This window comes from Mytilus californianus, unplaced genomic scaffold (assembly GCF_021869535.1).
Source record: "Mytilus californianus isolate M0D057914Y unplaced genomic scaffold, xbMytCali1.0.p SCAF_3, whole genome shotgun sequence".
Taxonomy (NCBI): Eukaryota; Metazoa; Mollusca; class Bivalvia; order Mytilida; family Mytilidae; genus Mytilus; species Mytilus californianus.
In genome coordinates, this window is record NW_026262679.1 from 122,843,173 (window position 1) to 122,915,261 (window position 72,089).

General features: G+C 31.9%; 1 protein-coding gene and 1 long non-coding RNA gene across 2 annotated transcripts; both read right to left on the reverse strand.

Moving 5' to 3' along the window:
• Positions 1-15,576: 15,576 nt before the first annotated feature.
• On the reverse strand, positions 15,577-16,871 carry LOC127733747 (uncharacterized). The gene is made up of 2 exons (XM_052243062.1): positions 16,355-16,871; positions 15,577-15,915 (listed from the first exon to the last, which is right to left on the reverse strand). Exons 1-2 carry the CDS (start codon positions 16,862-16,864, stop codon positions 15,577-15,579), a joined length of 849 nt encoding a protein of 282 aa, XP_052099022.1. The 5' UTR covers positions 16,865-16,871.
• A 9,750-nt stretch (positions 16,872-26,621) lies between these two features.
• LOC127733619 (uncharacterized) lies at positions 26,622-27,956 on the reverse strand. Its single transcript, XR_007997148.1, has 2 exons — positions 27,689-27,956; positions 26,622-26,837 (listed from the first exon to the last, which is right to left on the reverse strand). It is a non-coding gene; the product is annotated as an uncharacterized LOC127733619 (long non-coding RNA).
• Between the last annotated feature and the right edge of the window lie 44,133 nt (positions 27,957-72,089).

Sequence of the window (72,089 nt, forward strand, 5' to 3'; positions counted from 1 at the left end):
CTTAGTTTATTTTATTTAGAGACAACTGTATTGTATTTGAAGCTTTGCGGACGTCCATCGGTAGTTTTACTGTCGCAAATTTAGTTTACCTGGCGACGCGTAGACTACCGATGGACGTCCGCTAAGCTTCAAAGACAATACAGTTATCTCTAATCTAATGCAAAATAATCAAATCATTCAATTTTAGTCATTATTTCTGTGTAAAATTTTCATTAAACAAAATTCCGCGAAATGATGTTATCTTTCTTTGGCGCCTAAACTAGGTGACGGCAAAGGTGTGCTTCCGGCATCAAACGTAAACACCGGGCATTTTCTGGGTTCTTATCCGCTTCAAAATGTAATAAAATTTGATGAAAAGAAGATTTGTAGGTCCAAATGTGAGTTTTTTTGCTTATTATTGGAGAAATTACATGCAAATATATTCCGGAATTCAAAATGTCGGCTTCCTTGGTTACAGACAGGGAGATTGAGGATTTTACGCTTGTCGTCATCCAATCAGAGCCATTGGTACAAACTAATTGCATTAGAATTCCCATTCTTTGCAATGCCAGGAATAAAATTCTATCGTTTTATTTGTTTCAAATTTCTTCACCTCCGAATATCTATAACTAAAATAAAACTGAGAATGGAAATGTGTCAAAGAGACAACAACCCGACCATAGAGCAGACAACAGCTGAAGGCCACCAATGGGTCTTCAATGCAGCGAGAAACTCCCGCACCCGAAGGCGTCCTTCAGCTGGCCCCTAAACAAATATGTATACTAGTTCAGTGATAATGGACGTCATACTAAACTCCAAATTATACACAGGAAACTAAAATTAAAAATGATACAAGACTAACAAAGGCCAAAGGCTCCTGACTTGGGACAGGCGCAAAAATGCGGCGGGGTTAAACATGTTTTTTGAGATCTCAAGCCACCCCCTATACCTCTAGCCAATGTAGAAAAAACAAACGCACAACAGTACGTACAGTAAAACTAAGTATAAGAGAAGTCCGAGTCCGATGTCAGAATAGGAAACAAAAGAAAATAAACAAAATGACAATAATACATAAATAACAACAGACTACTAGCAGTTACTGACATGCCAGCTCCAGACCTCAATTAAACTGATTAAAAGATTATGTCTTCATCATATGAATATCAGGCACAATCCCTCCTGTTAGGGATTTAGTATTATACCGTCATAAAATATATGAGAAGAACATAACCCGTGTCATGCCAACAACTGGTTTTAGAATAAATGTGTTTAATTCCGATGCAAAGACCCTATAAGTGAATTGTCGCATTCAGCTGCTCATATTATATTTCTTTTTATTAAACAAGGATCACAAAATCCGATGAAAATATCTCTTTCCGTATGAAAGTTATTTCTTTTGAAATTTAAGAATGAAATTTTACGTTTAATATGAAATGCGTAATTTTCAAACTGAAATATCTTTAAAAGCAAAACATGAAGGTATTTTCTTCCTTGCATATTCCGACTGCCCATATGAAAATTATTTTTTTTCTGAAAATATTAAGGAAAAATCAACGAGAGATGAATGCCCTGAAACATGAATTAATGTATTGATTACATACTTTTCCTGTCATAAAGTAATACAATGGATTGAAAATGTTTTCAGTCAAGAAAATACAAATACAGTTAAATGGGTTCTGTCTACTTATGAGTTTTCTTTTAAAAGCTACAATCGAAAGGATATTAAAATCGTTGAAGTCTCAAGTTTTTACGTTTTATGCAATATTTTGCATTACTGTGTTCATTTCGAAAGAGTACAGGTACATTGAAATACTACAAGTTTTAAAGACAACATGAATTCAGAAATCGATATTATGTTTGAAAATACAAATTCATTACAATAAGTAGAAAGCTATAACAAATATGATCACCAATGATATCATATTTTTAATATAATGTTTTATGTGTAAACCTGAAAAATGAAAAAAATAACAATACGAAAGAGTACACGTTCCAATCGCAATGACAATTTCTGGAATTAAATATCGCTAATGACCTTTTCTTTGTGTAACTATAGCACATACCGTCGACGCATGGATTAAGTCTGTATATTGATAATTCCATAGGGTGTGTTATCCCATTCGTCATGAATTGCCATTAAAAGATGTTCATGCCTATCAAGTACTAACTCGTCATCGCACACATTTTAGAAAGCGATTAGCCTAGGGACAGTGTTGGTAATGGAAACAGAACGAATGAGGAACTGATTAAAAGGTCTATTCTGATCCTTATTTACTGGTGATTGGTTTAACATTGGCTCTTTCAATGGTTGTTTTCTCTTCTTCTGGTGTTTAAAGTCTTCTATGTTATACAAGCAAGCACACCTATTTTATCTCTTCCGCATAACCATAACGTTGCATTACCTATGACTATTTTATTTTCTATGACTACTAAGTTTTCGAAATTGTAAAATGGTTCGTACTGAGGACAGCTAAAAGTTGTCACCTGTTTGGTTAAGGGCTTATTCCTTATATCGTAGTAAAAGACAAAGCGTGACGTTACGTTATAAGTACATGTTTCAACCGTTTTAAGCGATAACAATTTAATTTTCTGTTCTTCCAGTGAAACAGAAAACAAATTGCGAACATATTTTCATCTGTTGCCTTGTTTGTATAGAGAGGAGGTTGTTATTCTTGCTCTTAGTAAAATCATCAATCCAAATGAAAGTTCAATCAAACGTTGTGGGGAAAAGAGGAAGTCGTATTTTATTCTAGTTATAAAAATAAGAAGATGAGGTAGGATATCCAATGAGGCATTTACCAGAGACAATAGAATTTAACAACTATAGCTCACCGTTGATACTTGTATAGACTAGTAAGCGATTTTACATATCAGGATATGCTTTGGTTGTAAAGCCAAACGTGCATTTATCCCAAAACAGTTAAAACAAAACTTCAGTAGAACACATCAAATGAATCTGAAGAGGTATCTAATGAAATCAATATTACAAAATTTGTCTTTTTATTGAGGTTTTTGAAATGTTTGAGACAAAATAATACATTTTTACGCTTCAGAAATGTTTTTTTTATCACCTTATGGCACGTCCAATCAGGATAAAGGTGCATCTGGGTGATGATCTACGATGAAACACTTTGAATGTCAGTCTTATATCTAGAACAACAATATAAATATATAAATATATCTTTTTAAGATATTGAAGACACGTATTACAAAAGCTTTCCTTATTTTCATGTCGCACGTTCAATCAGAACAAAAGTACAGTACAGAGCTAATGTACTCTGACGCACTTTTAATGTCTGCCTGATATGTTTAAAAAAATAACAGGTTTGTTTTCAGTTAAAGGATGGAAATTTGAAATTGCAATTACGGGTTTTAGTACCATTTATTAACTTACTTGTGACGTCTTTACATTAAAACATAAAGCACATCTCAAATCTGTCATTATTACCTGTTTAACGTTTGAAAAAGCTCTGGTCTACTACCGGATGCAAAGAAGAAAAACTTACCCTGTCGAAACCTGGTCTTATTCCGTTATTTGATTTATACGACCTCCAACGTTTACATTTCCTTTCTGTGTGTTTTAGTAGAACCTTTGCTTTTAATCTTAAATTTAAGGGATATTGTTCGGTTTGAAAGTCCATTTCACTTCCGTGCATCGGTCTAACGTATAATAAACGTCGGGAAGGTTTCTGATTGACTTATACCCAGAAGTTTAAGGGTATACCTGGGGTATGAATGATAACTCTCAAAAATGTATATACATCACATGTGCGTTTATCAAGGCAGTAATTGAAACAGTGTTTATGTAAATTTAACACAACATTTGTTAACCGATATTACAATATCATAAATTCATTAGGAAGATACTAATCTAGGTAAAACAAAGACGTTATGAATTCGTATGAACTCATCAAAGGAGCGAAACCGGTATATTCGTCAGGGTAAGCGTCTTCTATGCGTACGCCAACCACAATGCGAATCAACACTCAGTCAAATTGTCACTATAGGGAATAAGACACAAGCGGTCAAGTTACTGATCAGACTATTCTGATATTAAGAGATCATAGACCGCGACAATATGTCGCTAATGAATTGACGCATGGTCGACAATGTTCGAGTAATTTTTCCGTAAGGAACACATCCTTATAATCACAATTTACTATGGATTTTCTACCCTAGGAATAGATTACCTAAGCTGTATTCGCAAACTCTGTCGGTATTTTGAGTTCTCAATGCTCGTCAACATTGTTCTTTATTTGGCTGTTTATTTATTTAGATTCCAGCGTCATTGATGAATTTTGTGTCAGCGAAACGTGCGCCTAGCGTACACAATTATAAAGCTGGTATAATTGATTAGTTCTTAAAGATATAGCTTGCTTAGATAGATATAAGAAGATGTGGTATGAGTGCCAATGAGACAACTCTCCATCCAAGTCACAATTTGTAAAAGTAAACCATTATAGATCAACGTACGACCTTCAACGCGGAGCCTTGGCTCACACAGAAAAGCAAGCTATACAGGGCCCCAAAAATGACTAGTGTAAAACCATTCAAACAGGAAAACCAACGGTCTAATCTATATCAAAACGAGAAACGAGAAACACTTATGAACCACATCAACAAACGATAACCACTCAACATCAGGTTCCTGACTTAAGACAGGTGCAAACAAATGCAGCTTGTTTAAACGTTTTATAGGCGCCAACCTTCACCCTACCTGAAACAATAGTGTAGCATAACAACATAGAAAGACACACTATAAAATAACAATTGAAATAGCTTAACTCAATCAAAAGACATATTAACAAAAACAAGTGAACATACACTGAACGAATAAATTTGATCTATGACAAAGTGTAAATACAAAATTAATCAAACAAGGGAGTTATATTTAAAACAATATCAGAAAGACAACCATAACCTTGGACAAAATGCCGCAAAATAAAATAACGTACACAGGTAAATAAAAATAATTTTGTTGTAAGGTATACATGGAGTACGGAAATAATTTTTCCTAGTACGAAAACAAAAGTGAAAATTTATCGTCATTCTAAACACTTTAAAGGTTTATATCTCCAACTTATTATCACCAAACAACTTTATCCATTAAAAAAAAGATTACTACTGTTGGATTGTGTAGGATTTAAATCAAAACAACTGATTTAAATTTCCAGTTTTGTATAGCATAACTCAAAAGAAAATAATTCAGCATTGTGATCTGCATATAATCTGTTGTATAATAATGATGAATTGTTAAATGTACTAGATATTCTAGACATGTATAGATGTTTAGTGTGAAAAGGGTGGCCTATTTATCATATTTTTATACGACATACTGCTCATTACGTTTTATATCATCATAAATCGCTGTTATGACCGCTTTGTATATAAGAGTTATTAACAACTACGCGTTACATAATGTCATTATACATTATCAAATGTTTCAAATGATATATAGAGGACCACGATATTTAATTATCTTATTACCATAAACACATATGGGTTTCATTGTTTTTTTCACTTACAAGAACCTAAGATACAGGACAAAGAATCAGAACACTTGTACTTGGAATAAGATTTGTTATTTGTTACATATTCAAATACTCTATACTTGGAGCTGTTTTGAAAGCTTGATACATTTTAGATAATATTGTTTATAGTTGATGTGTATTTGTAATCAAATGTACGAATTCGGTACGTAATTGCAGTTTCACACAGTACATTGTTCATTCCATAATCGTTATTCAAACTTAGTACTTACAGCTAATCGAATCCTTAAGAACATTCAAGCAAGGTTGCTACGAGATAAGACGGTCTGCTTCAAATAGATATTATCAAACCTAGAATTCATATTGAAGGATGACTCAGAACCACGATTTATGGCAAATGCAATGATTTCTTGTGTTTGTTGTTGTTTCGTAGTACCATATCATCTGCCCTGGTCTTTGACATTTACATACTGCAGCATGCCTGAATATTGTCTCATTGTGGTTGTTTCAATGGAATAAGTACACGCATACTCTCAACTGAAAACTAAAGACATACGAATTAGATCTAGTTCCACCGACTTTTTGATACGACCAACCATCTTCACAAGGAGTGTCAGTCGTTAAGCGAGCATGACTCTCCAATAATAAACCCGTCAATAGGAAGAGACACAAACGATTGTCACGCGATGAAAAAGGTCGACCTCACCAGAAAAGGTTAAAGTTGAAATATTCATTTGTAACGATTTATTTGATTGATATCAGACGGTGATGAGATATGAAACATATTCAATTTGTTTATTCTGCCTCATGTTTATCGATACATTATTATTTTAAAACTTCATGTTATATTGATTCAGCTGTATTCGAATATTTAACGGAAATGGGTGTCGTCGAATATTGCTAAACTACTACTGCCTATATTTGTCCATAGCATTTTGTTGTCGTTTGTTGTTGTCTGTCATATTTGTTTTTCGTTTGTTTTATTGATATAAATAAAGTCGGATGTTTCACGTTTCAATTGTTAATTTGTAATGTCGGGGCATTTTATTACTTACTGTGCAATATGAGTTTTGCTTAATGATGATTGGCTTATAGTTGCTTACATCCACGTCCTTTGCTCTGACGTATAGTTGTCCCATTTGCAAACATACCACGTCTCCTCATTTTTATAAATGACTTCCTATATTACTTAGTTCACCCAGAGGTCTATTACTTCCTAAAATTTTGTCTTTTTATTCATCAATTTGAGACGTTTTAGCTAAGATTGGACTTCCCATATTTCTCTACGTCTAGAGTTCATGCATGTTTTTCTTTTTTAGCCACGGCGTTGTCAGTTCATTTTCGACTGATGAATTTGAATGTCCCTTTGGTATCCTTCGCCTCTTTTTTGTTTCTCAATTCATCTAGAGGTCATACGATTCCAGTGTGTTCCTATTTTGTTTTTATATTGTGGATTCATTTATTATCGTGGGTGCTAATGTTCGTGGATTGAACAAACAATTATTTTTTCGTGGTTATGCCAAAATTTAGAAATAGTCTTATGAGAAATTTATTATTGGTTGAACATTTCATTTCGTTTATACCCACAAAATCAACCAAAATAATAATGAATTCACAGTATGTGTTAAACTTCTTGCTAACATTTGATATCCTTTATTTTTCATTCCGTACAAAGGTCGCATAGTTCCCACTGTTTCCTCCAATGATTGTCTATATGTTAGAGGCAATAAATAAAATTAGGCATTAAGCTTAAATTCTAAGTTATTGCCTGAAATGTCATACATTAAGCTTATTTCTTGAAATCTGTTGATGATTATTCAACCTATTGCCAGACATCATTTCATGCAATAAGTGATCTTTGGGGTTTTAATTTTATCTTCCAAGTACATGTACATTCGTTTAAATATTCTTGGTGTAAAGTATTGTTAAAATTATATTCCAAATATAGTATTACATTAAGGCCACGCCAAACTAAAACCTCGTTCATAGGAATCCCCGCGTGTTGTGAAAGATCGACCAGAAAAAAGTACACTTTTTAAAAACCCGCGTCCAGTACGGAGCCGCGCGCGTCCGTCTCTAAATTTATGAAACAAAAATTTTAATCAGTTGTGCGTTTGAAAGTAACACCATACAGACACGGAAATTGACATAAAAAACGATTAATATCTAACATTCACAACGTTGTTGCTGCAATATTATTGCCAAATTTAGTATGATAAGTATTCTTAACGTAAGACACGAGTGGACTATTTGTAGTTATAGTGGTAACGTAGGCAAAAACATCAGTAGAATATGATTTGGGCAATTCTATACCGATTTGTTGGAAGTGCTCCATGCAAGATCACAAACAAACGACTGAAACGACGATGAAACGTTCATACTACAATTACGATCCATGCAATATGACAGCAATTTTTAAATCAGCTGCAACTACCACCCCTAAAAGATCGTCGAACCGAAAACAGATAATATCCTCTTCTTCAATGGCACACACGGTGAAGCGAAATTACCATCTGATTAACTAAAAAAAAAAGATCTAGGACAACCAAGAACATGCATTATGTTCAACATTTCCCGAAACTGCAAACAAAGCCAGACAAATTAAAATCCTGCTTCATACCAAACACAATTAAAGATTGGAACCTACTACCACCGGATATTTTCATTAAGATTCAAACAGCAGCAGAACCAGTTAAAACTTGCAGTGATTTTGTAAGAGGAGTCTAACTTAAGTGAGTTACTTGACTCACACACAATGTAGTAATATCCTTGAATGATTCACCGTATACCTATCAAGATCAAATGACGACAAAGCAACAACGCCACCAAATTGAAAGATTTAAATTATGACACTATAACATGCATAAGAATAAAAGAGAATGCCAAAGCTGATGATACATGAATCGAAATGTAACTATTTTTTTATCTGTTTTAGAATAAAGGTTTTTCCTTAATTTTTTTTTAATATTTTATTTATATTTGCAAGTATCATTACAAAGTTATATTAACAAAAATTGAGAATGGAAATGGGGAATATATCAAAGAGACAGCAACCTAACCAAATAGCAGAAAACAGCCTAATGCCACCAATGGGTCTTCAACACAGCAAGAAAATCCCACACCAAGAGGATGGCTTCATCTGACAAATATGTATACTAGTCAAAAGCATGGAATTTTACAAGAATGTTTATGTGGTAATTGAATTTAAAACATTAGTATTAATCCGTCTTCACAATTTAGAAAATCTTCTAAAAATAAGAATTTGTATGATTGTCAATGAGACAACCTTCTACCAGAGACAAAATTTGTTGAGGTTTGTAACTAGTATTGCCTTCAGCACAGAGCAATATCCACATGCATAGATATATGAATTTGAAATGTCACTAAATTCTACAGGAAAAAAGCAATGACTTTAGTTGAATATATTGAAATGTTCCTTTTGTTTAGTTAGTATATAGCATCTGACTGGTTCATTTGAATGGTATAAATTGGTGTGTTTTTTGAAGGACATCCTTTATTAATTGTCAGCTTGTTGTATAAACAAATATTTATGGTTGTATATACAAGCTTTATACATGCATTTATGCTTTGCATATGTTCATTTAAAACAACATACACTGCATCAATTATAACTTACATTAAAAATGGATGCAATGCATACCTGTTCAAAGCAGTTGCTCTTTTTCAAGTTCATCAGGATCATAGTTAGTTGATCAGACTACACAAAGTTGAAGGTTTTGCTTCAAGTTAACCATTTTATACTTGGAAATGTTGTGAAAAGATTCTACTGTGTGTCAGAGAACAAATTGAGAAACACAGTAGGGTAATATAAGAACTAGGATATGAGATATATTAAACACCAAGCACCAAATCTATGTAAATTTCTAATCGCTCGCTTGCTCAAAATTCTTTTCATAGATTTTTTAAAAAAATATTTCGCTAGTAAAAATTCTTTCGCCTGCAAAAAATCAAATTTCAGAAGAAAAAAAAAACAAATGAAAAAATTTCGCTCTCCCGCTACCCTTTTTCAAAGGAAATAGCCCGAAGAACTAGAAATTAATTTGGTGTGGCCCAATTTAAAAGATTTTCAAATTTTAGTATTTTTCCAAATTCATCACAGAATTAAATTGTATTTCTTTGTGGTATTGCAAAAATTAATATGTTTCAAACAATTGATTGTGTCTAATGAAAGGATGAGGGATTGACGATTCTTTCTGAAAAGTTTTTGAAGAAAATTCACACGTCACTAGTCGAGATGGTTTTGGTCTGGTCAAAAGTAGACAAATGTAGATATAAATTTTTGCTCCAATCATCTTTCAATTGATTATATTTGATATGTAAAGAATTACTGCTAAACATTTTGTTAAATACCCCCAGTTCATCTCGTCTTTTTCTGTTCTTAATCTGAACTATTATCATTTAAGTGACATGCTACTGAAAACAAATTTCTTGAATCTTTTCGGTCTAAATTTGAATCGAGGAAAACAAGGAGCATATACCCAAGACAGCACAATGATTTTGTTGGCAAAGACTAAACTTGTAACTTTTACAATCCACAGAAATTAAAAAGACGGCAACTATAGACTACTACAATTAACAAAATTATAACATTATTGCCATTGGAGGCTTCGAAAGGTTGATAAGACAAGTAAACGAAAAAGATGTTTTTTAGAGGCACTGTATGGTATTTAGGAAAAGAAACATACACAGGTCATGGCAACAGAGACCATATGATTTAAACAAATTGATAATGACTATGCAAATATATTTCGCGTTGGCATGGCTTTGGAAATATTTCTCGTGATTCCATTGAACAATTTCTTTCACATTGTGAAAAATGTAACATGAAAACAAGTATTTACGGAAGGGAGTAGTAGTGAACCCCATTTTATTCAAATATTTCAACAGTTAGGGACAGGTTGATTTAATAGATTTCCAATCAAACTCAGATGGAAACTATAAATTTCTTATGGTGTACAAAAATCACATACAAAAGATTGTAACATTAGATTTGTAACGTTAAAATGTGCTTCAGAGGTGACATTCGATTTAATTGATGTTTTCACATTTTTTAGTGCGCCCCATAAACTGCAAAGTGACAATGGTCGTGAATTTACAGCTTTGGTTATATCCGAGTTAAATATCTGGAGTAGGGTCATTAAGGGCCATATTTGGCCCAATCTTAAAAAATTTTTTTGTAGTGGTTTTCAGGTGGCAAGATGACCACTTTGTCACAAAATGTAATTTTTTAATCATTTTTTTCAAGTTTTCATCATTTTTGGGTGAAAATAATAAAATACAGAGAATTTTTGAGAATTTCTGAATTTTTTTAATTACATATTTAATAAACATAATTAAAATGACAACAATGGTGCATATATTGTTTAAAACTACAGTTAAAGCTATCATGAAAAAACAATAATTTAAAAATGCCTCTAAAGGTAAATTTTAGGGCAAAAACCATAAAAAATCAACTGAAATAGAGGATTTCTGGGAATTTTGAATTTTGAATAAAACAAACATAACATAAATGATAGCAATAGTGCATATCTCGTATAAGGATGTAATTAGCAATACTTTCGTTCTCCAATAACAAAAAATTGCATTATAAGTAATTTTTGAGACAAAAATCATTAAAAATAACCAAAAAATAAGGATTTCTGGTAATTTTAAATTACGTATTCAGCAAAAATAATATAAGTGATATTAGTAATGCATATATTGTATAGGGACATTGTTGACAATACCAATTGTATAATGTTACATAAAAATACATTAACAGCTCATTTTAAGACAAAAGTTATTAAAAATTAACTAAAATTGAGGATTTCTGGGAATTTTGAATGACACATAAAAGACACATTACTTCAATGAAAGCAAAATTACTTATTTTGTATAACAGTACAATTAACAATACAAAAGTTGTCCAATAAAATAAAAATGCATTTTTATTCATTTTTAAGACTAAAATCATTAAAACTAACCAAAAAATGAGGATTTCTGGGAATTTTAAATTACGTATTCAGCAAAAATAATATAAGTGATATTAGTAATGCAAATATTGTATAAGGACATTGTTGACAATACCAATTAGGCAAATGTATAAAGTAACACAAAAATACATTAACAGCTCATTTTAAGGCTAAAGTTCATCAACAAAAAAATGAGGATTTCTGGGTTTTTAGATAACGAAAAAAACAAACAAAACATAAATGAAAGCAGAAGTACATATTTTTTTAACAGTGCAATTAAAAATAATTTAATTTTGGATGTAACGCGTCTTCTGATTGGCTGACAGTGTTTTGTCTATCAGCTCATAGACATAATATTGTCATGTGACGTTGATGTCGTCAATGTTTTTCATGATTTACTAAGGCTTAAAATGGAATTTAGAATTGAATTATGAGGAATGACTGTAATATTTTTTCTGTCTATTCGTAGTAACATCAAAAATGTGGTTCACACTTTAAAATAACACGCATCGTGGTTTATTCAGTATGCACCACATTTTTGATGTTATTTCTTCATAGACAGAAAAAATATTACAGTCATTCCTTAAATATAAAACTTATTTTATAACAGAAAAAGACATTAGAATTCACTTTTTTTTAACAAAAAAACATACAAGTGAACAAAAATGAGGATAATATAATAATAGACTGAAATATCAAAAAATTAAATCCCTACATATTGAAATATCAAATTATTATCACAACAAACTGCAATACCACATACTGAAACATCATACTGTTCTTCACACAGACTTAAAGAGCACTTGACTGAAATATCAAACAAACACAAATCTCACATTTTATTCATCAATTAAAGACTGAAATATCACAATGACTGAAATACCACATAGATTGAAATACCACATAATCTGAAATATCAACAAACAGAAATATCATATTTGAATCATCAAAGAATAAAATATCACATTCAATTCATCAATACCACACAGACTAAAACATCACACAGACTGAAATATCACAATTGAATAATAACAGAATGGAATATCACATTCAATTCATCAAGATCTGAAATATCACAAAGACTGAAACATCACACCAACTGATATATCACAAAGACTGAAATATCACAGACTGAAATATCACATCGACTGATATATCACAAAGACTGAAATATCACAGACTGAAATATCACAAAGACTGAAACAACACACAAACTGAAATTGTTATCACATACTTGAAAATCACAGAATACTTATGTCACATTTTTAATCATCACAGAATGAAATATCACACAACCTTATATATCACACAGACTGAAATATCACAATTGAATAATCACATAACTGAATAACACATACAATTCACCAAAATCTGATATATCACAAAGACTGAAACATCATAGGACTATTATATCACAGACTGAAATATCAAACAGACTGAAACATCACATAAACTGAATTATTATCACATACTCAAAAATCGCAGCATAATTATCATAGACTGAAAAATCACATGTTTAATCATCACAGACTGAAATATCACATGTTTAATTATCACAGACTGAAATATCACACAGACTTAAACAACACACAAACTGAATTATTATCACATACTCGAAAATCACAGCATAATTATCATAGACTGAAATATCACATGTTTAATCATCACAGACTGAAATATCACATGTTTAATTATCACAAACTGAAATATCACACAGACTGAAACAACACACAAACTGAAATTGTTATCACATAATTGAAAATCACAGAATACTAATGTCACAGACTGAAATATCACATGTTTAATTATTACAGAATGAAATAACACACAACCTTAAATATCACACAGACTGAAATATCACAATTGAATAATCACATAACTGAATAACACATACAATTCACCAAAATCTGAAATATCAAACAGACTGAAACATCACATAAACTGAATTATTATCACATGTTTAATCATCACAGACTGAAATATCACATGTTTAATTATCACAGACTGAAATATCACACAGACTTAAACAACACACAAACTGAATTATTATCACATACTCGAAAATCACAGCATAATTATCATAGACTGAAATATCACATGTTTAATCATCACAGACTGAAATATCACATGTTTAATTATCACAAACTGAAATATCACACAGACTGAAACAACACACAAACTGAAATTGTTATCACATAATTGAAAATCACAGAATACTAATGTCACAGACTGAAATATCACATGTTTAATTATTACAGAATGAAATAACACACAACCTTAAATATCACACAGACTGAAATATCACAATTGAATAATCACATAATTGAATAACACATACAATTCACCAAAATCTGAAATATCACAAAGACTGAAACATCATACAGACTGATATATCACAGACTGAAATATCAAACAGACTGAAACATCACATAAACTGAATTATTATCACAGACTGAAATAACACATGTTAAATCATTACCAACTGAAATAACACATGTTTACTCATCACAGACTGAAAACACACATGTTTAATCATCACAGACTGAACTATCACATTTTTAAACATCAAAGACTGAAAAATCACATTTTTAATCATCACAGAATGAAATATCACACAACCTAAGATATCACACAGACTGAAATAACACAATTGAATAATCACATAATTGAATAACACATACAATTCACCAAAATCTGAAATATCACAAAGACTGAAACATCATACAGACTGATATATCACAGACTGAAATATCAAACAGACTGAAACATCACATAAACTGAATTATTATCACAGACTGAAATAACACATGTTTACTCATTACAGACAGAAATAACACATGTTAAATCATCACCCACTGAAATACCACATGTTTACTCATCACAGACTGAAAACACACATGTTTAATCATCACAGACTGAACTATCACATTTTTAAACATCACAGACTGAAAAATCACATGTTTAATCATCACAGACTGAAATAACACATGTTTACTTATCACAGACTGAAATAACACATGTTTAATCATCACCCACTAAAATAACACATGTTTACTCATCACAGACTGAAATAACACATGTTGAATCATCACAGACTGAAATATCACATTTTTAAACATCACAGACTGAAAAATCACATGTTTAATCATCACAGACTGAAATATCACATTTTTAACTATCACAGACTTAAATATCTTATTTAAATCATGACATACCTTACATGACGTTTTTGATGCATCTTCACAACTAAAGCTGTACATGAGAAAAAATGAATAACCAATACATAAGCATTAACATATTACATTTCTAGATATTGTCATAAACTGAAATATCACAGTTAAATTATCACAGATTAAAATATCACATTTAAATCATCAAATACTAAAATATCACATATAAATTATCACAGACTGAAAAATAACATTTAAATCATCATCAGACTGAAACATTACATTTGAATCATCATAAGGCTGAAATATCACAGTTTCAAAAAAATTATATTCATTCAAAGCTTTAAAAGTTTTAATTGGTGAGTCTGACACTGATTGGGAAGTAAAAAAATAAGAGACTTTCTAAATGCATAACTATTGATGACAATGTCTTTATTATTTTGGTCACTGGGTTGCTGCTTCTTTTATGTTTACTTCACATCTATTTTGAAGTTTGCAGAGAATTTAAAAAAAGTGTCCTAGCTATCTTAAAGAGAGAACAGCTGCCATCTACCACCTCTGTACACCCCACTTCCAATGTTGCCCTAGCCAAGGATTATTTTTTGTAACCTAATTATTTCATCACTTGGAAAAAATCTTCTTGTCACCCAAAAATACCATAAACCCAACCAAAATAACTGTAAATAAAGTAACAATATGTTAATCTACTAGACTAATAAGACTATATCCTTACATTCCCTTACGGCTTACACACTAACTAGACTACTGCTTAAATGCATTTCTTTTAATAAAGCACAGTATGTCACTCTTCAGGAAATTCCTCTTCAGTGTCAGATTCATCAATTAAAACAGGAATCTTTGCTGCATCTTCAACAAACTCTGACCAGTCCTTAATTCCGTTATGTTTGTCCATGTGGCGTGCAAAACCTAAATACCACAAGACAGCTGCAACATGGGCACATGTGCCTACAACTCTAGAACCTCAATCTCATCATATTCAATCCATATCAAGTATTTTCTAGCTGAAGTATGTCTGCTCTGAATTTGTACCCTTAATATACTTTCAAGATCTGAATTTATCATTATTATAAATTCACTCTCATCATTGAGGTGTTCCTGTGTGTAAGATTTAGCTAGTTTTAATTGGTAAACACCAACAGTTATGTTTCTCAATTCTTCTTCTGACAACATAGGAAAACAAGGCATGGAATCATCTGCATCAATCTTTTTCCAAGAACATATTCTTCTATGTAACCCTTCTCTCTCTACCCTCTCCTGCAAATCATTTTTTTTCCTGGACAGTACCTGAAATATTTAGTTAAAAACATGTATTTATGTATGCATTTGTGTACAATTAACATATGCATTTTTGTGAAATGAGACACTTTTTTATCAATTCACATTTATGTGTAAATTGGCAACCTCAGTCACAAAGGAATATATGTCCAGTGGACTTTCTTGTTAAGTTTGGGAGACAATTTTTCCAGGATTCATATCAACAAAACAGATAAAAATATGCTTACTTTTTTAAAATTATTTTAATTAATATTGTCTTTCAACAAGTCACACTATTATAAATAAGGGTGAAACATGTTTCTTATGAGTATATGTGAAATCAAGCTCCATTGTTGTAAGTTTTGGTTGTGAAAGTAGTCGGATAAACAAAGTCTAATCTTTTTGGGTAGTTTTGTAATTGGAATTAATACCACTGTTATCAAAGAGTATAATTTTGTAAATTTTTTACCCTCATTTTTGCAGCCAAGATTTGATCATTGTCCTTTTCACCGGTAGATAATGGCGGCTTGTATTTGTTGCATATAGCTCCAATTAGTTTGACATTGTCACCGATATAGGGTATTTGTATGTTTGGCACTACATTTTGAAGGTATTTCCATTGCTTTAATCGGCCATTTACGGATTCAACTACCCATCTTATTTTTGTAACTAAGCGAGAAGCATTGGCTTCTTCGGTTGTGAATTGTTTTTGGCCTTTGGGTAAAAACTTTGGCATCTCAGCTTGAATGCCGAAGTCATCTAACATTTCTGATGCATCCCTAAATCCCCTGTCTACAATTAGAACATCTCCAGGCTGAATCCATTCATTCATGTTTTCCATATTGGTTTTCAAATTATGTTTTAAAATACCGGCATCATTATTTTTATGGTCTGCCAAATAAGGGCCAAGAATAGAAAGTATGTAGCCAGTGCTTGATACAATTATCATTGGTTTTACCAGTGGTCTATTTTTATGCATGCTGTAAGATCTTCGCTGGAAATGGAAGTTATTTGATTTTTGAATGTATATATGTATGTACCATCTAGGATTAGAATAGCTTGCTGTTCATGAGGAGTGCCAAAAAGTTCTTGTGCAAGTGGTCTGGTGTGATTATTTATTATGTTCTCTCGTGAAATGTGATTGAAGCCTAGGTATTTTGGTGTGAAATGGATGGAGAGTTCCTTTCTGGCAGATGCTAATGCTCTTCGTACACTAGATTTCCCCATGTTGAATAATGTTGACAATAATCTGTTTGACATTCCAGATCTTAATTTTACAAGAAGTAATGCAACACAGGTTCTACTTGTTCTATTTTTATTGTTCCTAATGTTCAAAACATGAGAACAAACATCATTAAAGTCTGCGACTGTAATTCCTGTGAGACTTAGATAGTCAGAGTCATCTAAACAATCATTATCAAAATCTATTCTTGAACGTATATTTTTTAATGCAATTGTCCTAATATTTGAAATAAGCTGCATCAATTGGCTTCGGTTGAAATCTGTAAAATTTCCGGCAAAAGAATTAATGTCTTTTAAAGATTTTTCATCAAAATAGTTGTTCACTAAATGATGTGAACAACATCTTGAACCAGCCAAAAGTAGACACTCCTTTTCTATAAAAAGTCTATACCTAGCATCTGGAGAAATAACTGTCATCTTTGCAACCCTTTTCTTGCACAAACAACAAGATGAGTGACCTTTTCCTGTACAAAATATAGGTAGTTGAATGTTTTTAGGACTAATTGTGTTGGAGTCATTCTTAGTTTTTTTATTCTCTGGAACATAGTCAGGATCATTATTTATATCATCAGTCTCATCTAATTGTATTTCTTCGCAATCTGAAGATTGATCTTTGTCAATTGTATTATTAATTTGAATTTCTCTGCACTCCTTTTGTTTGGTAGACTGTATGCGGTAAAAAATTTGAAGGCATTTAGTGCAGCATACACTGTCATTTTCTATAGTAATACCTAGATCTTCTGTTAGATATTTGATAAAATTAACTTTGTTTTTTATCGGTCTTCTATTTTCATGTTTGGTTCTTATCTTGCACTTTATACAGGGATACGATTTAAGTCCTGTACCAGGCATTTTTCATCCTGAAACATATGTAGATCAAAATGATAGATTTTTATTTTTTTTTATAATACATGTACATGTATTTTATAAATAAATTGGACATTTATCATTACGAATTGAATGTGTCTTTTTATCATTTTATTGGGTCTTAAAACCATTGACGGAAGCACATTCTGTATCAAGCACAGAATTGCTTCATTCTAAAAATGTGCACACAATCATTGCTTTTACAACCCTTAAAAAAATATAAAAAGAAGCATTCATTTCTTATAATCATGATAATTACATTTATATGCTAAAACCATGAAATTAAATAGATATATCAGCTTTTCGTTTGTTATCTTAATATTATAGGAATAAACGCCTTTTTAAAGGATTTTATTGGTGTATAAACTCGACCAATTCACTCACAAACAAATAAAAGTCTGAATTACTTTTATGATATATTTGTTACTGACTTGGTCCAGTTTATTCACCAATAAATTCCTCTAAAAAGGCGTTTAATCCTTATATTTCTTTTAAATTGAAGATAAGGAATTTATTTTTCACCCTCGTTACCTTTATCACATGTAAATTGTATGTTTGTGACATTTTGTTTACATTGGTTACAAAAAGAAGTTCAGTCAACATCAAATATTGAAAAATAAACAACGTCAAAAACAACTACCGGAAGTCATGGCGACCAATCATATCAACGTATTCTCTAATATGCAAATCATATAAGAATTATATATATATATATACATGTATAAACAAAAGAAGTTTCTTTTCTTATGTGTATATATATTAGTTCAATTTATGGATATAAGAGGTTATGCAAATACGTTGCAGTTTTGTGTTTGATTTTGTTGTGCTAAAAACATCCTGCCTAGACTCCCAAGGCCAGGCTGAATAATACTGATTCAATTAAAATGCAGTTGATCAAATCTTTTGATAAAGGAAATTTATGAAAAATAATAATATGAAAGATTCATAATATGAGTGATAAATATGTGGATTGATACAGGAACTGCAGTGAATAATTTCAGCATCAATTGGCCTTGTGAGTTTCGTCCCCTTTACACATTTAAATGTGATCATATGCAATGGGACTCATCAGTAGGCTGTGCATATGAATTTCCAAAAAAGTTATAGTGATGTAATAGAAAAGAACATTTGGCAATTTTTCTAATAATGAGGTTTAAAGTAATCTTGTAAACATATATATAAATAGAAGTAGACATTTGGTCGGGCCTTGCAAACATTTTTAACCCTGTCATATTCTAAATGAATCAGATGCATGTTATTAAGCATTTGTTGTTATTTGAAGCCTGTCATATTTTTTTTTCCATCATTATTCAGTCTTAGCTCTTATCTTATTGTTTCACATTTTGTCATGTAAAGGCCTTTTAAAGCTGATTTTTGCTCAAAGCTGAAGGCTGTACAGTGACTTATAGTTGCTGAAATGTGCTTCAATTGGACTCTGTTTGATAGTTTCATTGGTAATCCTACAACATATCTTCTATGAATTCATATAACACTGGCAATGAAGATAGCTCTGAGTGAAAACATATGGCAGTGACTCATATGGTTCTTCACATGTTTTCTTTCCATTTGGTATTATATTGTCTAGTACTAACATAATGCCTAGACTCCCAATGCCAAGCTGAATATTTATGTATTTACTTTAAGTAAAAATGATCAAATATTTTGAAAAGTCAAATTTAAGCAAGACATGAAATATCAGTGAAAATAGATTGTATTCATACTATAACTGTAATAAATTCAGCTTCTGTTTGGCCTTGTGAGTTTCGTCCCTTATAAAATGTTAAAAATTAAATCATATGCAATGGGACTCATCAGTAGGCTTTGCATATGAATTGAACCTATATTACCTCTGAAAGCTGAGTGACAAGTTATGCACTGGAACAGGAAAGATCTGCATCACAGTTGCAGGCACAGCCAAACTGTCATAAAAAACAAGCAAGATGAATCTACATCTTTAAGACCTACAAAATGATAAAATTATATATAAAAAGTATGTTAGCATTGCCATTGCCAGAACCATTGACCAAAATGCAATTCAGATATCCTGATCTTAAATATTTCGTTACATTGATTTTATTTATAAATGGCATTTGTGGATACCATTTCTATATAATAATTTATAAAATCCTCTTCAATTTGTATTAGATAGTTGATCGGTTCATCACCCTGATTAATAATCAATGATCACGCCATTGTGGACATTTTGACAAAATCATATATTTTTCTGTAAGTGTTTAAATTTGATTCAATATAAATTACATTGTTAACAGATGTTCTTTAAAAAGTAACACTGGATTAAGCAGATCATAGTGTTAAATTACACATTATGGTATGCTATATATGTATGAATAATGTAATATTAATGGGAAACATAGTTAAACCATTAAAATTTTTAAAAATAGAACAAAATTACTTATCATTTGATGAGCATATTACCTCTATAGACTGTAGTTGAAAAATGGTGTACACTCAAGCTTGTTAGATCTGTAATCTAAACCAAAAAGTTGTCTACATCTTTTGTACCTAAAACAGCAATATAACATAAAACTGTAAGTTACTATTTTGTTTACTGCAAATTCAGTAATTATTAAAATTGAGAATGGAAATGGGGAATATGTCAAAGAGACAACAACCCAACCAAAGAGCAGACAACAGCCGAAGGCAACCAATGGGTCTTCAATGCAGCGAGAAAATCCCTCACCCGGAGGTGGTCCTCAGCTGGCCCCTAACTAAAATTGTGTGTTTGTTTGCATTTATATTTGTGACCTTTCAACAATTAAAAATAAAAATAGAGTTTAATTATTGCGATTTTAGGAAAAGCTACAAACAGATATATAATTTGATATCAGAATGCGAGTTCCTATCATGTTGTTCATAGAACTTAGGCTGAACATATTTGATACATTTGGATGCATTATTGAAAGGCTGTGAGTGGCATACAAAAACAAGTTACTGTGACCTTGACTTTTGACCTAAAAAGGTAATTCAGTGTGAGCCAAGGCTCTATGTTGAAGACAGTACTTTGACCTACATGTATAAGGCCAAATAAAAAATGATGTGTGTTTCCTATTACCCTACCCTCCCTATTTTTTAAGCTAAAATATAGCCTACCCTGAAGTTTTTTTGTCATATTTCAATAAGTAGAATGTCTCTCCCATAGACTCAATGTAAAAAAAAATGGTAAAATAAAAAATAAATTGCTTCACCGAGCGCAGCTGGATACGACTGCAGAGGTGCAACCCTGACCAGTTGGGGCAAAAATGGACACAATATTCACGCTTGATATGGAACCTTGTAGTAAAATTTCATAAAGATCCATACACTTACACACAAGTTATTGTCCTGAAACTAGAAAAATGCTTGTTTTTTCCCCTTTTTGGCCCCTAATTCCTAAAATTTTAAGGCAATTACCCCCAAAATCAATCCCAGCCTTCCCTTTGTGGTATGGTACCTTGCAGTACAATTTCAAAGAGATCCATACACTTGAACACAAGTTATTGTCTGGAAACTAGAAAAATGCTTATTTTTGGCCCCTTATTCCTAAACGTTTAGGGCAATTACCCCCAAACTCAAACCCAGCTTTCCCTTTGTGATATGGAACCTTGCAGTACAATTTCAGAAAGATCCATACACTAACACACAAGTTATTGTCATGAAACTAGAAAAATGCTTGTTTTTTGCCCCTTTTTTGGCCCCTAATTCCTAAAATTTTGAGGCAATTATCCCCAAAATCAATCCCCACTTTCCTTTTGTGGTATTGAACCTTATGGTAAAACTTCATAGAGATCCATTAGCTTAAACTAAAGTAATTGTGCGAAAACCAATGTGTCTTCGGACGAAGACGACGCCAACGTCATACCAATATACGATCTCAAAAATTTTTTGCAGTCGTATAAAAATAAATTGACAGCTAATCACCTCAAGACAATACAACATTTCTATATACTTAATTTAAAAACAGTGTAAGGGAGGTAATCCAAACACAAAACATTGTACTTAAAAGTAATTGTCCATTAACCCTTGTTTTCCCCCTTTTTTGCTCCTAATTCCTAAACTATTACCCCCCAAAACCAATCCTAACTATCCCTTTGTGGTATGGAAACTTGTGGTATAATTTCAGAGAGATCCATACACCGTTCCACAAGTTATTGTCTGGAAACTTGAAAAATGCTTATTTGGGCCCCTTTTTGACCCTTAATTCCTAAACTGTTAGGACTATTACCCCCAAATTCAATCCCAACCTTCCTTTTGTGGTTATAAACCTTGTGTTTAAGTTTCATAGATTTCTATTTACTTATACTAAAGTTATTGTCCGGAAACCAAATGTCTTCGGACGATGCTGACGACGACGTGATACCAATATATGACCGCAAAATTTTTTGCGGTCATATAAAAATCCCTTCCTACCTACCTTATTTTTTTTTAAAGATGTAATAGGAAACACACTCATTATTTTTTGTCTAATGGTTTACTTTAACAAATCGTAACTTGGATGGAGAGTTGTCTCATTGGCACTCATACCACATCTTCTTATATCTAAATATCGAATTACATGATAAAAACTATATTTGAAGAGCCCCGTAATTTCCCTCCGTTTATAAGCTTGTACAAATATAATTTAAATATTTTCCTACAATGACTGAATCTACAAATAGTGTATGTGTGTGTGAGTTTGCCTTTAGTATCAGTTTATATTGTGCTTTACAAGCCAAAAATTGTGCAAATAACATATATCATTTATCTGATGGTGAAATGAAAATGCATGTTGATTTTTATAATTATAAAAAAATAACACAAGTCAACAGAAGTATTAAAGGTATAACAGATTTATTACCTGTAAAATTGATATGCAGAAATGTTGAGATTGTAGAACTGGAAAGTATACGTCCCAATCAATCAAAAAACATCTTTAAGACAAAAGAACTGAAAAAAAACAACATAAAAATTATGCAGGAATCATGAATTAATAATGCATAAATAATTTTTTTTTAATAAATTGTTCTGATAATCATATATGTTGCTTGTATGTAATTTTAATTCAAATGTTCCTATCAAACTGAAAAACATATACCAATCCAAACCTTTCAAAAGCCATCTACTGGAGTTCAGGGCCAAATAATTACTGTTGAAATGAATATTATAATAACAGCATAACTATGCAGTATGTGTTTTGCTCATTGTTGAAGGTCGTACAGTGACTATAGTTTTAAAATATGTCATTTAATTTCAGTGGAGAGTTGTCTCATTGGCAATCATACCAAATTTTTTCATCTTCATATACCAAATATCATTGTAATATTATTGGTTACATTTTAAAAACACATCTTACATATAGAAATGAAATTGGCTGATGCCGAAATAAATTCAGTCCAAATGTGATTGCCTTATCATTTTGCTAATCATGAATTGTTCTCTAAAGAACCGATATTTCACAACCTTATAATTGAAAATCATGAAGATCTTGAGAACAAAATATATGTGTCACTTGAAAAAGTTGAATCATGGCTTACTCAGATTATACATACATGTACATATATATACAGTTATAAGATCTCAACAGCTTTTTATATATCTAACAATTTACGATAGAATGGAAAGGGCACAAAAACTTGTTGTAAACTGAAAAAGCGATGACTTTATAAAGAATCTATTTTGCTTAGAGATGGGATTATGAACAGTTTCAAGATAATAAGAACAAAATGGCTGTATAGTAGTGAAATGAAGTAAATAAAGTTTCACATAAACTTAACATAATCAAAGAAAATGTATCATGGTAATATTAACCAAGCCAGAAGTATATGTACACCTACAATCATTCCATACACCAACAAAAATTTAAGTAGTGCTTAAAGTATACAAGAAACAGACCAGATCCATGAAACTTTTATACTGCTCAATGAACCATGAAAAGAGGTCAAGGTCAGAAGAAACCTGCCAGACAGAAATGTACACCTTAGTTACAATCATTCCATGCATTCAATATAGTTGACCTATTGCATATTGTATCTAAAAAAAAACTTTACCAGAAAACTTAACATTGACCAATGTACCATAAAGTGAGGCCAAGATCAGATTAGTCATCCTGTTACTCATAATAAGAGATAAATTAAGATTACAGAAAAAATGTTAACTTTTTTTTCCAAGAAGTGAATAAACCATGAAAAATGAGATCAAGGACAATGAACATGATGAACATACATGTATGACAGATGGAAACTTCATAACATAAGGAATCTACAAGTATGAAGCATCAAGGTCTGAAATAATAAGCTTTTAAGTTGTTAGTTAACGCCTCCTTTGCCACATATACCTCACCACAGAACTCTCAAATTTTATTATCTCATTATGTATTTTGAACTTGCAATATACCTTAATAACTGACATGGACAATTTGTTGAAAGAGAAACATTATAATCAGTTAAGATGCTTGATTATCTTCTTTTTTCTCCATCCACCCTATCATGCCTATTGGCAGGATCACCACATTAAAATTTAAATGCATTTATTGTGATCTTTTCACTCCTATGCTTCAGTGTGTGATTAAGTAATGGAAATGGCTTAATTTTAAAGTTTTTTTTTTATATAAGAATAAACCTAGTGTAATGCTATAAGAAATAACTTGGTGTAATACTATAAGAAATAACTTGGTGTAATGCTATAAGAAATAACTTGGTGTAATGCTATAAAAAATAACTTGGTGTAATGCTATAAAAAATAACTTGGTGTAATGGTAATTTTTTGGTATTAGAAATAACTTGGCATAATGCTATGAGAAATAACTTGGCGATGCATTGTACTAGACATAAACACGGAGTTTGGATTTTTACAACACAAGTTCACAAGGCAAACATTAACTAGAAGACATGTCACCTTACCCAGACTCCTATCCAACCAATCTTTGCTCCTTTATTATACTCCTTTTTATCAGCAGGGGTTTAAACCCATGACTTACTGCACTCGAGGTGAACATGCTACCACAAGAAAACCGAGACAAAACAGTGTGTAAATTGTAATGCATCAAGTGTGTGACACCGGATTCCTTCAATGCTTATAGCTAAAACTAAAACAGGTCAATAGTCAATACATGTTCTTCCTTCTATCTAGTACTTTTTCATTGAAAGTTTTGTCGCTCATGTTGAAAATTACTCTTTCAAATTCTATTATTCAAGTTCTAATGCATGTGACTTGTACTACATTGTACACTGAACCGATGGGTGGCCTAATTAAAAATGTAAACACGTGTCTCGGTCAAATGTTCGCAGTGTTTACCCTGTCATATTTCTATCACTAACGATTTCCTACAATTCGGACTCACTTTGCAATGCATATATCTTGAAAATAAGTTCGTTTAAAGGATTTGGAGTGGAAATAAATATTAAATCGCTTATCAAATTTGGTTGTGTATGTGTAATCACTTGTCTTCTGCTGAAACCGGAAATGTAAATAAACAAAATACTGCGTAACACAAACACGGACAATAACGGAAAATTTCAACCAAATACGATAGAAAAGTTTAAATTTAAGTGTGGCCGCAATCGTGTTCATTTAAAATATTTTGCATGGATACAGATTTGTTAGAAATTCATTTATACATGAAATATTATGAATGAACACGCATGCGGCCAAACTTAATTTTCTTGTTCACCAACACAAAATTGCCGTTTTCACCATTTTGTACAAAATCATGTAACGTGAATGATAAATTACAGACCAACAACAGCGTTTTACGACTATTCCTTGTACATATACTTTAATAAACTATTCATTAGGGTAATGAAACCAATAAATTTGTTTAATTTTAAAGTTCCCATATACATAAAAAATTGGGCCGTTTTATCGTTGTTACCGGACCTACTCCTTTGAACATAACTTCATAAAATTCTCCGTTGATAAATTTAAGGAAACTAACTCAATGATTGATTTGATTAATTTGTAGGTCGTTTTGTTCCTTTGGCTCCTCAATTATTGAAGTATATATACAATCTTAACTTTCACTGTTGTATCCAATGTATTCTATATAAACATTGGCTTCAGGCGGTTTTATCCTACACTGAAAACCTAAATTAGTCAATTTGACCAATTTAATTGGTCATTTTGACTGTCCTCTAGATGACAATGCATTTTAATCATTTTGACTATGCTCTTAGTCGTTTGACTAGATGGTTAGTCACATTTGACTGAGTAGGCTGGTATTTATGACTATGTTAGGAAGTCAAAATGACTATATGTTATACTCGTTATGACGAATTGGATTGTTCAATTGACTATGCACATTTGTCAGTTTGACAATTGAATGCAGTCCATATGACTTATTGAAATGGTCGAAAGTGACCATGTTGGTTAGTCAACATGATTACTGTGAACAGTCACGACTGTTAGACTGTTATTTTAATTTGTGTTGTGTTTTTTGTTCTACCATTTTACTTTGTGTGTGTTTCCATCCGTTTTGTACTTTTATGTTTCATTTCTTCTGTTATTTGAAATATAATATCATTAAAAATACCACAGCAGCAAAACTAACAATGACATCAGTATAGGACCACAAAGTGCTCAATGTTCAAAACCTTCCTATATCTTAAGTTTCCATGTGTTACCATTACTCAGTGACATATATTAAAGTCTAAAAATCAAATAAAGAAAATATATTTATTATAAACTCATTGTTACATACATTATGATATCCCAACTTCAATATATAATTTATACATTTTCAGTATGTCAGAATTTGAAGTGTTAATTTTAGATATTTTGTCGGTATCAACTCTGCATGTGTCAGTGTAATATTCTCTCTGGTCAAAAATCTCTCAGCTGTGTTCATACAAATATAGCAATGTCTTCATTTGCTGAAAAATATAATTATTTCATTTTAAAAGCTAAAATATAACAATAAACAAGTATATCAGTCATGTTAAAAGTTAAAAGAATAAAACAAATTTTAAAATCTTTGATCTAGTGATTTATTCACTCATCTTATACTATTATCTTGTAATGTAAGCACCGGGATCTTGACAGCCACCCATCCTATATCACAACATTGAAATGTAAGCACAATGATCTTGACAGCCACCCATATTATACCACAACATTGTAATGTAAGCACCAGGATCTTGACAGCCACCCATCTTATACCACAACATTGTAATGTAAGCACCGGGATCTTGACAGCCACCCATCTTATACCACAACATTGTAATGTAAGCACCAGGATCTTGACAGCCACCCATCTTATACCACAACATTGTAATGTAAGCACCAGGATCTTGACAGCCACCCATCTTATACCACAACATTGTAATGTAAGCACCAGGATCTTGACAGCCACCCATCTTATAACACAACATTGTAATGTAAGCACCAGGATCTTGACAGCCACCCATCCTATATTACAGCATTGTAATGTAAGCAGCAGGAATTTGACAGCCAATCTGAGTTTTTTTTTTATTTTTGTTGTGAATATCGATTACAGTGTTAAATTTATTTTCAACAGTTTTTGGTCAGGTGAAAAAAAGATATCGCTAAATACTCTTTTCAATCGACAATACGTTGTATGTGTATCAGAATTGATATCCCGTATACATATCTCCCCCTTTTTTATTGTCATTACGTCAACATGTGCCGATTTTACATTCATTACACTTTTTCTTAAATTTAATTTTTGTAAGTTATAATTAAAACAAATATACATAATACTTACTTTAAACAATTGGTTTAATTGACAAAATAACAGTTTCATGCCTCCTGGTTTGTTTACATCTACACGATCTAGGGAACAAAGGGAACGCGAAAGAGTGCGCGTGAAAACTGATACTCTACACCACGTGGTGCTGTGACCACTAACAAAGTCAAATTGACCGTGCAGGTAGTCACAATGACTTGATGGGTAGTCATATATGCTGTTGACTACCTTTCGGCTAATATTTGACTAACTGAATAGTCATAGTGACTAATTTAAATTTTCAGTGTATACTGGTACATAACCATCAGTGTAGGATAAAATATTTTCATACAAAATATGTTATATAAATCCTGAAATTATGAATTTAAATTTTGAATTTACGAAATGGTTTTCCATTTCATGGTTTGGAAGAGATTTTGGTTTTTTCCAAAAGTATCACGAACATGATAAATGGACGACAAATATAACTATCTTTGATGATTTTTTACTGACATTGAATTTGGAATTTTATGATGAAGGCTAACTTCAAGTACGATAATAATGGAACATTTTTCGAACGTTCATTGCCTTGAATATGATCTCTCACCTGTCCTCAGATGTGATTCATGATACATTTTTTACTAACCTGATTTGATTGATGCATACTTACCTCTATAGGAAAACAACCCCATATAATCTGCTTTAAAATGTCTACTTGTAATTTAATATTACAAAGCTTAATAACAAATTATCAGTTTTCAGATGGAAAGATGATTAAAAAGCGACGTCTATCATATATTCTCAGATTATTTAAATAGTAAATCCAAAAATTCGATTGTATAAAAAAGACCCAATAAGTTAGTTCACGAAATCCCGTTACACATGAGTGTATTGTGGGCCTTAAACTGTTCAGTTAAAATTTTAATATTTTTTCCCAATTGGAATTCTTGGAATTTCTACTTTTAAAACAAACAAAAGTGGCGTAAGATAGAAAATGTTTTAGTAAAACTCATAGGTCGAAGAACAGACAACGTCAAGGCACAAAAATACTAAGAAGACGGAGAAGACAAACAGGTCCACAAAACACTACATAGAAATCTAAAAAAAATTGAGCAACACGAAACCCACCAAAAAACGGGGATGTATTTAGGGGCTCTGGTGGGGTTTGCAGTTCCCGCATCACATGCGGAACTCTTCGTGGTGCTCATGCAAGTACAGACCCGGTGATAATTCTCATTTGGTGATGTCATAATCAAGGGAAAGATAACGAGATTTTGTTAACGACACTTGACTGTGGTCATCTGTGCGACAGACATTTCATTACGGTTAACAAACTCGTGATGACGTCTGTATATCTTTCGAACGGGTGACGTCAATCTTTACCTCTTGCAACCCTTGGTTCAAAAGTTTTCAGCAGCAACACCCTTTTTAAAGAAATCATGATAGGACATGTAAGCTCTGGAAAATCGTACCAACTAGGAGATATATGCTCCATATGCAGGCGCTGCTTAAATGGTGATGCATAAACATGGAAAAATCGTTATTAGGAAGCTGAAATCCCTTTTGTCGTAAACGTTTTCTAGATATATATCAAGAAAACTGGCACACTTAGCTGTATTTTTGTTATCCTCTATTTCAAGTTCATTGCATTTGATGTGTTCAGTATAGTCACCAAACTTTAATCATTTTGTGAGAGGACATCACCTATATATCGGAACGTGAAGTTATAGGACAATGCTAACTTCTGTAAATAATTCCTGCGAAACTCCTGTAAGAAGTTTGTATCTTGTTTATATCGGCATGAAGCGATCTTTTGTCGAAAAACATGTCCCCCAAACTTAACAAATATGTTGTCAGTAAAAATTCATGATATCAGTTTTTACAGAATGATTTGTTTGAGTGATGTTTTTTTTTTTACAACATATTATCTATCCCTTCCTAACACAAGATATCTGTTTCTATTTTGGGTATCCCTTCTCATAAAACAAAGTTCAATCAGTTTTTTTAATCATCTTCAAGTGAAGAATGAATTATACTATCGTAAAGGGTGGAGAAGTAGAGATTTCCAGTTAATCTGAATAAAAAAAACAAATTTTTAAAGCGCAGTAAATAGAAAAATTACAAATGAACAAATAAAAACAATAAAAAAAAACTACGCATAAAACCGACCAGGTTTGTTCAAAACGTACACCGTTTTGATTTAGTAGTTTGCCGATGTTCAAATCTCATAAATCGATTAAGAAGACAAGGTAAAAACACAAACTAAGGGATTAAAATATGCAAAGACATCAGCAGTATTCATAACGACAAATCTACGTTCACACAAGGAGTGAAGTATTGGAAAACGTCAACAAACGGTCAAACAGGAGAGGGAGAAAATATGGATGATTTTCGATACAGGGGATATTGACATGAAATGAGACTTTCATTCTCTGAGTTTGTTGAAAACCGGAAAATATTATTCTAAAATTACATCTTGATTATTGCCAACGTAATGTCGAAATTAATATTGGTGTTCTATGTTAAAGATTCCACAGAAGATATGATTTTTTGCTATCAAATTATGTATCGAAACTGACGTTGGTCATTGATATTCGTTTTTTCACTTTGATATGATAGATTACCGAAACTATATTTGACTAAACATTTCGTAATTTCGGATCCTCAATGCACTTCAGCTTCGTACTTGATTTGATCTTTTAACTTTTTTTTCATTCGAACGTCACTGATGAGTCTTCTATACACGAGACACGCGTACGAACCGTTTCTATGTATGTTGGCGATTGTTTTTGTAGAAGTTCAGTGTTTCTGTCTTTCCGTTTTGTTTCCTCTTATAGTTGATGTGTTTCCCTCAGTTTTGGTTTTGACCCGGATTTGTTTCAGTTAAATGGGGGAGGGGTGGCTCTTAAATCGATTTATGACTATTGAACAGCGTTTTACTACTATTGCCTTTATACGGTGTTGTCTGCTTTTAATTTTTTTCTGATTTATCGATTTTTATATTTTTTTATTTTTCTATCAAAAAAAGCCTAGTGTAAGTTTTGAAAAAATAAACAAAATGTATTAAAATTATAATGGAAAACAAGTTGTACTATGTATTAAATTATATTTTTGTAGATAATGTATACAAACCGTTTGTGGAAGCAATGTCAAAGACCTCAAAATTGGGGTACATTTTGTAATCAAACAAATCAAAAACAAGAAAGGGTTTGTGTACCGTTAAACTGTTTTCGCACTTATGTGTTGACATGAAATATCATTGACATGGTCATATTTATGAACTAGCTGTTTAGATGACTTTGAATTGTTCAAAATACGAAGGATTTGTTTACACAGGAATAGATTACCGCAGCTATATTTGACTTGAGATTTCGTTTTTTCGGATCCTCAATGCACTTCAGCTTCGTACTTGATTTGACCTTTTAACTTTTTTTTTATTCGAACGTCGCTGATGAGTCTTCTGCAGACGAGACACGCGTACAAAATAATGAGTTTGATATTTTTGGTGACGTTTTTGCAAGCACTAATATGCTGGGATAATACAATGCAATGATATATAATCATATTTGATATTAACGGGCTGATAATTGCATACATACATGTATGAAGCCAGTTAAATCATAATGGATGTATTAACGTATTGTGGGTTTGACGACTTATAAGTATTTAACCCTCTTTAATCTTTATTGATTAACGATATCAAAACTGATGTCATCAGACTGATTAATTTAAGTATCCAACTATCTATATCTATATCTAATTATCACAGCGTTGATATTACTTGAGCATGTAATAACATTTGCTCAGATAATCGCAATATTTGGTATCAAATAATAAAGGAATCCAGAAAAAATAATCAGATATATGGTGATTTAAGTATACATGTCTCATATTGATTGATTGATGCTTACTTGCTTACCGTCGAGCATCAAGGATGGCATGAGTATACAGGAGGATATATATATAGTAAAACAACAAACATAAGGAACTCCAAGGAAAATTCAAATCGGAAAGTCCCTTAACAATTTGCAAAATCAAAAGCTCAAACACAGCAAACGAATGGAAAACAACTGTCATATTCCTGACTTGGTACAGGCATTTTCTTATGTAGAAAATAGTGGATTAAACCTGGTTGTATAGCTAGCTAAACTTCTCACTTGTATGACATTCGCATAAAATTCCATTATATTGACAACGATGTGTGAACAAAACAAACAGATATAATAGGTAAAAATGTTAAAAATAGGGGTACAGCAGTCAACATTGTACTATAAAACAAATAAATATGTATCAAAGAAACACAAAAAGGTATTTAGACAAAGCGCATTAGCAAAAATGAAGGACAAGTATACAAATATATACCATAGCACAATAACACAATGACGGGATGTTTACGTACAGAGCCACGTGATATGTAACAAAGAAACACAAAAAGGCATATAGACGAAGTACAGTAGCAAAAATGACTAAACAGTAATCGGAAAGTCCCTTAACAATTTGCAAAATCAAAAGCTCAAACACAGCAAACAAATGGAAAACAACTGTCATATTCCTGACTTGGTACAGGCATTTTCTTATGTAGAAAATGGTGAATTAAACAATTAGATTATATCTTTATTCTCACAAACCAAATTAGGTATAGAGATAATTATACATATTTCAATACAATTACATGAATAATGAACGAAAGTAGATAAAGACATTTATGATTGTTCACACAGAAAAGTTCAATTTGTTATTGATCTTCTTGATTGGTTTACAGCTCATTCAGTTCTGAACATGTTTTGGAATTCATTCAATCATGAAACCTCAAAGTGTTAGGTCTATTCCTTTAATGAAATGTAATACATTGTTTTACAGTTATCAAAAGCTGAACAATCAAAAATGTAATGGCCCTGGTATTCATCACCAATGACATCTCAGTTGCATAATACACACTTTGTGTTTTCTCTTTTTAGCTCACCTGACCCAAAGGGTCAAGTGAGCTTTTCTCATCACTTGGCGTCCGTCGTCCGTCGTCGTCGTCGTCGTCGTCGTTTACTTTTACAAAAATCTTCTCATCTGAAATTACTGGGCCAAATTAAACCAAACTTGGCCTTATTCATCCTTAGGGTATCTAGTTTAAAAGTTGTATCCGATGACACTGCCCACCAACCAAGATGGCCGCCATGGCTAAAAATAGAACATGGAAGTAAAATGCAGTTTTTGGCTTATATCTCTGAAACTAACAGAATAAAAATGTTCATCGGGTCAAAATCCATCTGCCCTGAAATTTTCAGAAGAATCAGACAACCCGTTGTTGTGTTGCTGCCCTTAATTTGGTAATTTTAAGGAAATTTTGCAGTTTTTGCTTATTATCTTGAATATTATAATAGATAGAGATAAACTGTGACAGTAAAAATGTCCAAGAAAGTAAGATCTACAAATAAGTCAACATAACAAAAATTGTCAAATGACCCCTTCAGGATTTATTGCCCTTTAAAGTCAACGTTTCAGAATATTTTGTAAATTTTGTAATCTTTTACAAAAATCTTCTCATCTGAAATTACTGGGCCAAGTTAAACCAAACTTGGTCTAAATCATCCTTATGGTATCTAGTTTAAAAAAATATATCCGATGACCCTGCCAACTAACCAAGATGGCCGCCATGGCTAAAAATAGAACATAGGGGTAAAATGCAGTTTTTGGCTTATATCTCTGAAACTAAAGCATTTAGAGCAAATTTAACGGGGTTTAAATGTTCATCAAGTCAACATGACTTAAATTGTCCTTATTGCCCTTTAAAATCAATTTTTCACTATTTTTCGTAAATTTTTACAAAAATCTTCTTTTCTTAATCTACTTGACCAAGATGAATTGAACTTAGCCACAATTATTATAAGGGGTATCTTGATTGAAAAATATATCCGATGACCCTGCCCTTCAACCAACATGGTCCCCATTGGTAAAAATAGAACATAGAGGTTAACTGTAGAAGTCTATGGGAAAAATGTTAAAAAAAAACAATTCCAAATGGTCACAACTTGAAAACTAATTAACATAATGATAAGGGGTCTTCAGTAACTATTGTAAAACTACAATGGGATGACTTCATTTTTTCCAGGGGGAGCAATTTTTTCAGGGGGTGGGGTGCTAATAATTTCTCCTTGATATGTTCCATTTTCAGAATTATTCAGTGTTTCTTTTTCTATAAATCATTATTATATCTTTTCTTTCAGCATACTTATATTGGATAAAATTGCCCCCAGACCCGGCGGGTAAGTCGGGGTCAAGGGAACCCTTGCCCAAATATTTTTGAAGGGTGTTCAATAAAAACTTTTAAAGGCATTTTCGGCATTATACAGGCCCTGGGTGAAATAAATTTTGAAGCGGAGGAAAAGAATGTTTTTATTTTTTTGTTAATTATCTTGAATATTATTATAGATTGAGATATACTGTAAACAGCAAAAATATCAGCAAAGAAAGATCTATAAATAAGTTAACATGACCAATTGGCAATTGACATATTACATTACAGTTACTGTCTTTTAAAGTTATTTTCTGCAACTTATTGGTATTTTTTGGTAAATCTTTTCAAAAATCTTCTGCTTTTGATTTAACTACTAGGCCAAATTAAACCAAACTTGGCCTCAATCATTATTAGGGTATCTATATGATTTTAACCTTATTTTACATGATTTCCAAAACCACAGTAGATACAGGTAAGCGACACACGCTCTTGAGAGCCTCTAGTTAAGTTTTGCCATCTTCAAGTTTCAATTCGGAATTTCATGTTCACAGTTGGCAAATTTGAAAATGAAGATGTCTGTTTGTCATCCAAAATACTAAAATATTTCTCAAAATCCAAAGTATCCTTAAATAAACGGTAATCAATGCTTTTGGTGATTCCTGTGGGCTTGCTAGCCAATTTTGTTTAAACTGATCTGTTAAGTGTATTGTTTAATGTTTACATGTAATCATGTTTTGTTTGAGGTTGTTCCACACATATGACAAGTCACACGTGTCTAAAATTGATTTGGCTTGTTTTAACCATAAAGTCACATATTTGGCAGTGGCTAAATTAAAATGTATGCAAAATAACATATAATTTGTCAGGTTTTCCAGTTACCAACTAAAACCAATAGTTAATCATTCGTAATTTGATTGAAATTTCTAATGGATATCTTCCGAATTCACTATAGATAATAAAATCAGGAATATATAGAATAGAGAATGGAAACGGGGAATATGTCAAAATGACACCATCTCGACCAAAGAGCAGAAAACATCCCAAGGCTACCAATGGGTCTTCAACGCAGCGAAATAATTTGCACCCGGAGGCGGGCTTTAGCTGGCCCTTAACTAATAATGTATACTAGTTCAGCGCAATGGGTGCCACACTAAACTCCGAAACATACAAATGAACCAAAATTTTCAAAAAACACACAAGACATGTACATTTACTTTTTAACATGGAACGAGGACAGTGTTGTTTGGTCCGTTTGGTCTTCATATTTATTAGTTTGAAAAGTAAACAAAACTAAATTAGTGTATATTCATTGACATAATATTTACACTGTTGCCCTCATGTGTTCTGGTTAAAAACTTTAAGAATAACATAGCTGTTTTGATTGTGATTTAATAATGTTATTACTCCATCATTAAAATCTAGAAAACCGGATGCACATTCTTTGGTAATTATTTACAGATTCAAGCCCTATACATATTTGTTTTGGTTTATAAGGTACATTTCGAATGAAAGAGGCTCTCTTGTAATCGGCCAGACCCTTTCCAATTAGACACGTATTCCATGTTATATTTAGGATAAAGATGCATTAATAGATTTTGTCGCATTTTCTGGTTCTTATGTCATTGGTAATTAAACTACAGATAATGTCGTTAAAGGTAATTTTCTCAAAACTTTGTAATATTCTTTTGAACCGTAATAATATGCATTGAATGCCTACGGAAATCTACAAAATTATTTTTTTGTGTTATTAATAACAAATTACCGAAAAATTACAATTCGTGGGTTTCGATATCTGTCAAGACTAATCAAAAGTGTATGATATTGGTTGTTAAATTTCTATTTTTAATGCTTACAATATGAAGTTTTATTCTTGCATTTTTGCTTTATGATGAGACTCAAATACAATGAACGTGGTGGATAAACACCGAACAATACGTTAAAACAAGGAAATATTAAAAGCTCAACATTCGGTCTTTAAAATTAACACAAACAAGACTTATTTTTGTTTTATGTTCAGACATTCAAGCCACCAACATTTTCAATTGAAATAACATTAATGTGTCTGTGGCTAGATATTTTAGTTATTTGTATTTATGTTGTTTAGTTGCTGTTCTATTGACGTATACTCAAAAACTCCCATTTATTTACATACAAAGACAACCGAAGACGATTACTGACTTAGAACAAGTTCAACAAGAAGTTGCACGCATTTTCTTGCTGCTAAGCATACTCCGCTCATAATTCAATTTAGATAAAAACAGAAACAAAGCATCTGAGAACGCTTAAAAATTCTCAGATATTACAACTCATCACTGTCTATCTGCAGGTCAAATATTAATTTGGTCTGTTTAGTAGGACATAAGAAAAGTCTGCCAAAACATTGCAAGTCCATTCAACATCTTTAAAAAATCAAAATATTGACAAAAAGGAAATAAGCTGCTGGCATATCTAAATGTAAACCTTTGTCGTAACGTCAGCCTATTCATTTACCGTGGATTCTTTTTCTAGAATCAACGCTTTCTAAATCTGTCGCTGAAATGGATTCACCAAACTATATTTAATTATTTCCTTTGTGTGCCTAATTGCATTAAGTTTGAATTAGCTAATTTACTGATTTCTGTTCACTAATGGAACTAATATAAAAACTTACCTTTAATTTTTTGTAATTTTATATGCCTTCACTGGGAATCGAACCCGTCCTTGAAATCTGTTATGTGTGACTGACATCAACATATCGACGAAACCTCTCGGCTACCAATTGGTTACAATTTAAGTGTCTATTGTATATATATAAATGAACACATGATATACAACGGACACACAGGGCTTGTGCCTTTATATATACATAATAGGCAATCGTATAGTATAAGTTGGTAGACGCGAGATTAGCGTGGATAAGATCAATGAGTTAAACAGTCAAGTTAAAGGTAAGGACTTGTCGGTTTAGGTTCGAATCCCTGTATTCTCTTTGTTGTCCCTATTCTTTAGGTTTTCTGTTTTTTTCTTATTTTGTATGTAATTGTGGATATTTTTGTAATAATAGCGAGTTTTACCGTTTATTTTTGGATTATCATTGGCTATTTCACATATTGGAAACGAAAATGATTACATTCAATTTGTCCATTTTTGTTTTATAAATATAGTAAGATTTCATCTGTTTTACTACATAATTTTACAAATGTTTATTCGCAAATTCCTATGCGAGTAAATCGTGATGTGCCTAGAATTAGGCTTCATGCTAGAAATTTCGGTAACATACTTATACTTTATATAGCTCTTTGGTCAGGTTGTTGTCTCTTTGACAAATTCCCCATTTCCATTCTCAATTTTATTAGAAATAAGTTTGAATATGTCTTATTTTGTAAACACAGATAATATTCAGATGCCTGATAATTTAAAGGCAGACGTGTTGTGTTATATTTGTATTTTTCTAACCGGTTAGTTGTGATCTTATATTTAGTAATGCATCGGACAACATGATACCATGTTTATTTAAACTCACTTACAATACCTTCTAATTAAGAAAAGGCTTTAATTTTGAAAAGACATTAACACAATAGTTTAAGTTATAGATACAATGGATAAGCGATGATTCATGAAAAACAAACCATTCGCTCTCTGGGCTCATGGTTTCTTTTTCAAGAATCAACGCTTATTCATTATATCTATAGTACAGTGCCCACACATTACAACTCATCACTGTCAAGCAACTGACAAAACATGAGGTTCATCTGCACTGTAGTACCTTGGAAAATGTGACAGAAATATTTCTTGGACGAACATTCGAGCAGAAGGACTGACGGACAGACAGAGGGACGGACAGAATGAATGCAATATGGAACCAGTCCAAAAGAGGTGGTGTAATAATAACATATGACATGATTAACTCTTTTTTCTAAATAGTCATCTCATCCTTTTTTTTACATTGTTATGTGAAGCAACAAGAGTGCATAGAAGACGACACGATTTAATTTAAGACCAAACAAAAAACATTTATCTACAAAGGTAATTTGTTAGACAACATAACAACAGGTTAAACTTAGTATTTAACCAATACTACATAATTTTGTACGCAGTTACTATGAACAAGATCAAAGTGGTTAATCTGCGAATTCAAACTTTCAGTTTTGTGCTTTTTATTTATCGTTAAATGAAAAGTGTTGCAAAATTACGATTCACTATAACGAACAAAGTAATCAGTATGCATGTTATATCTACAGTACACTTTAGGAGTTGTAAGTAATTTACGATGCAGGGGCGTAGAAATATTTGAGTCGCGCATGCGTGTACTGTAAATGTTTTGTGTCATATACATATTCATGGACTTTTTCCAGCGATCCGTGCAAAGATATTTAGTATCTTTTTATTGCCGTAAGATCTTCGCATACATATAGTCAAACTAGTGTTTACTGGGGTTTACTATACGAAAGGAGAGAATATAATATCGCATTGAACCCAAACTTTGTTTACTCTTTGGTTGATGACGTTTTTAATGTTTGTCTTGATTATAATACATGGAATATTTGCCTCCAGACGTTTACGCAAAAATCAATCCACTAATTGTGCAATTTAAATTAAACTTAACCACGTAAAATTTTCAATTATTTTTTGCTCAAAATAGTCTAAAACAGTAATTTTAATCGTTGAAATGTTAATGTTATGCGCATATGATATGGAAATATGGGGAAATTATATTGCTAAATTCCTTAAAAAAACTCCGTGTCAAAAACTAAATCCGTCATGATAAAATTCAATTTTTACAGTTTTCTTTTAACAACAATATCATGAATATGGTGCTCAATTCTGGGTATTACGGTGCTCAGGCGGACATGGTATCGGTCAGTTCCGAATTATTGTAACAGAGAATATATTCGTAATATTTCGTAAAATTTATGGAAAATGTATGTTTTCAAACGTATGTATATATGATTAATAATGTTTAATTTTGATTTTTTTAGGTGACCGTTGTTAGGAACAGAGACTTGTTTAAAAGAATTTGCACATGTGACATCTTCGTCTTTTTTTTTCAATGGGAACCCCTTTCCATACTGTAACTTCATAAAAGAATTGAAATAACAACGAATCGACATAACACCAATACTCTTTTCTAACAAAAAAGAACGAATTTCAAAGAAAATAAAACGTGATGCAATGCTTTCACAATAGAAAATATTCCAACCTGGTGACTATGTTTATATGAAGTATTCTGTTTTTAAGACATTAATCAGGAATAGATATATGTGAGTATAGTTGGGTATAAACAAAAATGAGCTTTAAAGAAAATATCCAAAAGACTTGAAATTGCACGGAAGCGCTTATCATTGATTTGATACAAAGGCCATTTTTCAAAACTTTTTTAAATTGCATTCTCATATACATGTATATACTTTCCCAAATAGAAAACAAATTATATACATCTTAACCCTAGCATATATCAACTCACGTACATTCATTCCGTGACAGATTGCAACTCTTGTACCTCCAGTCCCTAACAGGTGACAACACAGGCAAATTCAGACCCTGTCAAGTGACGATTCATGTAGATTCGCTTCTAAAAGGTAACATTTCAAGTGCATTCCTTCCCTATAATATGACTACGCAGCTGGAAGCACAAATTCATTCATTTATTTTGTGGTGGTTATTATATGATTAAATGCACAATAGTACTAAATACTTGTTTTCCCAGACAAGGAAGTTGTAACATGCTTATATACGTGGTAAATATAACACACAGCTATGCACTTATTCATATAAACACTTCATCTTATATTCTGTCGTGTGAAAAGAGTCAACCAGATTTAGAATCTTTCTGAAGAGGTATTAAATGATGTTATGTTGCTTAATTAGCTTTTTACAAAGCAAAACAAAGAGTCAAAGAACTATAAGTTTTAATGTTCTGTTACAATAAGCATAGAAATCTACATTAAACGTTACATTAAACTTTCAATCAGCGTTAAGGGGTGTAATAATTGACTGAATCTGAAATATTCGAGTGATTTTGTACTTCTATTTTCCATCAAAGTTGTAAACACATTAGCCAAACTACTTTTCACAAGAAGTTTAAAACAAAAGACCCAGGAAATAACCTTTTAAATTCGTTTGTAGAGGTTAGAATAAATGAAATTTCGTTGAAAACATCATGTTTAACATAGCTTACTCTTAGAATTTTGATGTATGAGTATAAATGAATTATATAGTCCTTCAAATATCGAATTTACATTTATATCAGTAAAAATAAAATGATAAATAAGACATATTTAAAACATTTACACTAAGCAGCAATAAGATCTAACATTATGAGCCTAAACAACAATGGGACAGAAACAAAACAATACAGAAAAAAAAACTAAATTAAAGTAAAATTGAGAATGGAAATGGGGAATGTGTCAAAGAGACAACAACCCGACCACAGAACAGACAACAGCAGAAGGCCACCAACAGGTCTTCAATGCAGCGAGAAATTCCCGCACCCGGAGGCGTCCTTCAGCTGGCCCCTAAACAAATATATATACTAGTTCAGTGATAATGAACGCCATACTAAACTCCAAATTGTACACAAGAAACTAAAATTAAAAATAATACAAGACTAACAAAGGCTAGAGGCTCCTGACTTGGGACAGGCGCAAAAATGCGGCGGGGTTAAACATGTTTATGAGATCTCAACCCTCCCCCTATACCTCTAGCCAATGTAGAAAAGTAAACGCATAACAATACGCACATTAAAATTCAGTTCAAGAGAAGTCCGAGTCTGATGTCAGAAGATGTAACCAAAGAAAATAAACAAAATGACAATAATACATAAATAACAACAGACTACTAGCAGTTAACTGACATGCCAGCTCCAGACTTCAATTAAACTGATTGAAAGATTATGTCTTCATCATATGAATATCAGGCACAATCCTTCCCGTTAGGGGTTTAGTATCATACCATCATAACATATATGAGAAGAACATAACCCGTGTCAGTGGTTCGTAAAGTGTATCGTTTGTCTTCCGTCATCTTGGATTATGAAAATACAAGAACACAAACGGTCATTAACTTTAAATTTAACTCATTGTAAAACTGTTCATCTAAACGAAGAAACTTACGTGTTTTATCATATTAATACGACTGTTTTGAAAAATACAGAACACTTTTTACTTATCATATAACAGGATATAGCCTTCCTTTAGTAAAGGAATGGTTAGGGAATTTACATATTTTGTTTTGTAGCAAGGAAACGAGTCCAGTGGGCCAAATTTGTATTTTTATATTCTTAAGGCACATAATAAGAATTAGATTCTCATTTTTTTTTATCTTAATTCTATCGTTTAGTTTTCATTCTATGAAATAAAATTGGGTTTTAGATGTATACTCTATATAAAATCTGACAATTTTGCAAGACCTGTAGCTCGAAAAAAAACCACTTGACCCACACGTTTTATCATGTTTTTAAACAAAGCATGATAAAGACTACATTCTTGTAAAACTGCAATAAGTAACTGACAGGGATGATTGGCGGAAAATTTAGAATACCGCTTGAAAACGAGGGTATATTGGAAAGGGACATACATTTAGCCTTGCAGTAGGCAAACAATGAACTTCTCGTCAAAGTTGTTGCAAGGGTTCGTAACGTGCAAAAAGCGTGGCACTCTTTATACGAGTCATTCTATTTAATGTCCCCATTCTAACCGGACATGGTTGTGTATTTCTACATCCCACACAGCCAAAACGAACACCTCACTTTGTGGAGGAATTTACTGCCTGTAGAAAGAAGACAAAGAGATGACCGTATTTCTTATCTCCGGTCCCCCTTTGAGTAAGACAATTAGGAAGAAGCAATCTTGAATACTTTGGCGAATTCAGCGTTAGATTTATTTGAATGTTTTTCAAAGACTGAAGGCTACACGTATTTATTTTTATATGAATTCGAAGTCTAGATGATTTTTTTCTTACCCGATGAAGCGTATTTGCCTTAATTCTGCAACTAATTCATACTTACTATATGCAACCCGATGGGTGCCATATGTGGAGCAGGACCTGTTTATCATTCTAGAGCACATGCGATCAACTCTGTTTTTAAGGGGATTATAGGGGCATAATGTGTAATTTTATAGATTGTGACGTTTTGATGGCGTATGGATTCTGGAGGTGATGCATGTATAGCACGGTACGCTTATCATGTATACGCATTCGGTCTCGCTCCTTTTGGAAGGCATGCGATTCCCTCTTTTTGTGTGTGTTACCTTCTTAAACTATCTTAAAATGTTAACATCGGAAAACAACTGTTGACTTTCTTTGCCAATGCCAAAATAATATAACAATAATTTATTGATGTGAAATTTCAACTGAAATTTTAACAATACTTCTGATAACTGCACGCATGTTTCTGGCTGTTGTTTTGTTTGGTGTTTATCGTGATAATGTTTAATCTTAGCTTATCATTTTGCTTCGTGCTTATCTAATAAAGTTATTGTCTTTTTCAACAAATAGTAGGCATCCCCATGTTAACCAACTTGTGCTCCACTTCCCTCAGATGTGTACATGTATTCGTATATAAGGCTTATTTCATACAAATTGCAGTGGATTCAAAGAAAGAATGATAAAGTTATCATTATCCTTGAACATTTCGCTGTGTAGATGATGTCTTTTGATTAAATAGTTCATAGTTTAGTGGCTATGTGGGTTGCATATATCCCATTGAACTTACCCAAAATGTGCATCGGATACAATTAGGTATGCCTCATATTTTTCTCCTACATCTACAACTACAAGTTAACATTTAGAGCCTGGTGAAAATTACCCTTTACCACAAAAGAGAGTATTCCATATTTCCATATTTCCAATTGTGAATTTTAAATTTCTATTCAGGTTCATTCCTATATGAAACATATATATCTCCCAGTTGAAGAGATAATCAATGGATTTCGTTTCCTAACTTTAATAGAAGGTTGCAATTTACAAGACAATTATTGAACCAAAGGCTTTAAAGGTAAAATTGCGGTCAACTGTGAAGGACGCCATCATGATTTGGTCGATCGTTATACAATATCTGTGTCAAAGCTGACCACGGATAGGTTCCACTTCTTGTTATTTCAATCTTTTTTTTCTGAGCACCTAAGTTTGCCCATTTTAATATAGGAAGTAGGTCTGTCCTAATCTTTGATTGTAAAATAGCCTACACCAATCAATCTTGATATTTAATGAATATGCAACTTTGAGATAGGAAAGCAATTAATTTGTAAGACTTTTCATTTAAATGAAGAAAAAGAAAAGTTTATCTTATTACTACAACTGGTTTACAAATAAAGAATATTGATTCATTTGTTTTACAACGAAGTCATTTAATGGGAGATAAATGAGATAATTAAATTTTATAATGGAATGTAGGGTGACCCCGATCTTTCATTTTATTTTCTGTAAAAAAAAACATTATTAGAGCTATCTTCTCATATTTGTTTACCTTAAAATTATTTCGTTTAGTTTTCTTTGCATTAACAAAAATGGTTTTCCATGTATTACCTGACAATTTTACACATTTTGTAGCTTGACAAAAAGCTCAATGACCTATAATTTTTGTCATATTTTCGAAAAAGAATAGCATTATATAAACTACATTTCGGAAAAGTATTGTTATTCTACATCTACCTTTAGTGATCTATAGTATTATTCATTTCACTAAAATAAAAACCAATGAATCCAAATCATCAAGTGTCTTTAGAAACAACTGGTTTGACCCGTTTTTGTCTTTTCACTTTGTGTTTCCTGATGTCATTATTTCCAAATGCCAACCTGTTGGTCAAAAGTTGTATTTTCACAAGTTTTTTTAGACAATAACTGCATTGATGCTCAGAGACACATTTCACCGTTAATAGTATTAAACCTTGCCTTTATTTGTCAAATTTAGATCACAAAGTTCAAGACAGAACGTGCTGTCGCTATTTTCCAAAAAAACAATAAAGCAAATATAAATGTGTCAAAGCCAGACCTTTTTAGAATTATAACTGATATCCAGCTTGCATGCAGTATTATCTACACAAATTTAACTTTGAGATTCAAAGCAGTTGTAATTTTCGATTTGTTTATCGGAAAATTTGAGACTTCATCAACTTGGTGCATAACTTCATCCTGTGATTTTAGGGTCAACATAGTGCATTTATAACATTTTGTTGTTGAATGTATAGCTTGCATATATTTTAAGGATCTATATCAGTTATGCCAGCCGAACACTCTGTTTTTTCCTAAAACAACAGTCAACACAAAACAATCTCATGATTGCATGAATTGGGATTGATGATCAAGCGAAAAGGATTTTCTTATTATGCCTTTTCTTATCATAAGCTTTGCGTCCGTATTAAAGTAGCTATAGTTTTATTTTTTTCCAGTAGTCTTTTTTTAATCTTCATATTATGAACTTCAATAATAAAATTCGTTTCAATTTGTCACATGACAGTGACTAAACAGTAGGACGACGTTCACTCGGTTGTGGAAATCATACAATCAGATGTGTACTAATATTCACATTCCATTCCTTCTTTCGTTTTCAGTAGATAACTAGTTCATGGACTATCAAACTTCACGTATCTCTGTATAGTTCATATTTCTAATCGTATTTTTTTCTATATTCTATAATACAATAAAGTTATAAAGATTTAGTAGTCAGCTTCATGTCTACCTTATTTTATGTCATGAATGACAGTAATAGAACATTTTGACGATTCTTCCATTGAGCAGACATGATTACCTTGTCTTTATGTTTGTTTTAAAATAATGGTGTCATATATCTAGATTGTTAGAAGTAGATAAACATCTTTACTATGACACCCTGAAAAATGTTGCATTAAAAAGATAAACTTTCACCTTTAAAAGACCATCAAATACAGGACTTAGTAAATAGCAGTTAATCTCCTGAGCATTGATAGACCCATTAAGACTTCAGTTGTATATATTAAAGTTAATTAAAAAAACACGTTATCTTTATTGTATAAAGTATATCAGTCCGGACGTTTACATTGACCGTCGTGTACCCGTTATTCTATGACTGTTAAATAGTGTATTCCGGTAATTGACCATAGATGTTAAATAGAACAGCGATGTTAAATTCTAGGGCAATGCCAATGAAAACAGATGAAAGACACCCCTTTTTTTGTATATAGCAAGTAATAATATGTCTTTTAATGTTTTGTAAATCTTGTAACCATGTTACGCATTTAGTCGTCAAATTTAGAAATTGTTTGCTAGAACACAGTTTTTTGTAATGAATGTTCTCTACTCTTTTTTTTTTCTTTTTTTTTTTGTATAACTTTTTGTCCAATATTCGGAGTCCTCTTGTTTTATCCATTGGATGCAAATAAAAAAATTGCCAGCTCACCATTACTTTTCTTTTCATCATTTTATTACATATAGTTTAAAGAGCAATTTTTGAAAATCTTATAAAATCCTTGTAATTTTTTCATAGTTTTTGAAAGAAAAAAGGTGCCAACGTAAAATTTTCAATAAATCAAGAGAGACACATTTCCCGCGAAGTTCAGTTGATTACTTCTCAAAAACAAGGATACGGACATATGATTTTTTTTATGATTTTTAATTTCCTTTATTTATATACTATAAATTTAAAAAAGTCTGTTAAAAAGCTTCATATTTTCAAACAAAGGAGCGAACATCCTTAAATTAAAATGTTTTGAATATATTTGAGTGTACATGGAAACTAAAAAAAACATATCTTGCCAGTACTTATAATTTTGTCAAACGTGTTGGTTGGCAGACTGCAGATGCTATCAAACAGTATCAACATTCTGTTAAACAAATCCTACCAGCAAATGAAAAAAAAACTTTCCTGTGTAGATTTTGAAGATTTTTCATATTTCCTGATATCACCTGATTGATAATAAGTAAAAGGAGGAAAGGTGTGAAGTTAAGTTTTTATATCAGAATGCGGTTTATGCCCTCGTGCGTGAAACAAAGGGTTGTTTTAAATGGGAAACCGTTGTGACATCCGTACGTTTACCCGTAGAAAGTTTCATTTCTGAATAAGATGCAATGAACAAATTACCGATAACACAAATGGGTCATCAGTCAAAAACAACAAATATGATTCTATCATTGACATATTAATTGTAATAATAAAGAATAGAATACCTCCAAATAGGTGGATATGAGCGCTAGAAACACGATTCAAGGAATATTTAGACAAAGATTGGAATGATGACTTTGCCAGCAAATGGCGTTCAAATTTAAACAACTCTACTATTGGAGAAATGAACGTCGAAGTCCATAAAAATGGCAGTGATTACCCTAAAAACCTCATTCACGTATGCTTGGTGTTGTGTTACAACAAAATAAAGGAAAAATGCAAAGTGCAAAATTATTTCATTATTATCTATGATTTGTGTATTTTTAACGCAAACTGTCTTTATTTACAATTTGAATATTTTCTATATATACTTTTAGTATATTTGTAAATAGTTTATGTCGTTATATGTTTCATATTAAACAGCAGAACATAGTTTTTATCCATTTGAGTATTAATGTTTTATAATAAAAATTAGATATATTTCGTTAATTTTAATACAAGGAAAGGAACATTTAGTATAGGATTTGGAACTATTTTGGTTTCGTCCAATAGCTCATCGGAAATCGAAACGCATAACCTGCAAGCAATAAAAAATGTTAAAACATTCAAATCATTTAGGATGAGTGACTGAAGATACGGTCATACAGTATGAGCAGTCTGTTCAACATCGTCTATCAGTAAGAGGAAGCATTGATCCTAACAGTTTTATGTTATAATACAAGCACATCAGTTCAGCAATAAAGGTCTTAATTTATTTGAATGATTATGTGTTTCGTGTCAACTCCTATAACAAAATAAAACACTTCCGCTCGCCATGAGCAGGTAAATATTATTTTAATTTGTAATAAAGGTATATAATTAAGGTTTTGCTTTCGAAATTCACATGTTTGTGTTCTTAAGGAGCGCGATTTTCATTTAAAATTTTCTATATTACCTGGTTATTACGTACAGAGTAGGTGTGAAGTTATCTTTTCATATCATATTTCAATTTCGTATCCTCATGTCGTGTCAAAAGAAAACTTTGTGATGTAAATACGCTAACTCGTAGAAAGCTTAATTATCCTTTTTGAAAAAATAACAATGATAAATCAAAAACCAATTGTTCAGAGAACAATTGAAGGTGTTTCCACATAAAATTTCAAACAGTTGACATGAAGATACCTGCAGTTTACTCAAAAGTTTCTATTGGTGTCCAATCATAGGTTTCTTTATGCTGATTCTAAAAATATATGGTTTTTATAAACTTTTGTCTGAAATAAGGAGGATAATGTGCTACTTCCGATTTAGAAAATGTCACTTCTGGTCTTATATGATAGCTTTAGTGACACTGATTCCAAAAAAATATGGTTTCTATATACTTTACTTTAAATAAGGGAGAAACATTGCAACGTCCGGTTTAAAAAAATCACTTCCGGTACAATCTGATTGGTTACTCCACACTGATCCAAAAAATATATGGTTCTAGGTCATTTTAATTGAGAGCAGTGCAGGGTATGGCTACTTCCATTTTTTAAAAGGTCACTTCCAGTTAACCTTTCCAAGGTCATGTATCTACCAACCTAATTCAAAAGACAGCATAGTTTTACCACGTACAAATATGACCTAATAGCAAAGGTCAAAATCTGGATCGTCAACTTACCCTTTGACCTTGACCTTGATGTGAAGGTCATAAAGCAAGGACCACAAATAAAAAGACCCTAGGTCTCTACTATATGTGGTTTATGAGTTATATCACCATACAGCTAATTTGAAATATAACAGGGGAGAAAACTATTAAAAGTCAACGTACCTTTTCAACCAAAGTATATGTTCTGCAACATGTCGTAACTAACAATTCAGTAAAATATTTTATCGATATCTTATATGGTTGTTGATGAGAAGCTATATTAAGCCAAAAACAAAATTTGAAAACATGACCTTGACCTTTGACCTTGACCTCATTTTCTTTTTGGTGAAATTAAAAGCGGCGGAAGAAAAAAAAATAATAAACAGAACAAATTCCATAGGTCTTTTAATGGAAAAGTGGAAAGACCTAATAATCAGAACAAACTCATTAGGTCTTTCCACGGAAAAGTGGATAGACCTAAAAAGGATCCATCAGTCAAATATCAACAAATATGATTATACAATTGACACATTTAATGTGAAAAAATAAATCCCAAATATTCAAATAGAATAAGATAAACGTGCTTACATGTTCAAGAACATTCAGATAGACATCAGAATGTTGTTAACCAGAAAAAGCAAAAACAATACAAAACAGAAAATTGAAGAAATTAACGTAGAGATGAAACAGTCTGTCAGTGATTACCCCACTTAACCTCATTTACGTATGCCTGTTAATGGAAATCAAAACCAAAATGCCAGATTGTCGAGTTAAACTTAAACTCAGAAATAAAGGAAAAGTTCTTGAATTGTTACAATATAGATTATTTGGCAAGAAGACATAAGTATTCGATATTTGTGTATTTTATAACCTCATGTTGATATTTTATATAAATAATTTAAGTATATTGATAGATTATTAATTTTCAGTTTATTCTACAAATTAAATAGCAGCATATATTTTCGATATGTTTATTAGTAATAAAAAAAGTCGTAATGGCTTCACCGAAACCTTGTAACTGGCATGTGATTTTTACTGCCAGTATAAAAGTGAAATGCAATTGCCAAAAACAAAGCCCATTTATCAATAAAACATTTGATTCAGAAATCATCTCTTAATTATAATTATTTTTTTTTGTCAAAGTTTCATAAAATTCTATGAAGGCTTGATAAAGTTATTAATGTCTAAAAACGCTAGCGCTAGCTTTCTCAAAATGGTAACTTCAAAAACAAATTTAGTTAATTTATAATTACAATATGGGGAAATGAATAGAAAAAAATAAAAATTTGACAATGGATACTGTCGTTTGATCATAAAACAGCTTTTATTGAAGTTTCATTACATTCCATAAAAGTTTGTCTAAACAAACACATAACAACAGACTAAATCTAAATGTTGACGACGATGACGACGGAATGTAGGATCGATATGTCTCGTTCCAGTGACAAAATGTCGCAAGCTCGACAAAAGTGACATCGAAATAAAAAAAAAGTAGTGGTTGTTAGATTATCTGGTCATTTCGTTTATAAAAATTAATTTGTCATTATTGTCGGTTCTACATTAAAAGAAAGAACATCAACTCGTACTAGCTTGAGGTATGGATAATGTTTTGAGATGTGGTTGTATACATCAAATATACATCTTAGTTGTAAAACCGTGCATGGAAAAAAACTAACATTTAACATACGTCAAAAATACCAGTACTTTCTTTTGCTCACAGATATTAATTATTTTATTAAATATTATCATTAGTATAAGGTTGTCAAAGAACAAAACGTTTCTTCTAATGGTGTATTTGACGGATTTTTCAAAAATAACAATAAAAAAAAATGTTACAAATGAAACTGTATTTTAACAAACACTCAAAATGTATCGCGTGTCTAAAAAGGAATAAAATGATAATGCACTTGTCTGTTTCAGTCGATTTAAGAAAGACCGGAATAAAAAAAAGAACGGTGAAAGACTGACAATTCAATATGTAGAATAAATAAAGCTATATGCACATTATTACTATAATAACAATTTCCTACATGTAGTGACAGAAAGGGCAATAGCTTTGGATTAAGACAAAAATACACGAGATCTACAGCACCCAACATAGGCAGTTGCGTGATAAGAATTGCTATGAATGAAGTCAAGTTATTTTGCAGGCGGTCAATTTGAAGGCAAAACACAGAGACGAAATTTCAACGCAGATTCAGGGTTTGATTTCTGAGTAATCAAAACTTGTTAATCTCTTCTTTTTTTTTAATTGGCTTATATCTTTTTCAAATGGAGGAATATGTATACATTCAGTTTATATTGAAGTATTAATGACCAGTATAAGTGTATTTGACAACAGCATTGCCAGTATCTATGCATCATTTTGTTTTAAAAATTGTTTAAAAAGTTATTTCAAAAAGTTAAGGATAGGAATGAGACTGGTGTTTGGCCCGAACTTACTTGTTTTTGTCCTGAATAAAAGCATTGAAACAAATATTTCTTACTGAACTCTGTATGAATTATATATATATGCTTGATATTGCTTGCTCTTGTTTTGTAAAATTGAATATGTGTTCTTTCAATTTAGGTTTAAGTAATTGTACAAAAACTGAAGATGAAACTATCTCACGCAAGGTTTAAATTGGACGCTTTTAAGTTGTTTTGTTTTGGCTTAAATGCAAAATGCAAAAACCACAATGTGCAGGTTTCAAACATTACCGTTTCATTTTTGAAAGAGACATTTGGTTTTGACCCTTGAAACCATTTTTATTAATTGTAAATAAAATCACAATCTGAGTGTCATTTTGATTAGTACTTTTATTCTAATTAAAACGTAATAATAAACAACCGCAAGGGAATTCCTATTTTAAACTTTTCGTTTTGTTTCCAAAGAAGTAGGGACTACTTAAACAAACGAAAGTGTACTTTTAAATTCGCGACAGGATACAGACATTTTCAAGGAAAGATGGTAGGCATATTGAATTTAATTGCATCAATTAGTCTACCTTCCCATATATAATGCAAAGTATTTTTGAAATCTCCTTCGACTTTGTCAATGATACATTTATTATAACGCGAATAGAAGTATCTCAGAACAAAATTTCAAGAAGGTATAAGTAGACTCAAATAGATATAAAATAGTCTTATGTACTGTCAGATTAAGGAAAGACATTCAGATAAGTACTGTGTGTTTGACATTTAAAAGTCATCACTGCATGTACTTTACAAGTTTAGTGGAGTATACATGTTTCATCACAATTTGTATGTACCTTAAAGCAAATTGTCTTGTTTTTAAAAAAAAACCCATATTTTTATAAATTATTTCCAAGTTATTTCACATAGCCATCATGATTAAAATTAAGAGTGATGACGAGAGTAATAACCTTTTTTTCCTTGAATTCTTCCATTTTATTTGCATGTAATCTTACACGAAAACAAAATCATTTTTACGATGACCTACGGCTAAGATTATCGGGTATTAAAACACGACACAAATTAGAATGTTTTAAACCAGTTGTTAGCATGATATGGGTTATGTTCTCATATATTTTATAATGGTATGATACTAAACTCCTAACGGGAGGGATTGTGCTTGATTTGCATATGGATGAAGACATAATCTTGCAATCAGTTAATTGAGGTCTGGAGCTGGCATATCAGTAACTGCTAGTAGTCCTTTGTTAATTTATGTATCATTTTCAGTTTGCCTAGTTTCTTCTGTTACCTATTTTGACATCGGACTCTGAGTTTTTTCAAATTGAGTTTTATTGTGCGTATTGCTGTGTGTTTGTTTGTTCTTCATTGGCTAGAGGTATAGGGGGAGGTTTGAGATCTAACAAAACATGTTTAACCCCGCCGCATTTTTGCACCTGTCCAAAGTCAGGAGCCTCTGGCCTTTGTTAGTCTTGTATGTTTTGTTTTAATTTTAGTTCATTTATATGTTTCGGAGTTTAGTGTGACGTCCATTTTCCCTGAACTAATACACATTTTTGTTTAGGGGCCAGCTGAAGCCCGCCACCGGGTGCGGTATTTTCTCGTTGTGTTGAAGACCCATTGGTGGCTTTGGGCTGTTTTCTGCACTTTGGTCAGGTTGTTGTCTCTTTGACACATTCCCCATTTCCATTCTCAATTTTATTTGCCAATATCGTACTAACAATTTCCCAACAATTAGGTTTCGCTAGCTATAAAACCAGGTTTAACCATCATTTTCTTCGGGAAATGCCTGTACCAAGTCAGGAATATGACAGTTGTTTTCCATTCGTTCCGTTGGTTGATATAGACTCATGTTTGATTTTTTGGTATAATTTATCATGTGCTTATGGACTTTCCCTTTTTTTAATTTACTTTGGAGTTCGGTTTGTTTGTTTATACTTTTTAATCAGTTTTTTTTAGATTATCTGTTTTCACAAATATTAACCTTTTCAAAAACAAAATTTGAAGTTTGCAAATTGTGAATGTGTAATTTCAGGAATAAACTATTCAAGGAAAAGACTTTCGTTTGTAACAGAATAAGAATAAGAATAAGAATATTTTAACAGGAACCAGTCTTGAATTAGCAGGTTTTGACGCAAGGTTACATTTAAGTGCAACAAAAGAATTTCAGAATTTCCGAAATTTGTATTGGCAGATTAAAAAAAATGCAGTTTTAAGCTGTTTGATTTGTGATTATGTAAAACAATAATGTTCAGGTATAAGCTCAAGAACGGTAATAGTCGTATTTTAAACTTCAATGTTGTATTAAATAATAATATTTTATTAGAGTGAAAAATCTCAGCTAATCCTCCAATTTCATTAGTTACCTTGACAGGGCATATGAACCCATACCCCCGCGGTATGGACGTGGATATACAATGTAGGACTATGTTTAAATTGGGGTCCGTCAGTGTGTGGCTTCAATTGAGACAATTCATTTAAAAAAGGATTTAGCCGAATCTTCAATTTTAGCGTATTTTCCGGATTGTTTTCTACTCCCCTCACTAATTTTGTTTTATATCGGTAAAAGGAGAAAACTATGATCATCGTCTGTTACAAAATGGCAACAAAAAGATTTAACTCGCCCACAATCAATGAAATCAACTCCAAACTAGAGGCTCTAAAGAGTCTGTGTCGCTCACCTTGGTCTATGTGCATATCAAACAAAGGACACTCTCCAACATTGTAGACGAGAATAACCTTCATGACAAAAGTCTCTATTTTGTTGATTTTGTATTACTGATCTTTTAGTTTGTTTAGTGTCTCTCTATCTTCTTTAGTTTTTGCTCAAAACATAAAATCGGGTAAACAAATCCTCATTTAAGGACAATCACTCCTATGAAGAGTGACAGTCTACTAACGATATCGGCAAAATTTGACTTTTTAATAGACCGTGCCTTGCTGATCATTTTAATGATTTCAAGTGTTTATTTATCTATTATAATTTAAATCATATAAGACATAACGGAACAAAAACGTTTCTCTCTAAACATCATAGTTTTCATGATAATAGGCAAAAATGAAAAAAAACCGGTAAAATTTGTCATTTATGGACAATAACTCCTATAAGAATTTGCCTAACAGTTTTGACGTATATGGACAATTGGTAGAGATCATTATTCTGAACATTTTTGCTCCTCCTTAGATTTTCTCTATTCATAACGGTTCAAAAAATAATAGATAAAAATTGCATTTTACCCTTATGTTCCATTTTTAGCCATGGCAGCCATTTTGGTTGGTGAGCCGAGTCATCAGACACATATTTTAAACAATTTACCCTTATAATGATTGTGGCCAAGTTTGAATAAATTTGTCTCAGTAGTTTCAGAGAAGAAGATTTTTGTAAAAGATTACAAAAATTTACAAAAAATTGTTAAAAATTTACAAAAAATTGTTAAAAATTTACTATAAAGGGGAATAACTCCGTAAGGAGTCAATTGACCATTTTGATCATTTGACCTTTTTGTAGACCTTACTTTGCTGAACATTATTGCTGTTTACAGTTTATCTCTATCCATATTAATATTCAAGACAACAAAAAACTGCAAAATTTCCTTAAAACTACCAATTCAGCAACAACGGGTTGTCTGATATGTCTGAAAATTTCAGGGCAGATATCTTGACCTGATGAACAATTTAAACCCGTCAGATTTGCCATAAATGCTCTGAGATATAAGCCAAAATCTACATTTTACCCCTATGTTCTATTTTTAGCCATAGCGGCCATCTTGGTTGGTGGGCCGTGTCATCGGACACATTTGTTAAACTAGATACCCCAATGATGACTGTGGCCAAGTTTGGTTAAATGTGGCCCAGTAGTTTCAGAGAAAACTTTTTGTAAAAGTAAAAACGGACGACGACGACGGACACCAAGTGATGAGAAATGCTCACTTGGCCAATTGGGCCAGGTGAGCTAAAAAAATGCCGCGTTACCAAAACACATCCAATCCTAACTTGAAAGCAGGTAGGTTGTTCAGGACTGATTTAGATAATACAAATCAAGTTTTAACAATTTAAAAGCTATGATATTCACAGAGTAGCAGAGACACTAACTCATTTGTATCTGTATGTAAGAACAAAGAGGGAAAGTTATATAAAGAGACATCTCTTGAAGATATAAAGAAATCAACAAACCTGTATCGGAAGTCACCTCTACATTTAAGAGGATCTCGATGGGGTTTAAAGAATAGAGTAATTTTATAGATCATTGGGTATGCAATGGTTGCAACTCATCTAAATTTACTGACTCATTTTTCGATATTTCGTTACAATCGACAATACTATTTATACTAGACATTTATCGTCATCAACAGAAAGTTCATACAGAAACATCGTTACTTTACTTAGAGGCTAGAAAGAAATATATGAACAATTTTTATATATGCCATTTAAATATTAACAGTACTAGTATGCGTTATAAGTTCGATGAAATTAAACAGCTTTTGCTGGATAAAGTTGTTGACTGTCTAATTATTTCTGAAACTAAATTATACTCTGCTTTTTAAAGACTCCTTATAAGAAGTTGATGGTTACAGACTACAGCGACGAGACTGACCATGGGGGAGGTATAGTTACCTTCATGCGAGCTAACATACCAGCCGAAGTAGACTATACATTGAATGTAAGACTCTTGCAGACATTGATTATGAGATTACTCTTGATAAAACCAACTGTTTAATATATGCCATTTATCGTCCCCAATCACAGGCAAATAATTCATTTCATGACTCAATAAATATCCCTTTAGAAAACGTTTTTAAATTTATAGAAAAATATATGGTTATAGGTGATCTTTACTATGATTGTATGGTTAAAACAAATCAAAAGTGGTGGAGGATATATGTGCTATTTTTGATAGATCAAATATAGTGAAATATCCTACATGTTATAAGAAAGGGTTTGAACAATCACTTGTAGATGGTATTCTTACAAATAGAACAACACTGTGTTTCAAAACATTGAATTTTAATACTAGTGTAAGTGATTATCAGCATATGATATCTACTTTTATGAAAGGGTATACGCCAAACTTTGTAAACAGCAAGATCGAATTTAGAATGAAGTTCTAAAACTTTTGATGTTGAAAAATATATGAATAGTCTTGATAATATTAATATTTTACTTGATTCAGATGAATGTATAGTTGGTATAAACTTAGGTGATAAATTGTCATGCAACCATGAAGTACAAATATCATCTTAAAAACTCAGTACCATTTATGAATAGAGGACTGAGAAAAGCATTTTTTTTCACAAACAAAATGTTCAGATCTAAATTTACAAAAATACGAAACAAACGAAACTTGAAAAACATATAACATTTGGATCTACATTTATAGCAATATAACTATCTTACTCAGGATGCTGTTTTAGTACAAAGCAAGATTTGATTTTGATTTTTGGTGTTTTAACGCCACTTTTAAGCACCGCTTTTGGGCAGTTTTTATTGGTGGAGGAAGCCGGAGTGCCCGGAGAAAACCACCGACCTTCGACAGGAAAACTGACAATCCTAGTCAATTAAGATTGGAGTCGAGTGCACCCGCACGAGCGGGGTTTGAACTCACAACCTCAGTGTTGACTGGCTAGTGATTACAGTAGTGACTACTTAGTCCACTCGGCCACCGAGGCCCCTTACAAAGCAAGAAATATTCACCTCACTCTTTATTTTGATCCTAAATATGCATAAATAGTTCCAACTGGATGTCAAGCAGCCAATAAATAAAGGCAACAGTAGTATACCGCTGTTCAATAGTCATAATTCGATTAAGCAAAAACAAATCCGGGTAACAAACTAAAACCGAACGAAACACGTGAACTATAAGAGGACAACAACGGAACAACAGAAACACTACAACAATAAACAAATAAACAATCATTACCATACAATGAAAACAACTATCAAATATCTTTCAGGGGCATTTTTTTGGATACATACACATATTTTTTTCAACATATGTCATTTATCTAACTAACATACTTCCTCTTGTAAAACTGCATCTGATATTCTTCTAAAATATAAAAATGGATTTAAATTAAAATTTACACAGACAAAGCTTACTTGAAGAAAATAACCAAAATTAACTAAACCACTGTGAGACAAGAAAATCTGGTATGGTACAGGCACCACTAAATCGAATTATATGCATTAGAGCATCTGTGGCTCCTCGTTTTTCTATGAAATATGAAATGAAATAACCCTGTTATAAGATGCACATAAATTGTACAACTTCTAAATCACACAATCTAAAAAAAACGTTATATCGCTCGCTTCACTTGTAGAGCACTCGCCAAAAAAAAAAACCCACTCATTTTCAAGAAATATTTAAAAACAAAAAAAATTCGTTCGCTCGCCCCATATTGTTTGGAGCTTTTGTCCGAAGAACTATTAATCATATTGATGTGGCCTAAATGGTCACCATCATGTTTACATGATTAGTTGTACTGAAAGATTGTTACTATAGTTTTAGATCTTACAATTTTGTAGATATACCTAGAGTTCGAACATCAACCTATGGTAAGAACTCTTTTAAATATAATACAACAGCTGTTAAATGGAATGATCTACCTGATTTTAGAAAAAATTGCTAATTTCACTCACTTAAAAATATTTTAAAGTCATGAGATGGAAATGACTGCAAGTGCACAGTTTGTGTAGTTTATTAATATTTCTTTTTACCATTTAGATCATATCCATTAATATGTTTAATATTTTTTATGTTATACATTTTACCGGCTTTCTAATGATTACTTTACATTTGTTATTGCTTTTAGCTTTAATACCTAGATTTTTAATGCTTATACATCTACTTATTACTACCATGCTTCATTATAGTGCTTGATTTTGTGTGTTTATGTAACGTATTGCGTGCTTGTTATGTATTGTATTGTTATGCCTTGTTTGTTGATTAAAATCTGTTATGTCCTTTTCGAATACTATACCGACGAAAAATAAAACTTATGTATTACTATCCATTGTTATTATTATTTAGAGAATAATGGCCAACAAAAGTAACGAATAGATAAAAATGAGCAAAAAAAAAAAAGAGAGAATAATGGGATGCAAAAGAATAAAGAATAACTGTGGATAATAAAAAAAATGGGTAATATAATACTGATTACAGAATTAACCATGTACAGAATAAACAAATCATATAATTACGATAAAGTTAATGGTAAAATCATTTTCATGCGAATTTTACAGAATAAGAGTTATTTCTAATACAGATAGAGAAAAATGCCCTAAAAATATAAAAATACAGAAATGAATGACCCCCATCTCGAACTTATTTAAAGGACTTTGACATCGTCAAGAATCCAGAATGTTCTACTACAAACGATAATTGTAGGCTTGATATTACAAAAAGTAATGGCACCGATAGGGAAAAATATACCATTATTCTGAAATTGAACAAACTGACTTAGCAAAACTATACAACATAGTTATTTAGACAGTAAAACCCCAACAGAACGCAAATGTGGTACAGCTAAACATTATACTTTATTTCTATAGGCGAGGAAACGAAAATATGGCAACAGTTTCGTCTCTAAACGAAAAGATAGGGTTGTTGCTTCAGAAACTACAAACGAACTCGATGATGTAATCATTTCTTACTTTTTTCAGAGACTTCGAGCACGTGACAAGCGCTAATGTTATGGCAACAACCATAACAATGAGTTCAAATTCGCGAAAAGCTAGTTATGCCAGTCTTTCATGATTGTACTATTAACAATTTGAATATTCAACGCAAAGTGAATTGTTTGATCTCATGATAAAACGTAGAGTCAACTGAATGAGTTAGAAGTGCATGTTGAAATTTAAAAATTGTTCAAATATTCCAATTTTGTTAAAGACGCCAAAGTAATAGTATAGCAATAGACCGGGTTATGTTGTTTCAAGAAATCAAAAAAAATTTGGGCAATGTCAATAAGACAGTATCAAATCACCAAATATAACTCGCTAAACAGACTCCACTGATGAGTCTTTTGTAGACCAAACCCTCGTCTGGCGTTCTAAAATTTTTATCCTGGTATCTATGATGAGTTTATTTGGTATGTCGCACTCTGCCTGTGTAAGATTTAAGTAGAATATATTTGTTCTTCGGGTTTCACAGAGAATACGGGCTCATATTCATATAGATTCCGAGTAAAATATAATGTTTTATTTATTCAAAAATTCTGTCATGTTCCACGAAATGGATGACTTATGTTTAGATAAGAGACAATGACCAATCTGCTATTGTGTGATGCCTTATCACTTGAAATAACTTCTTAACGTAATGTATAGGAGCAACATGACGGGTGTCACATGTGGAACAGGATCTGTAAACCCTTCCGAAGTACCTGAGGTCAAACCCGTTTTTTATTAGGAACGTGTTGCTCAGTCTTTTGTTTTTTTTCTATATTGTGTTTTGTATACTGTTGTGTTTTTTGTCGTTTTATAATTTTTGCCATGTTGTTGTCAGTTTTTCATCGACTAATGAGTTTATATATCCCTTAGTTATCTTTCGCCTCTCTTTAAGAAGGTAAAAGAATGTACAAAAGTACAGAGTGCTGTGTGGGTATATGTTGAGTTTCCAAGTGAATTGCCAATACCTAATATCTTTATCAAGCAGTTTATGTTATGTATTTAAACACAGAAAATATTGAGTTTATGGCTTAATCTTATGGGAAGCAACATATTTGTCATGGAGGAAGATAGGTGTTTAGCAACAGTTGGGTTTTTCATAAGTGATCATAGACCCATTAAGTTTGTTTAATTATAATTTGAATTAACGACTTTAACACAAGATATCTACAGTGTTTGTCTCATTAATCACATTGCCCAGCATAATCCTCGACTGAAACCATTAGAATTTTAAAATGTGTAAAGGTTGACGGTATGTCAGACCTTTTGTTAACACATTTTGCAGAGAAGTGTTGTTGACTATGTTAGGCAAACAGTAAAAAAGAAAATGTTATGGGGAACAAGCATACGTGCAATGAGGATGTTTAGACTTGAGGTCATCAATACTGAGATCCTGCATTAAGTCTTTCTGGTTGAAAAGTTTAATCGCAAAAGGTTTAGTTTAGGTATAAGAGATGATAGGAACCGACTTATCTTGAAAGTAGGGATATATTTCAGATTAAACTGATTGATGATGAAGGAAATTGCCTAAATTGATGGCACTCAGACTTGTTTTCTTCTTTACTTTTTTTCCAATACCAACCGGTCTGAATAGTCTCTGACGGGCATTATACCTAATGGTAGCTGTCAGTTTGTATATGTTAAAATAGGGATTTGTAAACGAAGTTTCTAAATATAATTTGTTTAGAAAATGAAGTTTCGAAAAAGGTAGTAAATATAGCTTCTTGTGGTTGTTATGAATTACCGAACATCTTTGATATAAATGGCAGAACGTCATCAAAAAGGACATCACGTACGGGGAGTAGTTAATCTACAATGACGATTACAATGGATGTTTACGCCGAAGAACTGAGTTCAAAATATTCATCATGTTCCCGAGCTGCAGAATTGACAATATAAACTACCGATAGAATATATTTTGTATTTGCAACAATATGGTGTGGCAGTTACGACTCTAGAATTCATAAGTCTTTCTTTTGTTGCGAGGGAAGTTATGCAAGATGATCATGAAGACTGTTAGTCCTGTGGTATATTTTTTCGATGATGGGAACTCGTATTGAAAGTAATGAATGATCAAACTGATTAAAATATTGAAAAACAATATCATTTTCATTGTAGTTAATGTATGATCTATGGCCACACATTATTTCGTTTAGACTTCCGTTTGTTTCACCGACATATACCAATCCGCAAAGGTTACAGTAAAATCCGTAAACAAGATAAGTCTATTTACAATTCAAATCATCGAAGATCCTAACGAAGTAAGATTTTGTAGTCAAATTGCTTGTAAATCGAATGCCCGTTGTCAAAAGTTTACAGATTTTGCCGTTCTTGGTTTGACATTTAGAAATTATACAGCGTTAAGATTCATTACCGTCTAAAATGTCGTGAAACTGAATTTCACAAAACGTTGTTCGACGATTATTGCCATTGTCATGAGGATGCGTATCTGAATGTAACATAGACTCATCATTGATACCAGAATTAAAATTTTGTCCACAAAAGATTCATCAGTGACGCTCGAATAAAAAAAGGTTAAGAAGGCCAAATAAAGTATGAAGTTGAAGATCATTGAGGATTCCAAATTCCGAAAAGTTTTGCCAAATACAGCTAATATATTCCTGTAAAAAATCCTTAGTATTTCGAAAAATTCAAAGTTTTGTAAACAGTTAATTTATACATATGACCAAGTCAATAACAATTCATGTCATCACAGAAGTGATGACTACTAGGCTGGTGATACCTTCGGGGAGGAAACCACCACAGTAGTATCGACTCATCATAAATTCCTCATAGATACCAGGATTAACATTGTGTATGCCAGACGCGCGTTTCGTCTACAAACGAATCTTCAGTGACACTCGAATAAAAAAAGTTAAAAAGGCTAAACGAAGTACAAAATTGATGAGCGTTGAGGACCCTTAATTCCGAAAATTTCTGTTTAATACAGCTACGGTAATCTATACCTGGGGTAGAAGATCCTGAATATTTCAAAAATACAAAGTTTTGTAAACAGTTGAATTATGATTATGACCATATCAATAAAGAAAAATGACATTAATTTTACACTTTCCAGATAAAGTACAAACAAGTGAAACTGTGAGCTACTGCTCACTGATGATACCCACGCCCAAATATTTCGGTAAACAGGAAGTTTTTGAGTGATGAATCTGAAAACGAACCAAATTTCAGAAATCCTTATGATGTAGTTCCTGAGAAAGCTGCGACGAAAAACATTAATGGGACGGATGGACGGACTGACGGACGGACTGACGGATGGACTGACGGATGGACGGACGGATGGATGGACGAACTGATAGATTGTTGGACGGACGGACAGACAGAGGTAAAACAGTATACCCCCACTTTTTTAAAGTGGGGGTATAATAAGTACAGCACACTATATGAACCAGTTATCAAAATTAGTTCAAAATGAATAAACTCATCAGATCGATACGAAGCACAAAAAAACTTTCAAAAACACAAAAGACACAAAGTGCGGATCTGCGAGTACTGAAAGCTAGTCAAAAGCCAATAAAAACTAATAGAAAAAAAAACCATGTATCTAAGACTTAAATTAGACCATATAGTTAGTTTTCGAAAAAAAACCATCACGTCCTTCGCCGGAAGAGACTGCTCGTTCTCCGAAGCTAAATTGTGTCCCCCCTGTGTTTTAAATAAGTTTTTTTTGTATTTTTTTTTTTAATTATTACGTATTTCATTTAATCAATGTGCTCTGCTCCTATTCATTCGATCTTTCAATAACAGGAGTTACGTGATTCCCTCTATTGTTATTTTCCAAATAAGAGTGTATACAATAACAGCTCGTATACAGTGCTGTTATTGCAATTAAATAACTAAAAATAATTAAGAAATAATTCATGGTAGCCGTAGATTTGTTTTCCTTTCACCATGGGTTGGGCATTTATATTCGATTATTTTATCCCAAGCGTTTGCGGTTCTAATAGGACAAATACGGTTTTGTTGTCATTCGCGAAAGCCCTATACACACCATGCTGGTTTGGCTGTTCCGTTTTACCCCCTTCCTCATTTAATAATATTGACAATATTATATTATTCAATACTAAATAGAAACAACTCACATTTTTTCAACTAAAACTGTTCTTGTTACATTCTGAGGCGTACAAGAAGCCTGAAAACGCCCGGTGTTTACATTCGACACCTTGTTTGTTGTCATAGACGATAACATCATTTCGCGTAATTTTTTTTTGTTTTTTGTTTACATTTTACATCGAAATAATAACTGAAATGGACTAAATTTTTTTAATTTTGCATCAGAATAACCGTATTGCTTAAAATCCAGTCCTTAAAATCCCTCGATCCTTTATGGGTTGATTTGGCATACATAAATAAAATACAAAAATAAGTAAGCAATGAACGAGGTTGTTAAATGTGATATATGCTTTCTTGTGCTTCTTTGTTAAATATTTGTTTGTTTTTGTTGTGATTAAGATTGTGACACAGTGTTGACTGCTGTACCCCTATTTTGACATTTTTACCTATTATTCTGTTTGTTTTATTCACGCATCGTTGTCAATATAATGGAATTCGATGCGACTGTCATACAAGTGAGAGGTTTAGCTCTATAAAACCAGGTTCAATCCACCATTTTCTACAAAAGAAAATGCCTATATCAAGTCAGGAATATGACAATTGTTGTCCATTCGTTTGATGTGTTTGTGTATTTGATTTTGCCATTTGATTAGGGACTTTCCGTTTTGAATTTTCCTGGGAGTTCAGTATTTTTGTGATTTAACTTTTTATTGTATTCGAAGCTTGGCCTATGTAAAACGTGAATTGTTCTGTCAAAAATTTAGTTTATCTGGTCGTATAACATGTATTAGATGGGCGTTACGCGGAACAACCGATTTTGTGTATTAATGCGTTTACGCTAAAAGTAGATATGCTGTGATTATACAGGTTGACGATATATAGGTTGTCATATAAGAATTGAAATTCTAAGAAATTTAAATGTTCTAAAAGCAAAACTTATCACCAAAATTTGTACAAAAGAAGGTTCAATGCCACATGTGTGTTAGTAAAACAGTTGAATTCTTGTTTAACAGTTCAGATATTTCTTGAAATTAACTAAAGTCATCTAAGGTATTGGAAGTAAAAGTTCACTGTGGTTTGAGTCTAACATTTAACAATAGTGTTACTAAACAGAGTAAGTATAAGAAAGTAATATGAAATCAAAACTGATAAAAGATATATTTGTACAATTTAGAGTAATAAAAGTGCACACAAATCATTTCGTATTATTTTTTGATAGTATAATAAAATATTAATAACACTCACTTAAGACGGAATAAATTAAGCTACTGTAATTATGTAATTGTTGGAATGAAAAAATCTTTCTTTTCGTTGATAATTATATGAAAATGAAAATATTTTTGAACTTAAAAACCCATGTTTATTTTTAAACAACAATTTATTTAAAATAAATAGAATTGTATTGAGCAACAGGAAAAGCCTATGGAACGCCTCATTACCAAAGGGACAATACAGTTCATCAAAACAAGACAACATATCAACAAACATAATGACAACACACAATTATTCATTTCAAAACTACTACAAAGCTGACATGAAGGATGCTTCAATATATTTACTTAAAATAATAAAACATATGAATGAAATTAGATTGCCTATGATTTTACTTTGTCTATTATGATTTATTATTCAATCATACTCGACATTCATTAAATTGTTAAACATCAATTTTTATCTATAGAGTTATACTCATTATATACTCTGTACCGCCATAGTAACGAAAAGCTATTTTTTGGATAAGAGAAAAAGGGTTTTTGGTTACACGTTAAATATTGCATTTCCCCTCTTTTCATGAAATACACGTTTTAATAAATTCTCCCAGTGTAAAAATTGTTTAGTTGAATATTTCAGTATTTTTTCCTATTATAAATTACCGAATATCACAAAATAAATATATAATTATAGCTAATTATGTGTAATATATTTCATTTTCGGGGTAAAGGAAACGGGACTAAGGCAAATGTCGGGGGTAGGAATATTTTCGAGATAAGGATATGCAAAAGTTTTTTTAAGGGAACATCTTATGCATCTTTCTGATTTTCATGTTATTTTTCCAAAAACAGGCAAATTCCGTCTCACAATTTTAACATTTAAGGTTCAGAAATATAAAAACTAGAGTCATGAAGGCTAAAATAATATGAAAAAAATAAATTAATAGACCTCCTTTGGACGTTACAACCTCTAAGCTATTTTCTATGTAGTGACATCAAATATTTGACAATAGCATTTTTCAAAAGATTTATTAAAAAACCAAATTGCTTTTCAAGTGAAGAAAACCTACTGAGCAAATTCTTTTGCAACATGTCGTTGTGAGCTAAACGAGATTTGCACACAGAAAACATGTTGATTATTGTATAGCCGATTAGAAAGTTATTGATGTTCATATACTTATTCAGAAAACTAAGAAGATTTGCATTGTATTGCTTCACGTAGTTCAAACAAATTGTCAGTTGGGAGGATGTCTTTGACATAAATACCAACAAAACAAATCAAGATGATTAAGAGTCCATCAACTTTATTGAGCCTCATCATTAGCGTGACTTAATATAGTTTATCCCGTCTGATTTTTCACAAAAACCGACATCTGGGCATGTGTACTATAATAAAAGGATCAATGAAACTTTATAGACTATAGTATGCATGTGGTAAAAGTATACATTTCTACATCGTATACTATCTGCATGTACCTCATTTAGTGGCTCTACGCAAATCTCCTTCAGCAATGGTTCAGCGTCGGACAATGCTTAGGGCGCAGTGCTACTCTTGGGGTTTCTATAAACACTACTGTCCGTAAACCGGCAACCCAAACCAAGTCATAGTGAATATTTAAAAAAAGTAGTATTTTGTTAGTTGTTTTGAATATTCCTTCAAAAGATACATATATTTAGGATAATATAACAAATCCTTATTTTGAATTTGAATGGCCTCAATCGGATAATATTGTTAAGGGTAGACTTAGCAATAACAATGACGTGGAAACATGTAGATATTGGTGAGCGTGGAAACATGTAGATATTGGTGAGCGTGGAAACATGTAGATTTTGGTGAGCGTGGAAACATGTAGATTTTGGTGAGCGTGGAAACATGTAGATTTTGGTGAGCGTGGAAACATGTAGATTTTGGTGAGCGTGGAAACATGTAGATATTGGTGAGCATGGAAACATGTAGATTTTGGTGAGCGTGGAAACATGTAGATATTGGTGAGCGTGGAAACATGTAGATTTTGGTGAGCGTGGAAACATGTAGATTTTGGTGAGCGTGGAAACATGTAGATATTGGTGAGCGTGGAAACATGTAGATTTTGGTGAGCGTGGAAACATGTAGATTTTGGTGAGCGTGGAAACATGATGATATTGGTGAGCGTGGAAACATGTAGATTTTGGTGAGCGTGGAAACATGTAGATTTTGGTGAGCGTGGAAACATGTAGATTTTGGTGAACGTGGAAACATGTAGATATTGGTGAGCGTGGGAACATGTAGATATTGGTGAGCGTGGGAACATGTAGATATTGGTGAGCGTAAACTTATTAAAGATACAATATCAATTTGCTTGTCTCATACTTTATAAACTTTGAATAATGTTGATTTGTCAAAACTGGTATCATTGATTTATTTTTGAAAGACTAGATGTTCAGTGTCAGACATTCCCTTGTTGTGAATCTTTTAACTCTCTCTGTTCAGTCGAATTTAAAACATACAGCGTAGATTTGAAATATGAAAAAAATCGAAGAAGAAGAGTAAAATTGAAATACATGGTATAGCGAAACAATAAAATATGTTAACTCAAATCATATATGTTTATGTAATACTATGACGTCAATTCTGGATATCACCATGTCGATATTCTCCCGTATCATACTTAATATATCGGATTCCAATGAAATTTAACGGTATAAAAATATTTGTGCTTTTTTTATTTTTTGTATTACCATATGGTTTTAGTGCAGCTTGTTATATATTAACCAGACTAGATCGTTTTATAAACAGTGAAAAGATAAGGTAAAAAATATACAGTAGCTGTTTTTGCATTTATATAAAACCATATAGTGTTGCGATAAGTGTAAGGTAAGCTATCTTATGACATCGGAAAAGACATTCTGTAAACTATATGTCGCTGGTTATCTCCCTTACCGGCCTCTTCTTATTTTCATATGAGTTGGAGTTCCCTCAGACACTTGACCAATCAACAAGATCAAAGAAGCCAAAATAAAAGTTAATCGGAAGATACCAAGACCTTGTTGATAAATATTCCGTATCAACTTCACAAATAATACATGATGGTCTTGGAGTATAGATTATTTGACTGACGTTGTTTATCTTCTTAATTACGTGTTATAGTGTTCTTATTATTTGTCTTTGCATATATTAAACATTTACTGGTTAGTGCATTTTTGGTAATATTTATTTTTTGCGTGGCTCGGTATTTATACATCCCGCCATTGTGTTATTGCGCTATGGTTAATTTTTGTATTCTTCTCTTTTATTTTTGTTTAATACGTGCATTGTATATAAAGTGTCTATATGTATTTTATTTTTCTTAGTTTGATCGTAATTAAGATTATAGCACAAGGTTGACTGCTTTGACCCATTTTTTATGTCTGTTTGCTCACACATTGTTGTCAATATATTGGAATTCTATGCGACTGTCATAAAAGTACGAGGTTTAGCTAGCTATTAAACGAGGTTTTATCCACCATTTTCTACAGAAGGAAATTTCCGTATAAAGTCAGGAATATGACAGTTGTTTTCCATTATTCGTTGTGTTGGAGCTTTTGATTTTGCCTTTTGATAATTGACTTTCCGTTTTGAGTTTTCCTTGGATTCGTTTTTTTTTTGTTAATTTACTTTTTACATGCATTCCTATATATGAAGAGTTTATTTACAATCACCAGCCCAGTAGTCAGCATTTCTGTGTTGACATGAATTATCATTGATATGGTCATAATTATAAATTAACTGTTTACAAAACTTTACATTTTTGAAATACTAAGGCTTTTCTACCTCAGGAATAGATTATCTTAGCTGTATTTGGCAAAACTTTTAGGATTTTTTGGTCCTCAATTCTCTTCAAGTTCGTACTTTATTTGGCCTTTTTAACTTTTTTTATTCGATCGTCACTGATGAGTCATTTGTAGACGAAACGCGCGTCTGGCGCAAATACAAAATTTCAATCCTGGTATCTATGATGAGTTTTATTCATAAAAAAATCACCATTTATTTTTGAAATCAGTATAAATTAACCTATAAGATTATTTTTAGCTCTCATTTTTCTCATCACTTGGCGTCTGTCGTCCGTTTACTTTTACCAAACAACTTCTCCTCTTAAACCACTGGACCAAATTCAACCAAACTTTGCCATAATCACTATTGTGGTATCTTGTTTGCAAAATATGCTCAATGACCATGCCTGCCAACTAAGATGGCGGACATGGCTAAAAATAGAACATAGGGGTAAAATGCAAGTTTTAGTTATTATTTTGAAAACCGCTTTAAATAAAGAAATTTCTGAGACGATCAAAATTGTTTAGAATGTTGAGCTCTAACTATTGTTCATCAATGTCAAGACTGTCAGACGACTTCTTATATGTTATTGCCCTTAAATGACAAATTTTACCATTTCTAAATTTTTTCTCTATTATCTCGAAAATTTTAATATACTACACACAAATTTTAAAAGCAAAAATGACCAGGAAGACATGATCTACAAATAAGTGAAATAACCAAAATCCTCAGAAGACTCCTTAAAGATAAATAGAAACTTTAAAAAGCAAAATTGATCAGCAAGATATATCTACAAATAAGTCAACATAATCAAAATTGTAAGTCGACTCCTTATTGAAGTTACTACCTGTTAATGACAATTTTCCCCCATGTTTTGCCTTTTATCATTGTGGAAGATGTAGATGAAAGACACAGGCTCTCTAGTTTACCGATTTTATGTGCTTTCTATACAAAATGTCACCTATTTAAAATAAAGAGATAGATACATTTTTTTTCTTCCGATTTTCAGTACTGTTTCCTTTATTTACGACCCAACATTGTATGCAAAATTCTACTAAAGTCTTAGACATAGCCCATATACTGTACCTTGACCTTAAGTGTCCATGTTTTCCTTTTTTATCTTTCTTTTTATAAACACCAATTTAATAATGGAAAGACCTTTAATTGTTCCGTAAACATTTGATTTTTAATTAAAATTGATATTCGAATCCTTTAACGCACGGAGACCTAATGCAGTGAATAATTAACAAGTCTTTATCCATTTGCACAGAATTACGTAAAGAGACAAAACTCAATGTGAAAAAACAAACCTTATGTAAGCAAAAAAATGTGTTGCTAATATTCTAAGAAAATTGCAACTAAAGAATTTGTACTTAGCTTTATCAACATTTGAATATCTTTATATAAAATGACATGTTGAAAATCTCAATGATGTAATTTAAATATCAAATTACCGAAAGCCACCAATTTCAACACCATGTGTACCCATGTCTCCTGTTGGTTTTTCTTTTATTTCATGCCATAATAGAATAAAGTCTTGGCCGTTTGATCATCTATCATGCAACATCAGATAGAAATCTTTCTTGACTTAATATAATGATTTTCAAATTTTTAAAAACGTATTATCCTTCATGCTCATGTATGTTTGCAAAATCGGAAGGAATGACGTATTATCTAGTTTAAACGATATATAGTTCAGCGAAACATTATCTTTAAGTTGTATGGTTTGCTACAGATACCAAAGTTATTATATATATATATATATATATATAGAGAGAGAGAGAGAGAACATTTCTCATTTAATAAGGCTCCAAAAAAGCGACTGTTTGTTTTGTTTATTAATTAATCTAAATGTGTTTTTGTTATAACGTGACAATAAGTAAACGTTTCAGTGTTATATCAATTTGAAGTTTCATGACAACAGGCCAATCTCCATTGTTTTTGGGACTAGATACGTATAGCACATGTGTCGACAAAATATTTCTTTTAAAATAATGTTTTTTTAAATTAATAACCAATCTGATTTTTATATTTAGTTTGCCAAGCCCATGCAATCTATGTTTTCTAGGCCTAAAGGTAGTTGAAATCCAGGTAACGTGGGTCTATTTTCACTAAAATCTCTATTGTTTGCCTATTTGGTGTATAAAATAGCGCTAAATAAGAAAAGCTTGTTATATTGCACTTTCTCCATTGTTAATGCTTAAATTTCAATCACATTTACATCTTGAAATAATGGACTAAATATTGAGGACACATTAGAGAAAGTGATTGTATTGGTCACTGAGGTAGGAGCAAATCAAGTATGGTATAATGTACGCATAAACACATAGGTAAGTAATGGTGGTATATTGTCACTCACAGAGTAAATGAACAAATTCAAAACGGAAAGTCTCTTATCAAATGGCAAAATCAAAAGCTCAAACACATCAAACGAATGGAAAACATATTCCTGACTTCTTACAGGCATTTCCTTATGTAGAAAATGGTGCATTAAACCTGGTTGTATAGCAAGCTAAACTGTCCACTTGTATGACAGTAGCATAAAATTCCATAATATTGACATCAATGTGTGAACAAAACAAACCGAGATAATAAGTAAAAATGTCAAAAATAGGGGTACAGCACTCAACATTGTGTTATAAACTTAATCACTATAAAAACAAACAAATATGTCAACAAAGAAAAACAAAATGGCATAAAGACAAAAGTAAAATAAAAAAAAAAAAACGAATTACGAGGAAAATTCAAAACGGAAATTCCGTAATCAAATGGCAAAATCAAAAGCTCAAACACACCAAACGAATGGATAACAACTGTCATATTCCTGACTTGGTACAGGCATTTTCTTATGTAGAAAATAGTGGATTAAACCTGGTTGTATAGCTAGCTAAACTTCTCACTTGTATGACATTCGCATAAAATTCCATTATATTGACAACGATGTGTGAACAAAACAAACAGAGGTTAAAATGTCAAAAAATAGGGGTACAGCAGTCAACATTGTACTATAAAAACAAACAAATATGTAACAAAGGAACACAAAAAGGTATATAGACAAAGCGCATTAGCAAAAATGAAGGACAAGAATACAAATATATACCATAGCACAATAACACAATGACGGGATGTTTAAGTACAGAGCCACGTGATATGTAACAAAGAAACACAAAAAGGCATATAGACGAAGTACAGTAGCAAAAATGAAAGACAAGAATACAAAATTTTTACCATAGAACAATTACACTATGACGGGATGTATAAGTACAGATCCACAATTGGATATCACCAAAAAACAGACTAAACAGTAAAAGTAATATTCATAAAGACAAATAAAAGAATATTATAACACGTAATTAAGATGATAAACAACGTCAGTACCCAGAATCTATACTTCAAGACCATCGTGTATTATTTTTAAGGTTGATGCGGAATATTTATCAACAAGGTCTTGGTACCTTCCGATGAAATTTTTTTAGAAAAAGGACGAGAGATTCTTTGACATACCCCTGGTTCATCAACTTTCTACTCAGACACTGGTGACGTTTTACAAAGTCTGAGTAGCAGCTACAAGCTCTTGAATAACTTGAATAAGTTGGGAAATATATATCCCATATGCAGGTGAAGTTGGTATATTGCTTCTAAGGTGGGGGAAATTGATAATTTCAAAATTAAAATCGTCTCGTTTGCCATAGATTCTGGTACTGAGTTGACCGCGTATGTCAAATTCGAAGCACATCAGCAAAAATGAAAGACAAGAATACAAAAAATGACCATAGCACAATAACACAATGGCAGGATGTAGAAATAGGTTATAGCAGCGTGACAATAAGCAAGAAAATGACTTTGAAAATGACTGATGGTTGCTTATTGCCAGTGGCAAATATTTAATACATGCTAAAGACGAATACACTTTCACATTAAATACAAAAGGTAGGTCTTTTATTAGAGGTTGTCTGGAATGAAAATCTGGGAAAATTTGGACAGCCATTTGAAAACGAGAGTATATAAGATATTTAGGGACAACAATTTTTCCTGACAACAGTATACCTACGGACCCCTCAAAGGGTTGCTGCAAGGGTTCTTAACATGCAGAGAGCCAGGCACTCTCTCTATTCGAGGCATTTGATTAAAAGTCCCCATTCTGACCATACATGGCTGAGTACTTGTACATCCCGCACAGCCAAATGGAGGGGCCACTTTGGCAAGGGTTTAACTGTCGATCGGAAGAAAACTTCAGTCATATTTCTATTCTCCAGTCACCCTTGGGGAGATTTTGGAAATGAATATTCTGGACTGATACTAACTGTAAAACATACCCTTTTCCAAGACACGATAAAAATGAATATTTTGTCCTACAAAATGCCGGACATTGCAAGAAATAGTTGTGCACATACAGTGACAATAATTTTCGCGCTAAATGAATGAGATTTACTACAGACTGTATCACCATATGTAAAATGAATATTCCTTCAGCAAATGATCTCCCCTGCGACTGAAAATCAAAATGACTCCACTAAGTATATTTAAGTTTATGGTGCCTAACATATGCATGATTTTGTGAGGCAGACTAATCCGGCATTCAAACGATCAAATTGACTTTTATGTACAAAAATAGGCAGATCGGTCATATTTTGACTTCATTAACTCACTGCTTTCGTTTGGATTAAGTTGGACTCACAAGTGCTTAATGATACTAAAAATACTATTTTCTGATAAGACACACAAATGTTTTATCTTGCGTAGACGTGCGTAAAATATATTTCAATGTTTTTCTTCAAAATAGTATATTTTTAAAAGAATGAAAACACATGATCTGTAAAGTTTCTCAAATTTCTAAACAACGAGCTCTTTCATTATTGTCAAAATTCACTGTATTACATAGATTCGTAAAAAAAAGTAAGAATTGAAAAATCAAACCTTTCATACCAAGCACACGTGTGTGTAAAATGATATGCAAATTAACCTGTTTTCAGATAAACTGAATATAATTATACTTTAAATGCTTTCAAAATAGGAACGTCCAGCAAAGTTAAATGGTGAATTATAAAGTATGAGGGTCTGGATGTAGATCTTCATTTCTATATTCTTTAATTTTTAAGACATTTTTCTCTGTTCTTTTATTATGTTGCCCATTATTCTCAAGAATGACTGTGACATATCAATAATATTAGGACAGAAAACTAAAGACAAACTATAACTATAATTGTTAATTCACAAACAAGAGTATTTGTATATTTTCTTAAAGATTTTTTAACTTCTGATGTAGAGTTGCCATCCTTGTCTTCATAAAAAATAATTAGTGTTATGTTATGTAATAAAAATTTCGCTTGCTTAAGGACTACACACAGGATACATTTGAACAGGTAATCTAGTAGAGGTGAAGCAATTAAAACTTCAT

Excerpts from the sequence above, each read along its gene's own strand:
- LOC127733747 (XM_052243062.1), bottom strand. The coding sequence starts at position 16,864 with ATGCATAAAAATAGACCACTGGTAAAACCAATGATAATTGTATCAAGC. Across the intron at positions 15,916-16,354 it reads TCTTGGCTGCAAAAATGAGG|GTACTGTCCAGGAAAAAAAA; the intron begins GTAAAAAATTTA and ends TAAATATTTCAG.